Raw genomic sequence first — 61,109 nt, 5'->3', positions numbered from 1 at the left:
AATTCTTAAGGATTAGAACTTTAGTATTTACAGTAGTAAATGAACTCAAATGGTGATTGCAGATTGAAATTTAATGAAAAACGACTTACAAACCATTCAGCTTATGAACAACCTCTAGGAGACAGTTGTGTTTGTAGGTTGAGGACTACCTGTATTTAATGATGCTGCAGAGCCAGAACCTGAACCCTGAGCCCCACCCAGAACCCTTGGGACCCTGCTCCCTAACAACCTTGATGACCGGTCTGCAGTCCAATCAGAGTTCAGGTCAACAGCCCCTCCCCTCCACTTTGATATGTTACCCGATCAAACATGTTACCTGTATGTATGTTACTTGTTGATCATACGTGTTCCATGTTTGTATGTTGCATGTCAGTATGTTACATGTTGATCATACATATTACATGTCAGTGTGTTACATGGTGATCATACATGTTACATGTCTGTACGTTACATGTTCATGATACCTGTTACATGTCCGTACGTTACATGTTGATCATCATGTTATGTGTTGATTAATGTGGCTGATACCAGTTTAAAACCTAGGAGGTAAAACATTAAACATGTATGTTGTTTGTTACATGTGTTGTAACAAGCATCAGAGCTTGAATCCATTCTTCTGATGCTGAACACGTAGACCCTGCCTTTCATCTCATCACGCGTGACCCGTCCACCCATGTGCCAACCTTTTGTTTGGTCATGGCTCAGAGGGGGATCTGCTGGTCAATATCTGACCTTCTGAAGGAGGCCCTCATGAGCTGCCAGCTCCCAGTCCTCACTTCATGATAAAACACACACACACACACACACACACACACACACACACACACTGTTCAGCTGTTCCCACGTTTTACCTGTTGTTAGCGTGAACAGGTTATTAGCATGAGCAGGTTGTTGGGGTGAACAGGTTGTTAGCGTGAACAGGTTGTTGGGGTGAACAGGTAATTAGGGTGAACAGGTTGTTAGCGTGAACAGGTTGTTGAGGTGAACAGCTTGTTGGGGTGAACAGGTTGTTAGTGTGAACAGGTTGTTTGCGTGAACAGGTTGTTGGGGTGAACAGGTTGTTGGGGTGACCAGGTTGTTGGGGTGAACAGGTTGTTAGCGTGAACAGGTTGTTGGGGTGAACAGCTTGTTGGGGTGAACAGGTTGTTTGCGTGAACAGGTTGTTGGGGTGAACAGGTTGTTAGGGTGAACAGGTTGTTGGGGTGAACAGGTTGCTGGGGTGAACAGGTTGCTGGGGTGAACAGGTTGTTGGGGTGACCAGGTTGTTGGGGTGAACAGGTTGCTGAAGGTTCTGTGACTGACTGAATCAGCCCCACCCAATTTATTCAGCTGAGAGCAGGAAGCAGTCAGACCTCTTCCATCACCGTCGCCATGACAACAGCAGCATCACATTGACCTGAACCTACCGGGCTCACGTCAGAACTTTCAGGGTTCAAAGCATTACATCATGGGATGTGTTCTAATGTACAAAACACATCACAACAAAACACAGGACCTACATTGGGTAGAGAAACAACAATTATCTAACAAAAGTGATTGTTTTGTGTGTCACACTCACACAAGAAAAAGAAGAAGATTGATTGGATTTTTAAAATTACGTTTATTCATAAAAGCCAAATTACAAGAAAATCACATTGACTCAAAATCCAAAAGAGGAATTCACATCTAAAAAACAAACAATCATAGGATTTCCAACAGTACTGTGCGTTTCCACAGCAGGCAGCACACTCGCGTCACGTCCACTCATCAACGCCCGAGATGTAACCGTGATTAAACTATGGGACTCCAGTGTGTTCAAATATATATATATGTATAAACAATACAGTGAGTAGATGTGCAAGGACACCACACACTCCTTCCTCTTCTCAGAAGAAGAAGACACCTACTTTTTTAATCCCTCTTGGCAAAATTATTTTTTCACTCATGGTTTCTTTATATATTTTGACTTCAGTAAATTATTATATAATTAAAATTCTAAATTAAAAATTAAATTAGTAAATTATTATATAATTATAATAATTCTAATTCAAACAGTGAGAAATTATTATTATTATTATTATTATTATAGCACGATGCGAGAGCTTTATTTTGACAGTGCCAACCGGAAGTTACATGTGCATGTCTGACTCTTGACTCTGGTCCCAAGTTGTGCGTTAGGAGGCAGACGGGCTGGAGGTGCGCTACCGGAGGCGGTCTGCTCAGTGCGGCTGCTGGTGCTGGTGCTGGTGCTGGTGCTGGTCCCTTCCGGTCCGGTAGCTGGTCTCTATTGGTCCCTGTGTGATTACAATTGTTATCATTTTTTATTTTTTATATGAATTTTTATATAACTATTTTCTACGGATGATGTCGTGTTCGTGATGGTTTATAAATGATGGAATAGTGTGGTTATTTTGACCCAGGTGTGGTTCAGCTGTGACTTTAACAGTTGATTCGGTCATGTAATTACTACAGATTTAGGCAGGATGCAGCGCACGATGATGATAACGGGAAATTGGTTTCTATATTACAAAGGTTGGACTTTGAACCGAAAATATACTGTTAACAGTATTATTTTATAATTTAAACGTATTTTGCAGTTCAGGCTTCTGTCCACCAGAGAATATTGAGTTCAGAATTACAAATAAAAGACCATTTTAATGACATTATGTCATAAAAAGTACATTTTGTTCCACTGCAGCTGAACTATGTGTTAAAATGAGTATTTTTAATTGAAGTTATTTTGAATATCAAACACATTCGTAAACGTTCAAACGCGAACACCAGTTTTTCTGCGGCTCCAAGCTCCCATTGGTTTAGCTCGGATCACGTGACCAGGAAGTTCAGACTACACCGCTCGTAGCGTCGAATTATTGAACCTAACTCTCTTGCTAAGCGGTTGTGTGACGTGTTGTTGGTTTCCCGTGTTTAATGTTAGTCCCGTGTCGCGGAGGGACTCCGGGTCGTGACTCGGTTCCGTGGACCGTCAGTGAGAAGGTCCGGGCGGTGGATGACTCCGCTGCCTTCGAGGCGGCACCGGCATCGCTTCTCGGCCTTTTGGCTAAGATCAAGTGTAGTATCTGTTCTTATCAGTTTAATATCTGATACGTCCCCTACCCGGGGACCATATATTAAATTGATTTTTGGAACAGGGAGATGGAATAGGGGCTTGCTCCGTCCACTCCACGCATCGACCTGGTATTGCAGTACCTCCAGGAACGGTGCACCCCCCAATGATGTTCAATAATAAAACGTGGAGTGGAGATGGACATACAATATATTACTGATCTTTAAAGCGATGTAATGAATTCAAATTACATCTTAACAGTCAATCCACCAGACCTGAAGGAAGTTCTCTGGAGACGGTTCATCTCTTCTCCAGGAGCCTCTTCAGTTCTCCACTCAGGAACTTCTCTAAAGTCCAGCAGATCTGTCCGAACAAAGGAAGAGAAAATACACATTAAACAGTTTATTAAATCCTAAGGAGGGAAACTGTTGATTTGGTTCAACTGTGTCGCTGAATGAAGTTTGAGACATCACCAGTCTGATGCATGATCATACATGTACATTCACATGAACTCAGATAATATAACTGAGAACAAGGTGTCCCGCTTTCCTTAAGGTACAGCTTTGTAAAGTGGTTCTGTGTCGCCATCATGTGTTTGGATTCAGGTACTGCAGCTCCTGAACGTCTTCAATTCTGATTGTGTGTTAAGCCCTAATTAACGGGTGGAATAAATTCCACGCGTTAATTACTCTTGTTTTGTAATCAAGACTGATCTTGAGTTATATTAAGAAGTCAAGTTGTATCTACGTTGCCATATATAGGTTTTAAGTGATTTAATATTTTTTTAAATATTTATATTTAATTGTTAATGTTAGAGCATTTTTGAAAAAAACCATTGGAGTTGTTTTTATCTTAAAATTATGCATATCTACATTTCAGAGCACTTCATCCGGGGGTTCATTGAGGTGTTTTTTGGCCTCTATTTTTTTTCAATATCTTTTTATTTCATTTTCACATTTTCAATACAAATTCAACAAAACAACTCTTATAACCGGACACCCCTCAACCCTGGTGGTCACCTGGGGTGATCAAATCCTGGGTAGTGTTTATTAGCCAATGAGATGCGTGGGCCCCTTCTATGGTTATTTAAAGCATTTTTTGTTGTAAATATTTTTGTAGGTGGACACCAGCATCTGTGAATTCTACATAAAGAGCAAAATCCAATCAATGGCAGTAGAATTGTACTGTTAGTCATCTGCAGATAGTAGTTCGTTACCTTATTTGAAGACTACATGGTAAGTGATATCTCATTTTAAGGACTGTCGTTAAAAGTTGATATTGTTGAGATAAAGGTAAGTTGTCTTTAGAAGCTGCAATTAGCAATTAGCAATTATCATATTAGTGAGACCACATCTGTACTCAGTGGGTACTGAGTTTAACCCGTGGATATTGTATAATTATATCCCAAGTGAGGTACAAAGAGAGGTCTTACCAGCTGCTCTGAGGTCGACTCCTGCCCACAGACGTGTGTTTTGGAAGGAGAATCTCCTAAGAAGGAAGACGGAGAAGTTGTCCTGAGCTCTGCTGGTTTTAAGTGGTGTGTGTCCCAAAGCTGGAAGCCCCTCATCTGAGGGGGGGATGTCCTAATCTCCTTAAATGTGGGAGGTTGCCTAGGAAATGTTGACACCTCAGGGGGAGGTGTGAAATCTTCATCAGGAGCTGTGAACTAAAAACTCAGTTTTCCACAAAGTCTCGGAGGCTCTGATGAGACTTAATGAATTGGGGAAATTAAGTAAAGATTTAGATCCAAGATAACATTTGTCAATAATGTTTTTCAAGTTATGGCAAAGTAATCTTTAAATGGTACCTAAGAGGAATGGGTGACCCGCTGAGGTGGGCCCTTCCAAGTTTGTAGGGGTTGGGGGGATGGGGGGTGCCCAGGTAATGTCCACACCTCAGGGGGAGGTGTGAATGCTTCATTAGCATCTCTGAGGAAACCACTCAAAGCGTTTCGCAATGTTTTGTAGGTGTTTAGCGAATCAGTGTCCTCCATCTAACCCAGTCTTCTGATGTCCTCTTCTCTCAACAACTACCTTCACGTCCTCTTTCACTATATTTTCACTACTTCATTTAAATCAGGGCTAAAATATTTTTGTTCACTGCAGCAATTTCCTGAATCTGTTCTTTAATTATCTGCATTTTTTCAATCATTAGTTTCAGTTTAAAAAATAATTGACTTTTTCCTTTTAATTGCTCTTTTATTGATATTTTTTGTCTTGTTTTAATCCCTTTTGTCTTTGAAATGTTCTTGTATTTCGGTGCCTTTGTAAAGCACTTTGAATTGCCTGTGTGTGAATTGTGCTATACAAATAAACTTGCCTTGCCTTACATCCATAAACCTCCTCTTTGGTCTTCCTCCTCCTGCCTGGCAGTTCATAACTCAGCATCCTTCCATCATCGTGATCATCTTCATCATCACCATCATCATTATCTTCATCACCATCATCCTCCTCCTCCTCTGTGCGACAGAGCCTCCAGCCATCGCCCGTCCAGCAACGCTTTGGAACGTCTCATCTCTTTATTTTGACCAGACATGATGTTTATTTAACAGTTTGAATTGATTAGTACTTTGGCATTTCTTGTGTTGTGAGTCCAGATTGTTCCATAGTTTCACTCCGCACAAAGACACACAAAAACGTTCACGCGTGGTTTGAGCTCTCGGCAATGAAAAATATCCAAAACCTCTCAAGTTATGAGCCCTGACTGGAGTTATAAAAAATCATTGGAGGTTTGGTGGTAATAATTTGTTGAATTCTTTATATAAAACTATTGATGTATGATATTGTACAAGATCATGAAATTTTTAGCAACTTTGACTGCGTAAACAGGTTATGAGTATGTTCAAGAAAACCAACCTTGTGAATGATCCGCACTGCTCTTTTCTGTAGTATGATCAGAGGATTTATTGTGTTCTGGTAGTATTTCGCCAAACTTCAACACAATATGTAAAGTATGGGAGGACCAAGGTGCAGTATAAAGTACGGAGTGCATTTCCATCAAGGTATAGTTTTGCTTTATTTATAATTGAGAGATTTTTGTTTTTAAGTGTCTGACATGGGGTTTCCATGACAATTTACTATCATTATAACTCCTAAAAATGTATTTTCACTCACAATTTCAATTTGAGTGCCATCAATACTCTGTTCAGAAATTATGAAACATTGTTACCTTGGTTATATTTTTACCCTAAGATAATTTATTTGAGTCCATCCATTCTTTTAATGTGTTTAGTTCCTTGTTTACTGTGTTTACAAGCTCAGAATAATCATCACTACTGCAAAATGTATTTGTATCATCTGTAAATAGTACGAGTTTCAGGACTTTGGTTGTGGTAAATATATCATTAATGTACAGATTAAACAGTTTGGCCCCAATACTGACCCCTGGGGGACACCACAAGCCATGGCAAGTACATCTGATGAATATTGACCCATTTTTACCAACTGTACCCGCCCTGTTAAATAACTTTTTAACCAGTCCCCAGCTAACCCCCTAAATCCATATCTTTCCATTGTATTTAATAATATTAGTTGGTTAATAGTATCAAATGCTTTTTTCAGATCAATGAAGAGACCAACTGCATACTTTTTCTACCCCAGTGCATTAATTATTTCTTCAATAGCTTCAATTATTGCCATTGATGGAGTTCTTTTGGTTCGAAAGCCATACTGACCTTCATTAATTATGTGATGTTTCTCAAGAAACTTTTCAAGTCGAAAGTTGAAGAGTTTCTCTAAAATTTTTGAAAATTGAGGCAAAAGTGAGATTGGTCTGTAATTAGTAAATGCATGTTTGTTTTCATTTCTGAAGAGTGGAATAACTTCAGCAATTTTCATTTTGCAATTTTCATTTTTTTAACCAATGTCATGCTAATGTCATGAGAGTCGGTGGAGGACTTACTTTCACACTTCTGCACGATCTTTGTCACTTCCTGCTCATTTGTAGCTGAGAGGAAGAATGAAAAAGCGTTATTTCCAATAGTTGACTTTGTAATTCCACTATCAAGAATATCAGCAGCCAACTTATGGCCAACATTCACAAAAAATGTATTGAACTTATTTACTACATTATTCATATTATAATCTTCACCATTTCCATCAATAAAGTAATCAGGGTATGTCAACTTTGAGGATTTTTGTTTGATTAGGCTATTCAAAGCAATCCAAGTTCCTTTTATATTGTTTTTTTTTTTCATGCAACTTTTTTTTGATGGTATAATCGTTTGCTTGTTCTTATGATATCGGTGAATTTATTTTTGTACTTCTTAAATCTTTGTTCCACTTCTTTTGTTTTTACTTTGATAACTGATTTGTAGAGATTGTTTTTCTTCTTACAGGCAGTCATTAGTCCTTTTGTAATCCAAGGGCTTTTGTGATGTTTTTCCTTCATAACATGATCTTTCACAGGGCAGTGATTATTATACATGGAAGAGAAGATGTCTAAAAAAGTACAATAAGCACTGTCCACATTGGGGTCACTGCACACTGAAGTCCAATCCTGGAGCGCCAAACTATTGTTTAGGGCTTGGATCATTTCATCAGTATATATCTGTTTAGAGATTTTTGCCTTAGTGTCTTTAGTTCCCTTGAAATTACCATTATACAAAGTAAAAACAGGTAAGTGGTCAGTTTATATGTCACATATAAATAGGCCATAATATTCCCAGAACGTTAGTAAAAATGTTATCAATGATTGTGGCACTATGTGACGTTATTCTGCTGGGTTTTGTTCTAGTTGGATACAGAGACAAGCTGTACATTTTGTCAGTGAAGTCATCAACTGTTTGGTGCTTGGTTGGGTTTAACAGATCAATGTTAAAAATCACCACAGATAAATGTGTTTTTTTGTTTTGACAGTTGAAAACAGTTTTTACCAATCCAGTCTGGGAAAGTTTCCATATCTGAACACAACTCATGATGATATTTGGTTTTTTTTGTCATTTAGAATTCCCACTGTTAAACATTCATATAATCCCTCCACAGCTGCTGTCATATTAGTTAAAACTTTAAATAATTTAACAGATTTGTGAATCAACCCCAACTCCTTTTTTTACCTACTCTGTTTATATATCTTAATTCATATCCATCAAGACAAAAATCAATACCTTTATCATCATCGAACCAGGTTTCAGTGACGCTAAATTGGACGAGTGAAATGTTGCAGGTAGTCTTTGATAGGCTCAAAGTTCATGAACATGCTTTGACTATTAAAATTGATTATTGAGAGGTTATCTGCTGAATCTACACTGTTTTCATAATGTTCTTGGGTGAAATAACTGCAGTTTTTGACAATGGTAGAGAGGAAATGATTGTCAGGGTCTATTTCAGTGTCTGTGGTGTGATCTTAATGATCTTGATGCTGTAGGATCTTCTGTAACATGTCCATGTCCACATTGGTGCTTTGGTGTAGTCTGTGTTCTTGGTGTGTTTGTGAACGTGAACGTCTGTCCGACTCTCTGGCAGGTCTTTGAACGCAGCACCAATGGTAGCGAGGGGGCGTGGTTAAGCTACGCTCCAACTTCCGGGGAAACAACGTGAGGCGAGTGTGTCCAGTCTGAGACGTGTTTCTTTTCTGGTGTGTGTGTGTGTGCGTGTGTGTGTGTGTGTGTGTGTGTGTGTGTGTGTGTGTGCGTGTGTGTTACGAGCCGAAACCGGAAGCCGTCCTCTTTTTCACGGCACCGCTTTGCTCTTCAGAGCTAAGCTAGCTTTAGAAGCTAGCTTAGCTCTGAAGCTAACACCGGTCCAGCTAACCAGCTGCTATTCGCGCCCACCGGAACCGCGTGTGGAGAAACGGAGTCACGTCGGTGACGTCACACGCGTGTCGCCTGTCACGTGACCTGCAGGTAGTAGTCCCGCCCCTCTCGTGTGTGTTCACCGGTGTCGCTGGTTTCAGGGCTCGTCATGGGGCTGGAGAACATCCGGGCGCTGCAGAGGAACCCGGCCAACACCCGGAACCTGTGCATCCTGGCCCACGTGGACCATGGTGAGGTCACGAGTCTTCCGCAGGTCTCCATCCCTGGTTGGGGGAGGTCTGGTGGTCCTCATTGGGTGGGGGGTTCAGGAACGACTGTCTGGGTCTGATCTGATCTGGATCTGGATGTCTGTGGGTCATTAATAATGGGGATCCGGGTTCAGTGGGACGGGGTCTGTGGGTCTACACGCAGTAGGTCCAGGTCCTGGCCTGGGTTGAGGTTCTTGTAGGTGACAGCTGGACAGAGCTGTGGAGTGGTTGCTGGCTTGACTGTCCCATTTACACGTGTTCTCCTGGGACCGCCAGGTCAGAGGTCACATGGGGTGAAGCATGAAAGGGTTGAGGAAGGGCTGGATGGAGGTCAGTCGGGGTCACGTGTGTCTGTGTGTCTGCAGGTAAGACGTCTTTGGCTGACTGTCTGGTGGCAAGCAACGGTATCATCTCCACCCGGCTGGCGGGGAAGGTAAGACCCGGTTCTCCTGTTCTCCTGTCCTCCTGTCCTGCTGGGACAGACGTTCCTCCTTGTGTTCCACCAGCTCAGGTACCTGGACAGCCGGCAGGATGAACAGCTCAGAGGGATCACCATGAAGTCCAGCGCCATCTCCCTGCACCACAGACACGGTAAGGTCTGGTCTGGTCTGGTCCGGTCCAGTTTGTCTGGTCTGGTCTGACCTGGTCTGGTCCGGTCCAGTTTGTCTGGTCTGGTCTGACCTGGTCTGGTCTGGTCCGGTCCAGTTTGTCTGGTCTGGTCTGACCTGGTCTGGTCCGGTCCAGTTTGTCTGGTCTGGTCTGACCTGGTCTGGTCTGGTCCGGTCCGGACGGGTCTACCGTCAGGTCCAGTGGACCCGGGCTGCTGCTGTGCAGAACCACTTTACGTGGCTTTTGTACTGACTGTGAAGGAATGAAGCTGTTAGAGGAGATGAGATGATGTCTGCAAAGCTCCAATCCACTGCAGAACAGTCTAGAACTAGGACTAGAACTTGAACTAGAACTAGACCCTGAACTCAACCTGAACTAGAACCTGAACTAGACCTCGAACCTCAACAGGAATTTTACTACAACCTGAACTTAGAACCTGAAATGAAACTAGAACATGAACTATACCTACAACCTGAGCTGTCCGTCTCTGGAATCCTAACCCTGTTAGGATGATAGTGATGATGACGGTGAAGATGGTGGTGATGAAGAAGATGATGATGATGGTTGATGATGATGAAGATGACGATGATGGTGGTGTTGAGGGGCGTGTAACGCTGCTGGTTCCTCTGGTTCTCCTCAGGGGAACAGGACTTCCTCATCAACCTGATCGACTCTCCTGGTCACGTGGACTTCTCCTCCGAAGTGTCCACGGCTGTCCGGCTCTGTGACGGCGCCATCGTGGTGGTGGACGCCGTGGAGGGGGTGTGTCCACAGGTAAGGACCCACGTCTGTTCATGAACCCCACGATACCGCTCTCTGATTGGTCGGTTTGATTAGTCGAGCCCTGTGGTAGTCTTTTTCTGAGAACACGACTCCTGTACGTGCAGGAAACAGGAAGCTGGCACTAGCAGCTAGCATGTTAGCACTGCAGTTAGCTTGTTAGCTGGAACTAGCAACTAGAATGTTAGCCTAGCAATCAGCATGTTAGCTGGAACTAGCAACTAGTATGCTAGCGTAGCACAAAGATGGGAAGCTGCCCTGGTCAAGCCAACAACAGCTGATTCATTAGTATTGTGGTTTCTAGATCAGGGTTTACAGACTTAATGCTAAGCTAATGCTAGGCTAATGGCTGCTGGTTGTGTCTCTGATCGTTGACCGGATGTCGACGTGGTTTTGGGTTGCAGACCCAGGCAGTGCTGCGTCAGGCGTGGCTGGAGAACATCAAGCCAGTTCTGGTCATCAACAAGATAGACCGGCTCATCGTGGAGCTGAAGCTGACCCCCCAGGAGGCCTACAGGCAGCTGCAGCAGATCCTGCAGCAGGTTCGAGGTCGAGGTCCCCCATCACCAATCCCCACGTCCCCCAGTGCTGTATCAGCAGGTCTCTGCTCTCCCCCCGCAGGTCAACGCCGTCACCGGGACTCTGTTCACATCCAAGGTGCTGGAGGAGCGGGCTGAGAAGGACAGGGAGGTGGGGGAGGAGCCGAGGGAGGAGCTGGGGGAGGAGCCGGGGGAGGAGCCGGGGGAGGCGGCTGGAGAGCAGATCTACGACTGGAGCGCCGGGCTGGAGCAGGTCGACGATTCCAACCTCTACTTCTCCCCCGACCAGGGAAATGTGGTGTTCGCCAGCGCCGTGGATGGGTGGGGCTTCAGGTGAGGCTGCAGGGGAAGGGGTGGGGCTTCAGGTGAGGCTGCAGGGGGGAGGAGCTTCAGGTGAGGCTGCAGGGGGGAGGAGATTCAGGTTTCAGGTGAAGCTGCAGGGTGGAGGGGGGGGCTTCAGGTGGGGGAGGGGGGTGTCATGTTGTCGAGTCATGTACTCATGTCGTCATGTCACGTTGTCGTGTCAAGTTGTGTCATGTTGTCGTGTCTTGTTATGTCATGTTGTCGTGTCATTTACTCATGTTGTCGTGTCACGTTGTTGTTGTCATGTTGTCGTGTCATGTACTCAGGTCATGTTGTGTCATGTTTTCGTGTCATGTTGTCATGTCATGTTGTTGTGTCATGTTGTCGTGTCATGTACTCAGGTCATGTTGTTGTGTCATGTTGTCGTGTCATGTACTCAGGTCATGTTGTTGTGTCATGTTGTCGTGTCATGTCGTCATGTTCTCGTGTCATGTTGTCGTGTTATGTTGGTTTGTCATGTTGTCGTGTCATGTACTCATGTCATATTGTGTCATGTTTTCGTGTCATGTTGTTGTGTCATGTACTCATGTCATGTTGTTGTGTCATGTTGTCGTGTCTTGTCCTCATGTCATGTCCTCATGTCATGTCGTCGTGTCATGTTGTGTCATGTTGGTTGTGTCACGTTGTCGTGTCATGTCCTCATGTCATGTCGTCGTGTCATGTTGTGTCATGTTGGTTGTGTCATGTCGTCGTGTCATGTCGTGTCATGTTGGTTGTATCATGTTGTCGTGTCATGTCGTCGTGTCATGTCGTGTCATGTTGGTTGTGTCATGTTGTCGTGTCATGTCGTATCATGTTGTCGTGTCATGTCGTCGTGTCATGTCGTCGTGTCATGTCGTGTCATGTTGGTTGTGTCATGTTGTCGTGTCTTGTTGTCTTGCAGCGTCCAGCAGTTCGCCCTCATCTACAGCCAGAGGATGGGCGTCCGGAGGGAGGTGCTGCTGAAGACCCTCTGGGGGGACTTTTACCTGGACGCCAGGGCCCGGAGGATCATGAAGGGGGCGCAGGTAGACCACTCCCCTCTGGTCGCCATGGTGACACTCTGACCCGGTGAACTGTCGTCTTCCTCGGGAAAATCGAGTGCAGATTTAGAACGTGGTCCGTGTTTCATGAGGTTCTTGTGTGAAAACTCTGGTCATGGTCCGTCTGAGGTCCTGGTCCTGTCCTCCAGCGGTCCTCACACGAGGCACAGGAGACATACAAAGACACAGGAGACACACAGAAACGGACACACAGAGACACAGGTGACACACAGAGACACAGGTGACACACAGAGACACAGGTGACACAAAGAAACGAACGGACACAGGTGACACACAGAGACACAGGTGACACAAAGAAACGAACAGACACAGGTGATACACAGAGACAGACACAGTGACACACAGAGACACAGGAGACATACAGAGACACAGGTGACACACAGAGACACAGGAGACGCAAAGAAACAAACAGACACAGGAGACACAGGTGACACACAGAGACACAGGTGACACAAAGAAACACACAGAGACACAGGAGACACACAGAGACACAGGTGACACACAGAGACACAGGTGACACACAGAAACACACAGGTGACATACAGAGACACAGGTGACACACAGAAACAGACACACAGACACAGGTGACACACAGAGACACAGGTGACACACAGAGACACAGGTGACACACAGACACAGGTGACACAAAGAAACAAACAGAGACACAGGTGACACACAGAGACACAGGTGACACACAGAAACAGACACAGGTGACACATAGAGACACAGGTGACACACAGAGACACAGGTGACACACAGAGACACAGGTGACACACAGAGACACAGGTGACACACAGAAACAGACACAGGTGACACACAGAAACAGACACAGGTGATACACAGAGACACAGGAGACACACAGAAACAGACACAGGTGACACAGAGACACAGGTGATACACAGAGACACAGGTGACACACAGAGACACAGGTGACACACAGAGACACAGGTGACGCAAAGAAACAAACAGACACAGGAGACACACAGAGACACAGGTGACACACAGAGACACAGGTGACACACAGGGACACAGGTGACACACAGACACAGGTGACACACAGAAACAGACACAGGTGACACACAGAGACACAGGTGACACAAAGAAACACACAGAGACAAAGGAGACACACAGACACAGGTGACACACAGAGACACAGGTGACACACAGAGACACAGGTGACACACAGAAACAGACACAGGTGACACACAGAGACACAGGTGATACACAGAGACACAGGAGACACACAGAAACAGACACAGGTGACACACAGAGACACAGGTGACACACAGAAACACACAGGTGACACACAGAGACACAGGTGACACACAGAGACACAGGTGACACACAGAAACAGACACACACACACACACAGGTGACACACAGACACAGGTGACACACAGAGACACAGGTGACACAGACACAGGTGACACAAAGAAACAAACAGAGACACAGGTGACACACAGACACAGGTGACACACAGAGACACAGGTGACACACAGACACAGGTGACACACAGAAACAGACACAGGTGACACACAGAGACACAGGTGATACACAGAGACACAGGAGACACACAGAAACAGACACAGGTGACACACAGAGACACAGGTGACACACAGAAACACACAGGTGACACACAGAGACACAGGTGACACACAGAGACACAGGTGACACACAGAAACAGACACAGGTGACACACAGAGACACAGGTGACACACAGACACAGGTGATACACAGAAACACACAGGTGACACACAGAGACACAGGTGACACACAGAGACACAGGTGACGCAAAGAAACAAACAGACACAGGAGACACACAGGTGACACACAGAGACACAGGTGACACACAGAAACAGACACAGGTGACACACAGAGACACAGGTGACACAAAGAAACACACAGAGACACAGACACACAGAGACACAGGTGACACACAGAGACACAGGTGACACACAGAAACACACAGGTGACACACAGAGACACAGGTGACACACAGAAACACACAGGTGACACACAGAGACACAGGTGACACACAGAGACACAGGTGACACACAGAAACAGACACACAGACACAGGTGACACACAGAGACACAGGTGACACACAGAGACACAGGTGACATACAGAAACACACAGGTGACACACAGAGACACAGGTGACATACAGAGACACAGGTGACACACAGAAACAGACACACAGACACAGGTGACACACAGAGACACAGGTGACACACAGAGACACAGGTGACACACAGACACAGGTGACACAAAGAAACAAACAGAGACACAGGTGACACACAGAGACACAGGTGACACACAGAGACACAGGTGACACACAGAGACACAGGTGACACACAGAGACACAGGTGACACGCAGAAACAGACACAGGTGACACACAGAGACACAGGTGACACACAGAGACACAGGTGACACACAGAAACAGACACAGGTGACACACAGACACACAGGTGATACACAGAGACACAGGAGACACACAGAAACAGACACAGGTGACACAGAGACACAGGTGATACACAGAGACACAGGTGACACACAGAGACACAGGTGACACACAGAGACACAGGTGACGCAAAGAAACAAACAGACACAGGAGACACACAGAGACACAGGTGACACACAGGGACACAGGTGACACACAGGGACACAGGTGACACACAGAGACACAGGTGACACACAGAAACAGACACAGGTGACACAGACACAGGTGACACAAAGAAACACACAGAGACACAGGAGACACACAGAGACACAGGTGACACACAGAGACACAGGTGACACACAGAAACACACAGGTGACACACAGAGACACAGGTGACACACAGAGACACAGGTGACACACAGAAACAGACACACAGACACAGGTGACACACAGAGACACAGGTGACACACAGAAACACACAGAGACACAGGTGACACACAGAGACACAGGTGACACACAGAAACAGACACACAGACACAGGTGACACACAGAGACACAGGTGACACACAGAGACACAGGTGACACACAGACACAGGTGACACAAAGAAACAAACAGAGACACAGGTGACACACAGAGACACAGGTGACACACAGAGACACAGGTGACACACAGAAACAGACACAGGTGACACACAGAGACACAGGTGACACACAGAAACACACAGGTGACACACAGAGACACAGGTGACACACAGAGACACAGGTGACACACAGAAACAGACACACAGACACAGGTGACACACAGAGACACAGGTGACACACAGAGACACAGGTGACACACAGAAACACACAGGTGACACACAGAGACACAGGTGACATACAGAGACACAGGTGACACACAGAAACAGACACACAGACACAGGTGACACACAGAGACACAGGTGACACACAGAGACACAGGTGACACACAGACACAGGTGACACAAAGAAACAAACAGAGACACAGGTGACACACAGAGACACAGGTGACACACAGAGACACAGGTGACACACAGAGACACAGGTGACACACAGAGACACAGGTGACACGCAGAAACAGACACAGGTGACACACAGAGACACAGGTGACACACAGAGACACAGGTGACACACAGAAACAGACACAGGTGACACACAGACACACAGGTGATACACAGAGACACAGGAGACACACAGAAACAGACACAGGTGACACAGAGACACAGGTGATACACAGAGACACAGGTGACACACAGAGACACAGGTGACACACAGAGACACAGGTGACGCAAAGAAACAAACAGACACAGGAGACACACAGAGACACAGGTGACACACAGGGACACAGGTGACACACAGGGACACAGGTGACACACAGAGACACAGGTGACACACAGAAACAGACACAGGTGACACACAGACACAGGTGACACAAAGAAACACACAGAGACACAGGAGACACACAGAGACACAGGTGACACACAGAGACACAGGTGACACACAGAAACACACAGGTGACACACAGAGACACAGGTGACACACAGAGACACAGGTGACACACAGAAACAGACACACAGACACAGGTGACACACAGAGACACAGGTGACACACAGAAACACACAGAGACACAGGTGACACACAGAGACACAGGTGACACACAGAAACAGACACACAGACACAGGTGACACACAGAGACACAGGTGACACACAGACACAGGTGACACAAAGAAACAAACAGAGACACAGGTGACACACAGAGACACAGGTGACACACAGAGACACAGGTGACACACAGAAACAGACACAGGTGACACACAGAAACAGACACAGGTGACACACAGAGACACAGGTGATACACAGAGACATAGGAGACACACAGAAACAGACACAGGTGACACACAGAGACACAGGTGATACACAGAGACACAGGTGACACACAGAGACACAGGTGACACACAGAGACACAGGATTATGTGGGTGTGGCTTCACCAATCAAGTTGTCGTCATGTGACTCCTGTGGTTTTGTCACCTGTGCCTCTGAGTTTCACTCGTTTCACACCTGGAGGGCAGGCGGACAGTTCAGCCGTCGCCTCTGAGCCGGGTGGGGTCATCTGTCTCACTGGGGGTGTCTGTGTTCCTGACGCTGACACAGCGGAATGGAATGCAGCCCGGTGGTGGGGGCGCGTCTCACCGTCCCCCCTTGTCTCCCTGCAGGCCAGAGGGAAGAAGCCGCTGTTTGTGCAGCTGGTGCTGGACAACATCTGGAGCTTGTACGATGCCGTGGTCACCAGGAGGTGGGTGAATCAAACGCCCCTCTGTGTGGGAGCAGCGGTGTGACGTGAGGCACAGGTGACGTTAATGCTGTCTATCCTGCTGTGAGCAGAGACCAGCAGAAGGTGGAGAAGGTGGTGTCGTCACTGGGGGTGAAGGTGTTGCCTCGAGACAGTCGCCACTCAGACCCTAAAGTCCTCCTCCACGCCATCCTCAGCCAGTGGTTACCTGTGTCTCAGGCCGTCCTCTGTATCCTGTGCCACGTGTCTGACGTCAGCCCCCCCCAGTGTTTCTGGAGGGGTCGAGTGTTTGTTTTTTGTTTTCCTTGAACGCAGACGTCAGCGATGGTTTGTGAGAAGCTCCCCAGTCCGCTGGACATGACCCCCGAGAGGGTGGAGAGACTGATGAGTGTCGGATCGCGTCAGTTCGACTCGCTGCCTGAAGAGACACAGGCGCTGAAGAGAGGTACACACACCTGTGTACACACACCTGTGTACACACACCTGTGTACACACACCTGTGTACACACACCTGTGTACACACACCTGTTGTCTTGGTTCCCTGCAGCGTTCCTTCAGTGTTCCAGCGGAGGAGACGTTCCCACCATCGTCTTTGTGTCCAAGATGGTCGCCATGGACGCCAAGGCCCTGCCTCAGAACAGACCCAGGTGAGGCTGCTGTGGCCAGGAGGGGGCGCTGCCGTCCCCAGCTGGTGACTGTGGGCATGCCTTGAGGGTCAGGTCTGAGAACGGAGAACAAAGAGATGCTGGACCTACGGGGGGACTGCTGGCAGAGGTTCTACAGGTCAGGTGTGTGTGTGTTCTAACCTCTGTGTGTGTGTGTGTGTGTGTGTGTGTGTGTGTGTGTGTGTTCCTGTTCAGGCCGTTGACCCAGCAGCAGCTAGCACAGCGCCGGGAGCAAGCTAGGAGAAGACACGCCGAGCGGATGGCGGCAGACAGCTCGGTAGAGTCAACGGCACCAGGAGGCCAGCCTGCAAGTCTCAGCGCAGGTAGGACTAACCCGTCATGTAGTGTAGGGCGCTGCCGAGGCCAGGCTGATGCTTGGAGACCATTTGGGTTTGGATATGATGATGTCACACAGTGATGGTGATGTCATGACGCTTCTCTGGGCCGTCTGACTCGTTTGACTCCTGACTGACTCCAGATCAGATGGAGGCTCTGACGCTGACTGACTCCAAGCTGGAGGAGGAAGAGGAGCAGAAGGAAGTCTTCGTCGCGTTTGCGCGGGTCTACAGCGGGACGGTGAAGAGAGGCGACAGGGTTTTTGTGCTGGGACCAAAGTATGACCCCGCCCAGGGTCTGAGCACGGTGAGTCCACAGACCACCACCAGTCGGCTTCAACTCAGAACGGGGATCGTCTTCAAAAAGCACTTTCGCTCCGAGTGAAGCATCATGGGATACGTTAAATATGGAGCCTCAGTGTTGTCCTGATCTCACCTTCTATTTTTTTGGAGGCAGGTTTTAATTGAATGTGATTGGCTGCCTGTTTGTTGCTCATTGCCCATTGGTTGTCTCGTGCTCAGCTGCCACAGGGCTGCCGGCCTACAGACGACCTACCTGAGGTCCCTCACCTGTCCTGCTGCTCCCTGGACAGCCTGTACCTGCTGATGGGCAGAGAGCTGGTGGAGCTGGACGAGGTGCCCGCAGGAAACGTGCTGGGTAAGGTCCTGGCCCCACCCCTAAAGCTTCAGATCCTGACCCCGCCCCTAAAGCTTCAGATCCTGACCCCGCCCTTAATGCTTCAGATCCTGACCCCGCCCCTACACAGGACCTAAACCTACACCTGATTAGACAATCCGACGTCATTCAATCCATTGGTGTGGACATGGTTTTACTGGGTGGGCTCAGAAACCAGGGATGGATCTGGTTTTATTGTGTCGGAGCTGAACTGGTCCCGTCAGTGGGGGTTCCATCCTGGAGCACCAGAACCAGACGTGGCCACTAGATGTCACCAGAACACAGTGGGTTCCTGGTGCTGGTGACTCGGGCTGACTGGACCTCATTGAATCCAGTGTGTTACTGGAGACCAGTAGAGGGTTCTGGGGATGATGTGGGTGGGGTACTGGTTCCAGTCCCAGTGAGGACAGCTGGGCATCGGGTCCACATCGGTTCACATGTGGACTGTGAGTGGAATCAGACGGGATGTTGTCGCCATGGTGACATCGTTTCCCACACAGGGACTGACTGGAGACCCCGATCCCAGCCCCGCCCGACATGGATCTGACTCCCACTGAGAACTCATCACACCAGATCCGTTCAGAACCACCTCAGAGCCCCCCACTCAGCAGTGGGGGGGGGACGCTCACCAGCCCAAACGTGTGACTCCACCATCCAACCGTACAAATAGTTTCCAGCTCCACCGCCGCCCACTCAGAGCTTCATCCACAGCCACAGCTGCTGATCTAAGAAAAGAAATGATGTCACTGTTTGGGGGTGGAGCTATGCTCTCTCTGTTCCTGCTGAAGCTGAAATACATGGAGCTTCAGGGCCATCAGGTCTGAAGCTCTGCTTCATGGTTCCATTGTGTGTGTGTGTGTGTGTGTCCATGTTGTGTTCAGTCTGTACTGAGGTCGGTTCCACCTCTTAGCGGATCACAGTCGTACCCTTGATGTGTGTTGATTGGATGAATCCTTTCCTCCTATCACGTCATATCAGTCACACTCCTCCACCCCCCACCCCCCAGGAATAACCTAACCCTCAGGGTGTGTTCAAAGCAAATAATACAGATAATATAAATAATGTAAATAATACAGATAGTACAAACAATATATTGTAGATAATATAGACAGTATAAATAATATAGATAGTATAAATAATACAGATAATATAAATAATGCAGATACTGTGAATAATATAGATAGTATAGAGAGTATAATACAGGTAATATAAATAATATAGATAATATAGACAGTATAAATAATACAGATAATATAAATAATACAGATATTATAAATAATACAGATAACAGAGTATAATACAGATAATGTAAAAAATATAGGTAATACATATAAATAAAACAGATAATATGAATAATATAATAATACAGATTTATGATATAAATAATGCAGATAATATAGATAATATAAAAGAGGTTGTTCATGAGCTGAATTGTTGTACGTTATCCATTAGATTTCCGTCTAATTGCAGGCAGCACGGCGCTGTCGCTCTCCTCCGTGTGGAGTTTCTATGTTCTCTGCGTGTGTGCATGGGTTCTTTGTGTTAGCGTTATTAGTTGTAGTTGGTCAGTGCCAGAGTTGTCATGGGAGTGTGAATGAAGTGGTGCTGCTTGGTGGGGTTCTGACAGAGAGGGGAACTACAGCAGCATGTTTGTTCGTATGTTGAGGACGACCTGAACATTCACGTCATGTTTTAATCTTATATTGGTAGCGTGTTTACAGACATGAGCTGGCAGCGACGACTTCTTTACATCTGTGTTGTTTGGACAGCACTGCAGCCCTTGGATCGCACACACACACACACACACACACACACACACACACACACACACACACACACACACACACACACACACACACACACTCCCTCTCACCCTGAGGAGTTTTAGAGGGACTTTCCAGCGCTCAGGGAAATTCCATAGGATGTTAGCAGTTAGCAGATTTGTGTGTCCTCAACGAAACACGATCCTCACAGAACCGTTTAGAACCTCCCCCCACTAAGACTTTATTGGTTTTCAATCTGCAGTTTTTCCACTGCTGCAGTTCCTCCTAATGTTGCTCATGGAATGACAAAAAGTAGAGCATAATTCAGAGGTTAAGAACCGACTCTGTCAAGCTCCTGAGGGAGACGTCCGTCTGACTGTAACGTCCGTCTGACTGTAACGTCCGTCTGACTGTAACGTCCGTCTGACTGTAACGTCCGTCTGACTGTAACGTCCGTCTGACTGTAACGTCCGTCTGACTGTAACGTCCGTCTGACTGTAACGTCCGTCTGACTGTAACGTCCGTCTGACTGTAACGTCCGTCTGACTGTAACGTCCGTCTGACTGTAACGTCCGTCTGACTGTAACGTCTGTCTGACTGTAACGTCCGTCTGACTGTAACGTCCGTCTGACTGTAACGTCCGTCTGACTGTAACGTCCATCCGACTAACGTCTCTGTAAAGTCAGTCTGTTTATTAACAAGTAAGGGTTAATAAACGGACCCATATCCCTTTAGAAACCATGCCCCTTTGGAACCCATGTCCCTATAGAACCCATGTCCCTTTGTGTACTGCGAGCAGGGTCGTGCTGCTCGCAGTACACAAAGGTCAGAGGGATATCATCATGCAGACTGTAAAGCCCTGAGATATTTTCTGTGAATCTGGGCTATATAAGAATAAATAAACTTGAAACTTTAGAACCCATTTCCCTTTTAAACCCATGTCCCTTTAGAACCCATTTCCTCTGGAACCCATGTCCCTCCAGAACCCATGTCCCTTTAGAACCCATATCCCTTCGGAACCCATGTCCCTTTAGAACCCATGTCCCTCTAGATCCCATGTCCCTTTAGAACCCATTTTCTTTGGAGCCCATTTCCTTTGGAACCCATTTCCCTCCAGAATCCTTGTCCCTTTGGAACCCATGTCCCTTTAGAACCCGTGTCTCTCTGGAACCCATGTCCCTTTAGAACCCTGTTTGACTGTCACTGCTGATGTCATTGTGCCATCCAATCAGGGATTAGAGGGCTGGAGGACTGTGTCCAGAAGTCCGCCACCTTGTCAACCTCTCCCGCCTGCTCGCCTTTCATCCCGCTAAACTTTGAGGCCACGCCCATTGTTCGGGTTGCTATAGAACCCAAACATCCAGGTAGGTCTTGGAACCAGCCCACTTCGTGAGTCCATAAATCTGTACATTTTTATCCATCTTCATGCCAAAGATTTATATTTTCTAATAATATGCTGTGTCAGAAAGATCTAAAGTTACCAGACCTGCCTTGAAACTGGTCTACAAGAGTAAAACTCAGTAACGGGGTGTTCTGGGGTCAGCCGGTGCCGGTGACACCTGTACCTGTGTCTGCTGGTAAACACAGATCCATAAAGCACCTGCACCTGGTGGGTTGTGTCACAGGTGAGATGCCGAAGCTGGTCCAGGGGATGCGTCTGCTGAACCAGGCTGATCCCTGTGCTGAGGTTCTGATCCTGGAGACCGGAGAACACGTCCTGGTCACCGCTGGTGAAGTACATCTCCAACGCTGCCTGGACGACTTGCGGGACCGGTCAGTGTTTTTCCATACCTGTTGTAAGTCATGTGAACACGCTTCATTCATCCGTCTGTCAAAGGTGTTCCTGTGTTTCCTGTGTGTTCTGTGTCCGTCTGATCCTGCAGAAGCAGCAGCTGTTCATATTTTGACCACTAGGGGTGTTGTTGTTCTAGTGTTAGTAGCCGACATATCAGATCTCTGCTACGTGCTCTTTTCCTGCCTCAGCTTCCCTCTGCAGCTGCTAATTATCCACAACCACCGTCAGAGAGGGGACATGGGCTGCAGTTTTCCAGGAGAAATTAGCTGTTTCCTATTAGTTCATAGAAGTGAATGGAAAATGTGTGTTGTTGGTGTGCAGGGAGCAGGTTTCAGTGCTCAAGGAATAGTAGCAGCAATAACCAGCCTCCAAGGGCAACAAGAATAGAGAAGATCAATGAAGTATTAGTGGATGTCAGGAAACGGCAGCCTGTTTTTACCCAGAGCCAAAGGTCACCGATCCAGCGGTTAGCTACCGTATAGTTAGCAAACTACGATTAGTATCAGTTGTACTGTAAAGGTGATGTTGTGAAAAGGAGGATGTTTGAAGGCTTCAGGAATGATGTGGCCTGGCGAGCGTCATGGCAGTAGGGGTCAGATGTCTGGGCAGCCAGAGGAGAACCGCAGAGCGACCTGAGATGTTCCGTCAAGGTGCTGAAGAGACGCTGACCGTCCCCAAGAAGGTTCATGAGTTGGTGCTAGCATGGACGCACAAACATGACTGTGTTTGAAGCCTGGGACAGACTCTTCATGTAGATGGGGTTAGGGTTAGGGATAGTCCTGTGGATATTATGGTAGAATCACTAAACAGCCAGTTCTCAACCTAGAAACACAGTTGTTTCAGAGATATTCAGAGACAGAGTCAGATGTCTGTATATTGAGGACTACCTGTATTGCCAAAAGTGTTTGCTCAGCTGTCCAAACTATTCAAATTTAGGTGTTCAAATCCCGTCCTTGGCCACGGGTATACAACATCCAGACGTAGACTTGCAGAGGAAGTCGACAAACATGTGTGACTCCACACACGTTTGTAGATGTCTTCTACAAACATGTAGAGGACGTTCCTGGCTGTCAGGATCTCAGTGACTTCTAGCATCTTACACTGACAGGAAGCCACCTTTGATCATCTGACCTGAGGTCACGCTGGCGTGACTGGTAACAAACACACGGTGATCGATTTGACTTATTTATTCACAGTCAAGGCTTCCGACCTGCTTGTCAACGACGTGTGTGTAATAATAGATATTCAGTATGTTTATCGTTGTCTAATGGAGTGACAGCAGCGTCAGAACAGCAGTGTGATGGAAATGTCTCCACCTGTAGGTCCGCTGTGGCCTGAGTTGTGATGCTCGAGTGTAAATTTTGTCGTTTGTCTAGAGATGTTTCAGGATGTCCATGTTTTTTGTTAAAGGACGGCTAATTAAATGTGAACATTTTCACGAGGCAATTATTGGTCTTTGCACTAAAATGACGGAAGATGTTTGACTTTGTTCTGTTGCTAAAACCAACCTGGGCTGCATCAGGCACAGGAACATGTTTGGATCTCGTCTTTAACGGAAGCCTTACAAACGGGTTCGAGTCCAGGGCACACAGCCCTGTCAGCTGATTGAGACCAGCAGAGGTTCATACCATCTGTTCACTGATGCTGGTGGGTTGAGATGGGTGGGAAGAACCCAGAGGGTTCTGGAGGACCTCCCAGTGTACCTCCCTGACTGTCTCTGCTCAGTAGAACACCAGGTAGAACGACGGGTCTGAGGGCTGCCACCAGAGCGGTAGCAGAGAGGTGAGAGACCCTCAGAGGAGACCTAGACACGGTAGAAAGTGTGGGCAGAAGAAAGTCCAGCATCTGGACAGGCTGGCGTATTTCACCGCTCACACCTGAAGTCTGACAGGTTCCTGTCCACAGATACCTCCTGAGAGCTCAGCTCATGACTTCCACAGGTCAGAGGTCATCTCTTTTCAGATGCTGTCAGGGTCCTTCTGAGGACTCTGAGCCATCAGAGTCAAAGAACAGGAAGACAGGGACCGCTTCAGACTCACTCCAGTTGGTATCCGAGTTGCAGAAGCAGGTCAATTATGTTTATTATGTGAATTATGTTTGTCGTTTTGATGTCAGAGTCTCAAATGATTGATGAAATATTGAGTCAAATAGAAAGATAGAAACAGGAAATGGCTCAGAGCAATAAAAATCCTAAACTACATGGTAGCCATCAGCCAATCGATACAGAGCACTCAAGGCGGGTTGTACTGTCTGCTGGAGAGCCCATTAAAGGTCCACTGGTAACGGGTTGGCCCGCAGTCCAGACAGCGTGGTTCTTAACTTGGTTCTCCAGCTCTTCTCTGAGGCACGATGACATTTTTCTAGAACTGGTGGCCATAAATAAGTTTTTTTAGGGCTTTGAGAACCTGGTCAGGATGCTAGTGATGGTGGTCTCCCCTGAGGATCCCTGAAGCAGCTGCTGAGATGCTCTAAAGAGTTTCTTGTAGAGCAATGGAACTGTCCTTCATGCCCTCATCCATCCATTGAAACCTTGTCCTTAACTGTCTGGTCATTGGCTGTGGGCGGGATTTAGAGTCTGTTGAACCTGCTTAGTCACCGTTGCCCAACACCTTTTTCGGGTTTCCAGTCACATGTTGGTAGCAGTTGAACTGAAAACCCAAACTTTTTCGATTCTTGTAAACAAGTGTTTGTTGTTTACATGTTAATGTCAGCAACAACAAAAGTGAATGGGTTCTGCATCAGAACCAAATGGATGTTTGTGTCGTTTACACGATAAACACAAGGCAAGGAATATACATATAGAGTGCGAATTCGCGCTTCAACGCTCACGACTTCACCCATTTTGCGGATTTTTGGTAGGCACTCACGTGATGACGTATGTGGATTCTATTGGCTGACAGCGTCCGGAAGCGCTCTATGTTCTGTGAGTCTCAGACTTACATGAGACACGAAAGTGCCTTAAACAGTCTATCAGAGTGTGGGAAAAGGTAATACAGATAGGATGCGGTTTAATGTCGGTATGGGGAGGGACATAAACGTTAAATATCCATAAATAATAAGATAAATTGTTTGTCGTTCTTTCGCGGAATGCATTAAATACAAGTAACGAGGGCACACTGTATTATATTGTTCTACTTTAGCTCGTCTGTTAGTAAGTATGTGGTTGATTTGAATCTGTGAAGGTTCTGTAATGATGTCAAACAGCTTGTCAGAACTGGATTGTCCCCGCCCCCCATCAGAACTGGATTTTAACTGACCCTCCGTCAGAACTGGATTGTCCCCGCCCCCTGTCAGTACTTCATCATGAAGCTCCATCAACATTCAGCTCAGACTCAAAGCAACCAGGATTTTGGTTGTGTAGTCGGTTGGCTGGTTGTATGGTTGGTTGGTTATTTGGTTGGCTAGTTGGTTGGTAGGATCATTGGTTGGTTGTTGGTTGGTTGCTATTGGTCACATTCAGAAATCTCACATTGTGTTTGCTGTGTATTTTTTAGTAAACTTTCTGAATCAGATCTTTGGGTCGTTTTAGATTCACTGGTCAGTTTCGAGTTGTGTCACAGTTGTCTCCTAAGTGACAGTCGTCTTCTGAGTGACAGTCTTCTGAGTGTTGTTCGTTCCGTGGTTAGTAAGGTGGAGACCACAGATCCTGTTGTCATCGTCAGTAACAGGATGTTCCCTTACAGGTTCGCTAAAATCGAGATCAGCGTATCAAAGCCCATCATTCCGTTCAGAGAAACGGTGGTGCGTCCCCCAAAGGTGGACATGGTGAACGAGGAGCTGGGCAAGCAGCAGAAAGTAGCCATTATTCATCAGGTAGGTGATGGGTTCACTGAAGCAGCAGTGGTGGGACGTTTTGACAGTACCAGAGAACCCAGACTACTGATGGGTTCTCTGGCACTGGGGCTGACTCTACCGCATGTCGTCACAGGTAAAAGATGAAGGCTCCCAGGGCCGTCTGTCTGACACCCTTCAGGTGGACCCAAATGGACTGGTCACCCTCACCACTCCCAACAGGCTGGCCACTGTCAGCATTCGGGCCATCCCACTACCAAAGGGTAAGACCTGAATACATTAATGGGTCTAGGTCAGGGTCAGGTCAGACCTGCCAGCCTCCACGTGAAGGACATGAGTGTTGCTCCCAGAAGCGTCGCTAAAGAACATCAAGAGCTGATGACGTGATGTCGTCCAACATATGCTCAGACTGCTGATGTTCCACACTGATGTGGCTGGTGAGGGAATACAAGAAGGATGGGTTTTACCCCAGAACAAATGGAAACATGTAGGCCAACACAATGCCTTGACATGATAGGAGAAGAACGCTTCAGCCACCTGAGCTCTGCTGGCTTTGACTCATTAAACAGGAAGTGACTGACCCTATTGACCACTAGAAGAGTCTCACCTTTAAGCCAGTATCGTTTCTCCTGTCAGAGGTGACGGATCTGCTGGAGAGCAGCACAGAACTGATCCGGACCCTGGAGCAGATCAACATGTCCCTGAGGGAGGGGAGGCGTGTGGACGTCGGCCTCAGAACTCTGGAGGCCATTGCTGGACTCAAGACCCAGCTGGAGAGTCTGCTGCAGGGGAGGAAGTGGAGGAACGCTGTGGAGAGAATCTGGTCCTTTGGCCCCCGCAGGTCTAGTCCACATGCATAGCTCTATCCATATAGAAAGTACCACTTTATCAATCAGAGGACCATTTTTATTAACTTTTACAGGTGACCCAGTCTGAAGAAGTCTACGGTGCAAATTAACTTGGGACACGATAGTTAAAATCATATTACACAATGTTGGGTTATATTTTAACCGTTATTTGTATTGGTGTGTTTTGGGATAGTCAAACCAGTTAGAGGGTAATCCAGCTGGAGCTGCTGGTTAACGGGTGTCTAGAGGGACGGGTATGTGGTCTTTGTCCAGTGGACCCTCATCCTCCTCTAACTCCCAGTTCACTGTCCCAACAACAGCTTCATGTGGTCCACTGGGTTTACCTGAGGAGAGGCCAGGGATTAGGGTTAGGATTTGGGTGTGGGTTAGGGTTTTAGTTTGGGGTTTGGGGTTTAGGGTTGGGCTTTAGGGTTAGGGTTAGGGATTGGATTAGGGATTGGGGTTAGGGTTTGTGATTAGGGTTTGGGGTTAGGGATTGGGTTTGGGATTAGACCCATTTCCTTATGGGTCCTGATGGTTTCCTGTGGAACTGTTCCTGTTTCCAGGTACGGACCCAACATCCTGCTGAACAGTGTGGAGGGCTACCAGCGGCCCTCGGTGTGGCAGTGTCTGTCCAAGGCGGATCTGACTGGGGAGGCTGGACCTCATTGCACTGCCTTACGAGACTTTGATAACAGCATCATCAGCGGCTTCCAGCTAGCCACTCTGTCGGGCCCCATGTGTGAGGAGCCGCTTATGGGGGTTTGCTTCTCTGTAGAAAGGTGGGACATCCAGGCCTCAACGTTGGCCCCACACCAGGAGTCTCTGGAGAAAGACTCTCTAGCCCAGGAGGCGTTCCCCAACAGCCAGGGGGAGGCCGGCACTGAAATGTGTTCCCATATGGAAGATCCTTCACCAGAGCTTTGCCAGACCAGGTCCAGGCAGGAATCGGCCCCTGCTGCCCGCTATGGGCAGGTCTCCGGCCAGCTGATCGCTGCCGTGAAGGAGGCCTGCCGGCAGGCCTTCCAGGCTCAGCCCCAGAGGCTCATGGCTGCCATGTACACCTGTGAGATCATGGCCACAGCAGACGTGTTGGGTAAGAGGTCATATGTTCTAGCGTATGAGAGCCCTCATGTGTGCTAAAGCTAAGATATATTGGAACCTCCCCGACGTGTTCTGATGCTCCTCAGCCCCAGAGCCTCAGGTCACCGTGACAGAGCTCAGGTGTTCTACCTGAAAAAGCTGCCTAGAGACCTGCTGGCAGCCAAGTGAATGCTAAAGCAACCCACGACATGACTCAGCATCACCGCGGTGGCGGTGGCTACTGGAGGCGCTAGCTGCTCACCAGCTGTGCTCCTGTTTCAGGTCGCGTGTACGGCGTGCTGGGGAAGCGAGAGGGGCGCGTCCTCCACGACGAGATGAAGGAAGGGACGGACATGTTCGTCATCAAGGCCGTTCTGCCTGTGGCCGAGAGCTTCGGCTTCGCTGATGAGATCCGCAAACGGACAAGCGGATTGGCCAGTCCTCAGCTGGTGTTCAGCCACTGGGAGGTAACTACCAGTTTACTGACTCTGACTAACCTTGACACTAACTGTGACTCTAATATTGGCCTCAATATCAATTCATTAATGCCAAACGTCTGTGCACAAGCTTTATACTTAGACAGCCAAATCGATTAGCTTTGATTTTTGAAAGCAGTTTCACGTGACGCTCTCCGTGTGTTTCCCATCATAAGGTATAGTATGTGTGTGTGTGTGTGTGTGTGTGTATATGTGTGTGTGTGTGTGTGTATGTGATGTGCAAAGTGTCTGCTCAAAACACAATCAAACTACGATAAGGTTTAATTTCCTCTATCTTCTACCTCATGCTGGTGTGGAAAAAGTAGTGGCTGGAAAATATACTACTTCCTTCTCACTTTGTACTTCCCTCTTCCCTTCTACTTCTTCCTTTCTACTTTCTTCTTCCTTCCATGAGGGTGAAGTTGATTCACGTCTGATTCTTTCAGACCTACCAGCGTTTCTTGCTGCTGGTCCTAACACCTGACCTCCCTCCCCCCACACCTGTGTCCAGGTAATCAGCAGTGATCCATACTGGGTTCCCACCACTGAGGAAGAATACCTGCACTTCGGTGAGAAGGCTGACTCCGCCAACCAGGCCCTGAAATACATGAACGCCGTCCGCCGGCGGAAAGGCCTCTACGTGGAGGAGAAGATCGTGGAACACGCCGAGAAGCAGAGAACTCTGAGCAAGAACAAGTAGAGACAGAAGAACCTCCAGCAGTTGTTGATGCCTGGCTGATCCCTGGCTGATCACCATCACCCTGCTCTTCATCCATCCTCTTCTTCATCACAGCTGTGGTCTGGCTGCTGGTTCAGGAACGAGTCCTGTTACGTTTACAGCAGCAAAACTCAGTAAACATGTCAATGAAAGATCAATAAATATTTGGAGTACACATCAGGAATAATGTGTCTGTTGTCAGTGCAGATTTATTCAAAAGACTAAAGATGGCTGATCCACCTAACCCTACCAGTCCTAACCCTACTACCCCAACCCCTACTAACCCTAACCCTACTAACTAACCTTACCCAAACCCAACTAACCGTAACCCTACTAACCCAAATCCAATTAACTGTAACCCTACTAACCCAAACCCTCCTAACCCTACTAACCCAACTAACCGTAACCCTACTAACCCAATCCCTAACCCTACTAACCCAAACCCTAACCCTACTAACCCTAACCCAAACCCAACTAACCGTAACCCTACTAACCCAATCCCTAACCCTACTAACCCAATCCCTAACCCTACTAACCCAAACCCTAACCCTGCTAACCCTAACCCTACTAACCTAAACCCAACTAACCGTAACCCTACTAACCCAAACCCTAACCCTACTAACCCAATCCCTAACCCTACTAACCCAATCCCTATCCCTACTAACCCAAACCCAACTAACCGTAACCCTACTAACCCAATCCCTAACCCTACTAACCCAAACCCAACTAACCGTAACCCTACTAACCCAATCCCTAACCCTAACGGGCCGTAGAACTAAACTCACAGAGACAACCCCCCCCACATAGGCAACACCATTTTCAGTTCTGATGTTGACAACAATGACGACACAACAATGATGATGTAGAACAGCGGAAGTAGAGATAATCATACATGAGACGTAGATGTGTGCAGAAGAAGAGAAAGACAAGCTTGGTGCATCATGGGAAGTCCACGAGCAGTCTGTGTATTTTGTGTAGTAAATATTTCAAAAGTGTTCATGGACAGCGACTACAAACATCAACCAGGTTTGTACCGGGAACCGTTCAGTCCTTATTTCCTGTTGTGTGTGTGTGTGTGTGTGTGTGTGTGTGTCTGATGTGTGTGTTAACCCTTTTAGAGCGTTTCCATCTGACTGACTGTTTCTGTTGCGATACGCTGCCTGATCCCCACCAGGCCGGTTCCCAGTCTCTCAAACGGTTTAATCTCTCTGAGCTCTCCTCCGCCCACACAACTACATTTATGCAAGTGTTGGCCTTCTTTGTCTAGTGAAGAGAATGTGCTATTGAAATGACCATTGCATAAGGAAGATATTTTTTAGCATGCAAAGTAGGAGTTGTATTTGCATTTTAAAGAGCTAGAAATTACCCAGAGTACCCTTGAGGTTCTGATTCATGTGCTCTGAATCCAGATCCTCTTAAATTCTTCAGCATTTTTTTTGAATAATTGCATTTAATTTGTACGCATATGTTATATTTATATGGTGTTTGAAAGAGGAATGGGGTCACATCAGTTCAGTTCTGATACCATTGAGACATGAATGGATGGCTTCAGTAGACGTGATTTAACTTCAGGTTGTCTTCTTTTGTTTTATTGCTCCAAGAAGAAGAAGAATCTTCAGCCCTTCAGATTCTGGATAGTGATTAAAACACAACTTGTGATGCAGACCTTAGGTCAGGCTGGTCACTCCTGGTTCTCTGATCATATGGTGTGATCCACTGAAAACCTAAAGAACAAACCTGCTGAGTTAGTAGTTGCTTAGGTTATCAGGTAGTAAAGGTAGCCCTCCTTGGTGTGGCATCGGGTGTGAACTGTGTGGTAGATGAGTCCAGTGATCTTGTGGTCACCAGTCTAGTGCTGAGTCAGACTATTAACCAACAGCTGTTACTGTGATGGTTAATAGAAGTCAACATCTGATTGAGGTCAGCGAGAACCAAACGTTAAACAGCCCGTCTGCTGCTTTGTGCTGCTTCACTGGACTTCATACCAGTAAGAGGTCTTTCCATGTGGATCAGGGTCTACTCAGCCTAGACCACCTTTGAGTGTGGTCTGAGCAGTTGATCATTACGTAGGATGGAGGTTGATACCAGGTCTGCTTGCAAGAACATCTTGCTAGAAAACAAACTGAATCGAAAACGATTCGCGTCCACACGACAGCGTTCTCAAAAAAATCTCCGTCCACACGTAAACGCACTGTTTTCGAAGACGGCTATAAGCATGCCAAACCATGTGGTGGCAGTATTGAGTCAAATTTTATCCAATAGGAATCCTTGTTTTTTTTTGTCACAACACACGGGCCCATAAATATGACGTCACAGAGGTTTTCGTCGCAGGCAAGACGTCATCGTTTTTAAAAAGTTGCAGATACACCGTCCACCAACAACGCAGACCCAGCGTTTTTTAAAAAATCCACCTCGGCCAGCGTTTTTAAAAAGTTGCGTTTTCGTTCCAGATATCTGCGTTGTCGTGTGGACGGAAGGCGTAAACGCAACAAAAAAGTTGCGTTTTCAAAAAGTTCCAGCATCATGTGGACGGGGCCTCAGTCAAGGACTCCTAAACTCTCAGTCACTTCTTTCCTTCGCCCCTCTCTCTTATTTTTTTTGTCTTATTTTTCATAATATAACTGTTAATTTTTCTACAGTAATCATGGAGCTGCTTTCTCACTCAGTCAATCGTGACTCCGTTACTCCATTGTGTCAGCTGATCAAACCGAGACCGGCAGGTAAACATCACGGAGGATCTGTGGAGAAAAACACAAAGTGTTTGCAAACGGACAGAAATCAGTGGAGACAACAACATTATTACAGACAGGAGGTAATTAAAGCTGTGTTTCCAGACAATCATCACGGACAATGAGAGATCGCTGGCTAGAAACACTGTTAAACAGTGCTAACCCAGTCTGATCTGCTAAAAATGTGTAATGTATATGTGTGTCTCTGTGTGTGTGTGTGTGTTTGTTCGCTATGATCTGAGGATACAGCTAGGCTACATACTGTATACACAGACCAGAGCAGAGTTAACTAGTTAGTCAAATGCTGGCTGACTTCAACAGCTTGTGAGGAACTTTGATTGTGTAGCTCTGAGCCATGTCATTACCACACACTGCTACTTTAGCCTGAACACTCCACCTCGGGGATGACCACGCTCTTATCGAGGTGGGCATGTCAATCAATCAATATGGCTCATGATAGATCAATCACTCCCGTTGTTATGTCAAAATAGGAGCTGTGCCCAAAAGGATGGTTTTGATTCCCTCAGCCATAAAGTCCAAAGGATTTCAAATATTTACTGATGCAGGAAGTGTTTGTTTTTCAGATTCTAGGAGTTGGTAGGGTTAGGGAGGACCACTATGTATATGTAGAGACCTGACGAAATGTGTTTTTCAGAATGGGACCACCTTAAAGTGTTATGCCTCTGGAATGAAAAGTTTCTCTGTTAAGCAAAGGCCTTCTGGACCAATAGATGAGGAGAACATCAGCAATCATTTTCTGAACGATGATTTCCACATAGACACAAACATAGGGTGTAAATATATCAGTGCTGGGGGGGGCTGCTGGGTGTCAAAGCCTACATCCTCCAGAGAAGGAATAGAGCCTGGACTTCTAGTTTGAGTGGATGATGTAGGGCACTCTGGGAGCATGTGGGTGTATGAGTGGGTGGGAAGTGCACACAGACGGGGTGGGTAGTTGGGGTAGGGGTGCCTCAGGCTCACAGTATTGACTGCAGTGTTCAGTAATTCTATTCATATCCAGCCACAGATTTCAGAAATAATAGAGGGCAAGAGGAAAAGAAAGATGATAAAGTCCACCCCCCATTCCTCCACTCTTCACCAGGGACCTCATTGATGAAGATATCTCCGTGTTATCTCTGCACCACTTCTGATGGTGTACACATGTTCGCTTTGCAGAGGTCAATGACCCTTCTTGTGATTCCATTCCTGACCTTACACCCCAGATCTACGTATCTGAAATGAATTTAATGATTTACGAGCCCATCCCTTCACAGCATCATCACAGATGAGGGAATGAAAGTGGAGTGTTCCTGATAGAGAGTTAGATAATCAGCAAACATTTTATTGGAGATTGAAACCCGAACCATTGTCTTCTCTCTGAACTGTTCTCAACACATCAAAATCAGTTGCACCCAATGTGATGATCTGTGTCTGTCACATTTGTAATGTGCCATGCTTTGTTTTGTCGGTTTTCATTCTAGGCATATTGCTGTCACATTCTGGATCCCTTAGACCTGGTTTTCAGTGATTGCCTCGTTTAATGTTCAACCAATCAATGTTTAGTATTTCCCAGTTTTCACTCCCATTCAATGTGCTGATCATTACTTTCACCTGAACCTAATTTAGCATCCTGGTCTGTGTATATTTAAGTGCCTTCACTGCAGTTTAGGCCTGTTTCACTGCTGACAGTGGCTGTAATTGGTCTGTTGCTGAACGGACTTGTTTCACTTAACACTGAATATCTTCGAGTGCCATCACTTTCAACATAGAGCGCCTTTCTTCTGCAGATTCCATCTCTGTATCCTTTAATTACTCCAACTTCAAAAAGGGATGACTTCATGCAAATGATCGTCTTGACCTTCAGCTGACCTCTATTCTTTATAAATAAGTATGTGATTTGATAGAGGAGGCCCGGAGTGATGTTAGTTCAGCCCTGATAGCTGATCAGATGGCAGCCAGACCACATGACCAGAACCTTTCAGCTCCAGTCCGTCTCCCTTCCTGGGGGGCTGGAGCCTCAGGGCCTTGGCTGAGGTCCAAACAGCCAATCAATACAGGCTGGAGTGGATGGAAACAAGCATCGCAGCTCTGCTCGCTGTCCTGCCAGGCGTCTGTGCAGAGATGGAGCGAGGACACCCAACACCATCAGAGATGATTCACCGCCTTCCCTCACCTCACCTTTTGTTTTCCACAATCTCGTCAGTCTCCTCTGGGTTTGCTCGTCTCTGTGCTCGCAGGCATGCTGCATGTGTCATCTGGGTGTGTGTGTGTGTGTATGAGTGTGTGAGTGCGTGTGGGGGATGCTAATTTACCTTATCTGACCCAATTCTGCTTTGGATGAAATGAAAACAACACATTTTTATGTTAACTTAGAAAACCCTGAGAGCAGATTAGTGGAAGACAAATGGCGGACTTCTGGAGAGAGAGATTTAACAACAGTATGTGTCTTTAATGCTAGGGTGTCTGGTGGACAAGGGACCCAGGAACTAGTCTATATATTTTGAGATGTTGTGCTGTTGCAGTCTGAAACTAGATTGGTGAGGTCCAAAGAGATCGTCCCTCTGTTCTGAGGTGATGAATGTTTTCTGGTACAGTCTCTGTATGATGGCCTGGAGTTTTGTTGGTGTATCATGTTGCATGCTCTGCTCTTGGTCTGAAGTGTTTGGTGTCGGAAAGCTGTCTGTTGGCTTCCAGTAAATATTGTTGCCTGTCCATAATGACTGTTTTGGACCCTTTGTCTGCCGGTCTAATAATGTTGGGTTCTTCCGAAAGATTGTCTGGGACATCCTTTGGAGGACTGTAGGAACGCAGTTTCAAAAGGTGTTGGGTTTTTTTGTCCATTTGGGATAAGTTATGTTCCCAGTTTGAGGGGTGTGTGAAGGGCATACGTTTGAAGTCCTGTTTGAATTGGAAATAATCATTTTGGTGTGTCTAAGGTTAGGGTTAGGGGTTAGGGTTATGGGTTGGATTAAAATCATCTTTACTGTCATGACACATTAAAGTAAATTAGAGTAGTAACTGTCCTGTCATCCGGAGCAGACGATGTTGTAAACCCTAACCCTAACCCATTGGGTTGTACTGCATACATACGTATGACATGACTGAAATCTTGCTGTACTCCATTGTTGTGCTGTGATTGGCAGAACTCTGCTTGATGAGAGGCTAATTCAGTCCAGTGAATGTTGGGTAAAGACGTGTCCTGGTGTTGCACACGTTTCATCAGAGGTTTAGCCGGCGCAGCAAATTTCAATGTCTGGGCAACGTTACAATAATCGTGCTGGAGCCACCTGCTGGTAACAGGAAGTCAGTCTTCATTCACTGATGGAGGACTGTGTGTCCAGAACCATGTGGGGCGCTCAGACGTGAATCCTCTGTGTAGAGACTGTGTTAGTGATCACATTCCTTCTGGTATCTGTCCAGCTCACAGGACCACATTGATCACATCTCTCCTTGGGGATTTCAGGTCATATTAAGGTCTTGACATGTGCATGTATCACACGCTAATGGATGCTGCCTCTGCTCTCAGCCCGACTGGATCTCACCCACCGGTGCCATTCTCCAGTCCATTAGGATCCGGTTTCCAGCATGGAAAACTTTGCTCGGAGCCCATTCCCTGTGTCTCCATCAGTAATAGAACATCAGAGTGATCATCCATCCCTCCGTGTCTGCAGCCAGGCTGGCGGCCCCGCCCAAAGCCAGCCAGAACCCATGAGCTCATGTTGACACAGAAAGGCCTGTGGAAGGGGTTGGAGTCCAACAACACCACCAATACTTCAGTTGGTGAATGATGTGCTGGAGGGAATTTCAACATCCTGCTTCTAGAAAATGAATTTTAGTGTTGATGAAGCACCAACCAGAGGAATTTAACCCCTGTGTCCTGTTTCCAGCGGTGTGCAGGGCGGTGTGTGATGATGAAGACGTGATGAAGGGTATCCTCACCTGAACTGGGCGTGGCTTGTTGCCTGCGGGTCACTGCTGCTGATGCCGGAAATCATGTCACCAGAGTTAGAGGGAGGACGCAGCGATCAGCCACCGGCCAATCAGATGACCCGTCTAAACAGGCCAATCAGACGACCTGTCTGAACGCAGTGGACTAGTTTACAGAAATAACTAGTAGTTCACACCTGGTGCCCCGTTCAGAGGGTGTTTGTTGGTTAGCTGCTCGGCTAATGACTGGAGACGCAGAAGCTAAGACAAAGAAGTGGGTCGTGGTTCCACGTGGCGGCTTTGAGGGGGTGGGTAAGTGGTGCGCTGTGGTGCATTGTGGGCCGGCGGCTCCAGCTGCCCTGCCGCTGCACCGCTTTGCTCAGGCAGCATCTGGCAGGCAGCCAATCGCAGCGCTGGGAAGCAGTGCCACTTCAGTTCAGTGTGTCAGACGGAGCGGGGGAGGGAGGGAGGGGGCAAGGTGAAAGAAAGACATGGAAATAGCATGGGGGAGAGAGGAGGGGTGAGACGTAGGAGGGAGAGGAGAAGAGGGGGGGCGGGGGGCTGCATCGACCGACAGATTCCAGCATCTCTCCTGCACCGCTTTTAGAGCATGAATCAGAGCAGCTGATTGGTCCGTGTCCTCACTGCAGCCAGAAGAGCCCCCACCGGTCTGAAGAAGGAGCTGTTCCCTTTACAACACCCCCACTACCAGTGGAACCTCCTGCTGGGGGGGTCAGTAACCAGACAAACCCATTTGTTCCAGGACCAAGGTGCCCCCCCCCCCCCCAGACGCGTTGATCTGGGTCAGCGGCGTCCAGACAGACTGCTCTCATCCTCTGACCCCCATGTCTGCCTGCAGGCCCCTCCCTGAGCCGTGTGTCTGCCCCCCCCCCAGGTCAGAGTCGCTAAGCTGCTCCTCCCTCGTTAAACGAGATGCTAATCACCGCTAAGCTAACGCCATGCTAATCACCGCTAAGCTAACGCCACGCTAATCACCGCTAAACTAACGACATGCCTAGCTAATGCCAGACAGCAAACAACAAACGCCAGCGACTGTCTGGCTGACCCGGGTCAGTCCAGAACCTGAACCTGAACCAGAGCCTGAACCTGAACCTGAACCTAAACCTGAACCTGAACCTGAACCTAAACCTGAACCTGAACCTGAACCAGCAGCCTGTCTCATCCAGGGTGAACCCCGCCTCTCTGTCGCCCCCTCCTTTTTGTGTGGGCGGGGCTTTAAACTCCGACTCTTTTTATTTGTCAGAACACAAAACAGTGAATTTTTTACAATCAAACATCTAGTGTGGGGGGGTTCAGTCAGTAATCTGTTACTTTACTGTAGAGTACAGTAAAGTACTGCGTGGGGGGGATTTGGGGGAGGGAACCAGCAGCTCTGTTGGGGGTGTGGTCTGGACTGAAGGGGGCGGGGCTTTAGATGAAGGAGGCGGATGAGGAGAAAAACGAAGCTGGGCTGAGGGACGTCCCACACTCGGGTCTGTCCTGCCCTGTGGGGGTCACTCAGATCTGTCCTGGTGGGGGGGGGGTCACACGGGTCTGTCTTGGGGGGGTTACTCAGGTTTGTCCTGGGGTGGGTCGCTTGGGTCCTCTGTGGCCCCCTGGGGACAGAGCCCCTGGGGGTCTCACTGCAGGCACACCCGGACAGGGACATGTCCCCACATGTCTGCACACACACACACACACACACACACACACACACACACACACACACACACACACACACACACACACACACACACACACACACACACACACACACAGCATCTCGGTCAAAGGGGCGGTCTTGTCATTTAGCCACGCCCCATCCTCACCGCTCGAACCAATTATCTGGCGAATATGCAAACGAGGCCACTGCGCCGCAACGCCCCGCCCAGGCGGTGACGTCACCCAGTCTGCGTGTCTGGCTCTCGGAGGGAGCGCTCACAAGCAGCGGAGGACCTGCGGGCATCGGGGGGACATCTACCGGGACGGGCAGGACCAGGAACCCACGGAACCCGGTCCATCCGCGGCCTCACCGACCCACCCGGCTCCGGTGTCTCCCTGCTCCCCCTCTCCGGTCCCGGTCCCGCCGCAGCCATGCCCAGCTCGCTGTTCGCGGACGGCGGCGCCCCGGGGGGGCCGCTGGACGAGCAGCGCGCCCTGCAGCTCGCCCTGGACCAGCTGCTGCTGCTCGGCCTGGGGGGCGACGAGCCCCCGCCGGACGAGCCCCGGAGGAGGAGCGTCAACATGACGGAGTGCGTCCCGGTACCGAGCTCCGAGCATGTGGCGGAGATCGTCGGCAGACAGGGTGTGTGTCCTCCGTGTGTGTGTGTGTGTGTGTGTGTGTGTGTGTGTGTGTGTGTGTGTGTGTGTGTGTAACCTGGACCGGACCGACCAAAGACGCGTCCGGACCGGGACCGGGACCGGACTTCTCAGGACGTGAACTTTGTCCCCGTCTGGTCACGTAGCCGCACGCCGTCTGTGTCTCTGGGGGGGTGAAGGTGTGTGTGTGTGTGTGTGTGGGGGGGGGGGGGGGTCAGAACCGAGCTCGGTTCCGGACTGCGGTAAAACCCGGTTCTGAGGAGCTGAAGGCGCGTCTGGAGCTTTCATCCCACCCCCGTTGGAAGGGGGGGGTAGTTGGGGGGGGGGGGGGTCCGTGTCTTGTTCCTGCTTAGATGTAGGTCACGCAGTTCGGTAACCCACATCAGTGGTTCCCTCATGACCGGGAGCGGGGCGGTGATGATGTCCTCTGGTTCTGGTTCTGGTTCTGGTTCGGATCTGTGCCCCCCCCCCCCCCCCAGGGACCCACTGACCTCCATTCAGACAGGAACCCGACCAGACAACCTGCTCCAGCTCATCAGTGTGGATTAGAACCGTCTGGGGTCACGTGGGATCACACCGACCCAGTTCATGCTCAGCAGCACACGTGGGGCTGGACCGGAACCGGAACCTGGCCCGGTCCGGTTCTGGTGACGTCATGCCTGATGTCCTTCTGAGGCTGTTTCCTCAGCTGCCCCCCTTTTCACAAGGAGGTTGTGTGTGTGTGTGTGTGTGTGTGTGTGTGTGTGTGTGTGTGTGTGTGTGTGTGTGTGTGTGTGTGTGTGTGTGTGTGTCAGGACGGGGTGTGGCTCCAGGTGGGAAGTGGTGTAATTGGCAGAGGAGGGCAGGGTTATTCCTGTCCTGGTGGTTTAGGTGGAGTGTTGTACTGCCTGTTGTACTGCCTGTGTTGTACTGCCTGTTGTACTGCCTGTTGTACTGCCTGTTGTACTGCCTGTGTTATTCTGCCTGTGTTGTACTGCCTGTGTTGTACTGCCTGTTGTCCTGCCTGTGTTGTACTGCCTGTGTTGTCCTGCCTGTGTTGTACTGCCTGTTGTACTGCCTGTTGTACTGCCTGTTGTACTGCCTGTGTTGTACTGCCTGTGTTGTACTGCCTGTGTTGTACTGCCTGTTGTACTGCCTGTGTTGTACTGCCTGTTGTACTGCCTGTGTTGTACTGCCTATGTTGTACTGCCTGTGTTGTACTGCCTGTGTCGTACTGCCTGTTGTACTGCCTGTTGTACTGCCTGTGTTGTACTGCCTGTGTTGTCCTGCCTGTGTTGTACTGCCTGTTGTACTGCCTGTTGTACTGCCTGTTGTACTGCCTGTTGTACTGCCTGTTGTACTGCCTGTGTTGTACTGCCTGTTGTACTGCCTGTGTTGTACTGCCTGTGTTGTACTGCCTGTTGTACTGCCTGTTGTACTGCCTGTTGTACTGCCTGTGTTGTACTGCCTGTTCTACTGCCTGTTCTACTGCCTGTTCTACTGCCTGTTTACCGTGGGTCAGAGACAACTGCAATTTCATCTGTGCTGTATGTCGTGTATACTGTATATATGGTACACTTATGGTAAAGCTGACTTTGACTTTGAGTGGGTGTGGCTGGAGTTTGTTTCTATGGTAACCAGCATCATCAGTTCTCTCGAGCAGCATCAGGCTAATAGTGTAGCATGTAGCATTGTGAGCTCTTTGTACTGACCCCTCCTCTGCCCCCCCCTATAGGCTGTAAGATCAAGGCCCTGCGAGCGAAGACCAACACCTACATCAAGACACCGGTCCGGGGGGAGGAGCCTGTGTTCGTGGTGACGGGGCGGAGGGAGGACGTCGCCATGGCGAGGAGGGAGATCATCTCCGCAGCGGAGCACTTCTCCCTGATCCGGGCCTCCAGGAACAAGAACAGCAGCCTGACCGTGGGGGGCGGACCCCCCAGCCTGCCGGGGCAGACCACCATCCAGGTGCGGGTGCCATACCGCGTGGTGGGGCTGGTGGTGGGCCCCAAGGGGGCCACCATCAAGCGCATCCAGCAGCAGACGCACACCTACATCGTGACCCCCTCCCGCGAGCGCGAGCCGGTGTTCGAGGTGAGCGGCATGCCGGAGAACGTGGAGCGGGCGCGCGACCACATCCAGGCCCACATCGCCGTCAGGACGGGGGGGCTCGCCCCGCCGCAGGACCACAACGACTTCCACGCCAACGGCACCGACGTTGGCTTCGACGCCGCCCCGTGGGTCGAGCCCCCCCACGGGACGACCCCGACGCCAGCCCGGAAACCCTTCTCCAGTTTCCGCAACGACTCGTCGTCCTCGCTGGGGAGCGCCTCCAGCGACTCCTGCTTCGGGACTGGGGGGTCGCGCATGGCCGACTACAGCCCCCCCAGCCCCGCCCTCAGCTACAGCCCCAACAACAACAATAACAATAACAACAACAACATGGATGGCAACACCAACGGGAACCGCTTTGTGTACGGGGGCGACTGCGCCGACTTCGACCCTACAGGGGCTCCGCCCGGCCTCCTGTGGTCCACCGAGGGGGGCACGCCCACCTCCCCCTCCGTGTTCTCCACCAACACCTCCAACAACGCCAACGTGAGGGGCAACAGTCGTACCCCTCAGCCCGCGTCGTCGCCTCCCCCCCACCATCACGGCGGGGGCGCCGGCGAGCACCCGCTGGCCCGGCAGGTGCGCAGCGACCCCGGTGGGGGCCCACTCAGTTTCCCCGGATTCTCCGGCGCCGTGGCGACGCTACCTGGCGCTCACCTGCCAGGGGTGCTGTGTGACTCCGCCTCCTCCTCCTCTTCCTCCTCCTCCTCCTCATCCTCCTCCTCCTCTGGGACCAGCAGGAAGGGCAGCCGGGACTGCTCGGTGTGCCTGGAGAGCGAGGTGATCGCGGCCCTCGTCCCCTGCGGACACAACCTCTTCTGTTTGGAATGCGCCCACCGCATCTGCCAGCAGGAGGCGCCCCGATGCCCCGTCTGCCACGCCCCCGTCACTCAGGCCATACGGATATTCTCCTGAGACCGGCGGTGGCGGCGGAACCGCCCTGCCATCAGGGGCGTGTACAAAGGGACAAGTGGGGGGGAGGGGCCGGGTACTGTGTGGGCGGGGTCCAGGTTGTTCATAGGATAGTGTAGCTTTGGGAATCTTTTTAACATAAATGCATGTTTTAAACTTCCAATAATCAATAGTTCTAGTAGGTTCTATTAGGTACGGGGCTGTCCGGGTCAGCCCATTGAATGTAGGGGGTGGTGGGGGGGTCGTCATGGCTTCCAGCCAATCAGGACTCAACAGACTGCAGCTCGGGGTCAGAACCAACAACATATCCCAGACGGGAGGGTCTCCAGTCGGATGAAGGATTTTATTCTCACGACCTGAAGGTTTTATTTCTTCCTGTTTACAGATTTCATTACGTTCAGTCGACTTTTGTAACGCGCCGGAAACGGGATTTATTTTCATACACCGGAGGGCAGCGAGGGGGCGGGGGGGGGCGTCCACATGACTGTAGGGGGTCGTCCACACAATGTAGGTTTGACTGACTGTAGGGGGGGACGTCCACACGACGGTGGGACATTTACACGATTGTAGGGGGGGTGGGGGACTTCCATGCGGTGTGTGTTTGACTGACTGTAGGGGGGGGGTGTCCACTCGATGTGTGTTAGACAGGATTCTGTGGGGACAGTTTTGCCTCAACATACTTTTTACAGTAATATGAACGTATTTTTTTCTAGTTGACGACTCGTTGAAACCAACTTAAGTAAATTGAGTTTCTGCTTTCTGAACTTTGTAGGGACTCGATCCCGGTGGACTGACAGGCTTCTGTTGCACCACTTCTATTTTAATACGTTTGTTTACCACTTGTTTATGTATATGTAGGTGAAGTTACTTGAGCATAAATGTACTTTATTGAGCAAAGTTTAAGAACAAAGTATATTTTATTTTATGATAAAGGGTCTTTAAACTCATGGTCAAATATTATATTTGCTGAGACGAGATTTGAAATGTATCAAGAGTTTTATTTTTCTGACATTTAAAAAGGTAAAACTTCCGTAACGGTGCTACTTCATGTTTTTTTTAAGTATTTCTATACAAGCCAATAAAAGTGGAACATTGAGGAGGTGTGGCCTGATGTGTTGCTCCATGACCTTTAACCCTCCCGACTCACTAATTAGAACTGTAAACCATGTAGTGTAGAACCCACGGTGTGGGCGGGGTCTGCTGTGATGTCATCCACACGTCGGATGTGACCTGAGGAGGCACTTTGGAGACCACATGGATGAACGGGTCACATGATCGCCGTTGGACGCGACCCCCCACCCGACCAGCTCGCAGCACTGAAACACATCAGAAGCTCTGGTTCTTCTGTTCAGGTGAAACCAGCATCGGATCCCCAAGAGGGTCACATCGTGTCCCCCCCAGACGTCACATCGTGTCCCCATCGGAGCGTCACATCGTGTCCCCCCACCCCAGAGCGTTACATGTTGTCCCCCAAGAGCATCACATCATGTCCTACCCAGAGCGTCACATCGTGTACCCCCCAGAGCATCACATCGTGTCCCCCCAGAGTGTCACATCGTGTCCCCCAAAGCGTTGCATCGTTTCCCCCAGACTGTCCCCCCCCACAGCATCACGTCGTGTCCCCCGGCTGAAGGCGTAGGCAAGGACAGGTTGGAAGGTCCGTTTCGATGATGACTTTTTGCTAGTTTAGAAACGTTACGCCGTCACATGACCAATCGGTGAAGACGCTCCTCAGGTTCACCGCTGCGTCTGACACCTGACTGCCTTCACAGGACATGGATGTGGACGGATGGGGTCAATGTGGACGGATGGGGTCAATGTGGACGGATGGAGGATGAGCGGATGTCTCTGAATGAGAAGTTTGAGAGACCAGGACCAGCAGCCGTCCTGGTGGGGGTCATTGTCCATCCTGTGACCCAACGCAGACGGGAACCCTGTCCTTACCAGCCCTGTCCTTCAGTTCATTCCCGCGTCAAGGGGGAGGGGGAGTCGGGAACGGTCCTGCCTGCCGTGGAGGACGGTTCTGACCCGTTCCCCTCCCCCACCCCGTGGCTCCTGCTGGAAACTGTGACGTCAAACACAGGCTTTGCTGCCGGGGAGTAAAAGGAGCGCCGGCGCTAATGATAGGTTGGAGATGGAAACATCCATCGGCCCCGAGCCGGGCCCCAGAAACCCTGTTATTAGGAAGCAGCGTCACCGCGGCAACAAAGAGCTGACCAGTGTTTTCAGACAGACACAGACATACCGAGTTCATCTGGAGCCCCCGTCCTCACAGGAGGAGGAAGAGGAGGAGGAAGACGCCCTGAAGAACCACACAGACAGCAGTTGTATGTCATCATGCTGATCACATGATCAATGTCAAGGTGTGATCACGTGATCACGTGGCTAGCGTGTGATCACATGACTAACGTGTGCCCTGGAGGACTGCTGTAACCGGACTAGCTGCTTTCCCTGTGTGCCTGATGTTGGGTTTGGTGCTTCGTGGTTTTTATTACGTCTCTCGTCAAAGCCGTGATGTATTGTAATTGTCAGTGTTCGTGTGTTCATCCTTTTGTTAGTCCACCAAATGTCTTCACAACCGTCGCAGATAGGAGGATGAAACAAAAAGCACATTACTCGGACGGCAAAGGGGATGAAAATGAGATGATGACCTTGACCTTGAGAAAACTAGTTCAAGGTCAAATTTGAACTTGTGTACACTCATGAAATGGATAAGATAGAAAGACGAGGGAGAAGGCCAGTGTGAGACCATAGGTCAAAGCTAACCCTAACCCTAACCCTAACCCTAACCATGAGTGACCCCATACCCTACTGGCGTGTTGTCGAACACGTGTCCGTGAACACTACCGCTAACAGAAGGCAGGCAGCAGAAGATCACTCAGGTGTCCTCCTCAGGTTGTTTTTTGTCTTCTGTGGTTTTGTTTATTTTTGTTTTGTTTAAGGTGGACATTTTTGGTGCGCTTCTCTTAGCATTAGCCTAGCGGTTTTGTTCACACAGAGGTCCCTACACCCTCCAGTAGGGGGCGTCACCCATTAGATGTTGTCACCCTGACAACATCAGCAACATCAGCCCCCCCCCCCTCCCCTCAATCCTCCCCATACCCCAGGTGAAACGGGCTGGAACCGACCTTCTTCCTCTAACCCCATCAAACCATGTGTTTCAGTCCAACTGCTTTGTTTTCTAACAACCGATACGCACCTTGTAGAGCAGATCAATCTGATCAGCAAAACATCTCAAATTTGACAATCAACCGATCAATCAACTGATCAATCAATCAATCAATCAGTCAGCACACCTCACAGTGACCTCATCTGGGTTGAGGTCCCCCTCCACCCACATCATGTGTCACCTCTTCTGTGGAGTAGGTGCTATACCAGCCCATGGGTTGCTATGGAAATGATTGAGTGCTGGGATTATGGTTGACACTTACAGAAATCTTCATCATCATTTTCATCAACATTATCATCATTATCATAACCATCATCATCATCATCATCATCATCATCATCATCATCATCATCATCATCACCTTTACCACCATTATAACTAAACTATAATGAAAACATTTGCTAATATATATTTTATTTCTATGGTTGCACATGTGTGTGCTCCAGTCCCTCTCTCCACCTGTCCTCTACCTCTCTACATCCGTCAGCACACACACACACACACACACACACACACACACACACACACACACACACACACACACACACACACACACACACACACCATAAACACACACACACACACACACACACACACACGCACACACACGTCTCCCCTCTAATGGCTGGCTGGATGTAGGGTCCACCTACACACACATCTCCCTGACTCACTGGTGCTGCAGGAGGTCCTGTGTGTGTGTGTGTGTGTGTGTGTGTGTGTGTGTGTGTGTGTGTGTGTGTGTGTGTGTGTGTTGGATGTAGCGCCTGTAGAAACTTGTCCTACTGAACCTCTGCTCTGACATCAGTTCAGGTACAGGTTGTAGTGGCTTCGCTCCATCAAGCGGAGAAACAGCCCCGCAGCAAGTAGGCCCCACTAGAACCCCCGTGATGTATTGACGCCCTAGCTGCACGGCTTCACTAGTTCGCAGATTTTTAGTAGGTAGTCACGTGATACCGTACGTGCATGCTATTGGCTGACAGCATCCGTGTGTGCGCTGCGTTCCGAGACTCACGGTTCTTCCTGCAACTTTTCTCCAAGTCTGTAAGAGTCCGTCCTATATGTAGCGGGTCTTTTTGAAAATGCATCTTAAATGCGTTTTAAAAAATTAAATAAAAAAAAATCTCTGTCCACACATAACTGCATCAGTTCATTGATCAACAAGTTCATAAGCAGAACAACTCCGTTAACGACGGGAGACAGGATCGGGACGTGTGGAAATTCATGCAGTTCCTCCTGGGGGACGACGTCCATCACAGAGTTCTCCCAAACAGACGACTGTCTACTGTGGTCAATGAGAAGGAGCAGCGCTTGGGATTGAAAAAAGATGACTAAAAACGACCAAACAATCATTGCCGCCAACACAATTTTAACTCTGTCCATTTTGTTTGTATGTGTAAACACGGGTCACACACACGTGATGTCACAGCTCATTAAATCCAGGTCAGTTGTGGTCTTGATACAACTAGATAGTAAAACAATGTCTCCAGAACCGTTCAGCACACTCGTATAGCTCTCACATGAATGCTATTGATTGGGACGTGTTGGTGACGCTTGGGCTTAAAGATCTCCTTCGAGGTGGTCAGAGATCTATTTGGGGTTTAAGCATCATCAACAGGCGTCTCCAATGCTCCTGCTGGGATGTTTATCTCTGAATGTCTGCACTACAGCGAGTGTCAAACAGGCAGAACGTGGCTTTGACTCAAGCTACATGCTGTTAGATGGAAGTCAGCACAGACGGACTAAAGATACTGACATGATTCAGGCGTCTGTGAGTTCTTATGCTTACCTACTACTTATTTAAAGAGTTGTGGCTGAAAATTGAAACATTTAAACATAAATTCATTTGTTGATCAGTTGTGAGGCAGAAGAAAAGAAGAATCCACCGTCCTTCCCTTTGCAGCGCTCCACCTGAGGTACTGTGGAAGGGAAGAAGTCTGATTCTAGACAATCTAGATTTCATTACAACAGTTTAGTAGCAGTTATGTTTAAAATAACACAAATATTTTAATCTATCGTGTTGTTTGTGGGTAGGCCTGTGGGTAGGCCTGTTCGGTACGCGAAGCGTGTCGTGTGTGATTGTAGGTGTGGGTGAAGTTGACCTTCAGGGGTCACACGTCCTACCGGCTGTAAAACAGAACAGGCACGATTTCCTCAGGTTTCAAATGATCATCAACATCTGGGTGTCGTTTATCTCCACAACCAGCTGACCACACCCTCCAGACACGCCCTCTGGGAGGAGGCTACTCTTTTCACACAATGAAGAATGGCATTCTGGGAAAGCCACAAGCAGTTCTGTTTAGTCTCATCTCATACGCAGGTCAAATCTCATTTTATACATAACTTTATTCCTCCCGTATTAAACCGTCTAGTCTCATCTCATAGATAGTGCTGTTGAAGTTCATCTCATACATAGCTATCTATTCTCATCTCATAGACAACTGCCTCATCTCAACTCATAGATAGTTCTGTCTACGCTCATCTCATATATAGCTCTCTCGAATCTCAACTCATCCATAGCTATTTATTCTAATCTCACACACAGATGTCTAGTCTCATCTCATACATGGGTTGGTCTATTCTCGTCTCATACATAGCTGTCTGGTCTAATTTCATAGATAGTCCTGTCTAGTCTCATCTCATACTTACCTCTTCTAGTGTCATTTCATACACAGATCTGCCTAGTCTCATCTCATGCATAGCTTTGTCTAGTGCCATCTCATACATAGTTCTGTCTAGTCTCATTTCATCTCGTATGTACAGTAGTTCTGTCTACTGTCATCTATTACATTGCTGTCTAGTCTCATCTTATACACAGTTCTATCTAGTTTGATCTCATACATAGCTCTGTTTAGGTCTCATCTCATACATAGAACTTTGTGGTGTCATCTCATACGTAGTTCCTTCTAATGTCATTTCATACATAGTTCTGTCTAGTTTCATCTCATACATACGTTATATATAGTCTCATCTCATTCTCACCTGTCTTGTGTCATCTCATATAGCTGTCTAGTCTCATACATAGCTCTGTGTGGTGTCATCTCATACGCATCTGTCTAGTCCCGCCTCATAAATAGTTGTCTAGTCTCATTTTATACATAGTTCTGTTTAGTCTTGTCTCATACATTCACTACATTTGACTCGTTATTTTGCTTTTCTAGCGACTCTTTTTTCTTGTCAGACGTGTTCTGGTATATTTGTCACGTAGTGTCAGTGGCTTTAAGCTGTATTTATTCAAAAGGTTTTAAAACATGTTTGTGTGTCAGTTAGCATTTCGGTGAAAAGCGTTCATACTGACATCTGACGCGCGTCATTCTGCTGACCATCATGTCCAGGCTGTTGTTATGACACATTAACAGGGATTAAATGTGATTTAATGAATGCTGGGATCCCTCCGTTCCCAATTCTTTTTAGAATCCTGCAGAGAGATTGCTGAGAAGAAATCGGAGGAGAAATCTAGGATAATCTGTGGGTCACTTGTGCTCCCATTTGGCCATCCTTTTCTTATTAGTGTCTTCAAAAACTAAATAGTTTTATCTTAAAAATGTACATTTTGTTACGATCTCCAAAAGACAGGCCAAAGGTCATACACAGGGCAGCAAGAGGCAAAAATCGTGACCAAACAGGCAAAGGTCAAAATCCAGGAAAAGACAGACTAGGCTACACAAACTTGTGTTGTACAGAAATAGTCAAGGAGTAACAATAACCATTGGCATTCATGGCTCTCTGCTCAAACCAATACTGAATTACACTGTGATGGTGCTAAATTGAAGTAACGGCACTTAAGTACACAGACCAGGATGCTAAATTAGGTTCAGGTGAAAGTAATCATCACCATATTGCATGGGAGTGAACAATGGGTGACACTAAACACAGATTGGTAGAACACTAATCGAGGCAATGAGGGAAAACGAGACCAGGTGCAACGAATCCAGAAGACGGCAGTAACAGAAAGACAGAAATATACACAGGATGAAAACCAATAAATAAAAGACAAAGCCGAGCCCATTATAAATGTGACAGACACAGATCGTCACACATTTTTTGATGAATTTCAGTCAAGTTGCAGCAGCTCGCTAATCTATTCTTTATTTCAAAATAAAGGTTAAAGGAACATGAAGGTAATACTATGTGTGCTTCAATAGATACAAACGGGCTCCTCAAAAAACACTGATTGTGTCGCAAGCAGGAGCTCGTCCCATCAATCATTCATAGAACCCTCATGAATTGATCATACGTGACATTAACATTACATAAGAAGGATTAAGATCCATGTGTCACATGAGACCCGTGGCGATAGTCTGGATACAGGAAGTGCTGCCTACAACAACACTGAACACTTCTTGTCAGTGGGGGCCAAAGGTCCTAAAAACACACTGTCCTCCATTCACACTGAGGCCCCATCCACACGATGCCGGAACTTTTTGAAAACGCAACCTTTTTGTTGCGTTTACGCCTTCCGTCCACACGACAACGCAGATATCCGGAACGAAAACGCAACTTTTTAAAAACGCTGGCCTAGCTGGATTTTTTAAAAAAAACGCTAACGTTAACGTCTTGCCTGCGACAAAAACCTCTGTGACGTCATATTTATGGGCCCGTGTGTTGTGACAACAAAACACGGAGGATTCCTATTGGATAAAATTTGACTCCATACTGCCACCACATGGTTTGGCATGCTTATAGTGTGAACGGGGCCTGAGTCAGCGTTTTGTTCTGTCTGAACAGCGTCAATCCGCTGGAGGCTGGAAACCAGAGTAGAGTCAGGCCCCGTCCACACGATGACGGATTTTTTTGAAAACGCAACTTTTTACAAACGGCATCGTGTGGACGGGGTCTCAGAGGAATATATGGAGTCATGCTGTGAAGGAGGAACCAGGTTCCCTCTGTGAGGTCCAGAGCAGGTCAGCCTTCAGAACCTAAAACCTCCCCCTGCAGTCCAGATGGGTTCAGGTGAGGTATAGGTGTGAGAGAATCTAAAAAAAATCAGGCAGGATGGAAAAAAAATCTATTTCACAAATATCACTTGAGTGCAACATATTTCCAAACAATTCTATTTTTAACATTATACTGTATTTAACAGCCCTTCTAGTCTTGTTGACAAAGTGCTTGAGGTTCTGCACTGATACAGGGCTCACAGTCCCCCTTCTCCGGAACTTCATGCCTTAAAATGAACATTCTTCAGTGATTTTTAACGGTAGCACATTCTTCTGATGACCAGGTTCGCTTGGCAGCAGCTTTTTTTTAACCTAAATAAGTATGTAGGAACAGAACATAGATCAAAGAAATTAGGCCGTCTATCGTCAAATTGCCAAAAATAAATATTGATTTTCTTCAGAAGAGCTGTTGAGACAATGTTTTAGATTAAACATACAGTATAAATTAATGACCATTAAAGAAAAATTGAGAAGCTTTTTACTCTTGTGAATCTTACAATTCATCTTGTGAACACTGGGCCAAATCAATAGTCTCTAAAATGGTGACAAGTAAAAAAAACCTTGTGACCAATGTGTCACGCCCAGAGTTTTTCCTGCCTCACACCCTCAGTCAGCTGGGATAGGCTCCAGCTCCCCGTGACCCGCAACAGCGGATAAAGTGGTAAAGAAAATGGATGGATGGATTTAATATCATTAACATCAAGGCCAATGTCGTCCAGACTCTTCTCTTTATATTCTCCGAGCCATCCCTGCTCCAATGCCAGAAGAACCTTGCTTATTTTTGTAGGTTGTAGAGCGCCCTCCAGAAACCAGTAGTGCTCTCTGTGCACACCAATGTTATGCCCAAGAAAATCTGCTAGTTGGTCAAGTTCTGTCGTATTGAGATTAAGAAAGGGTAGCAATATGTTTCTAGAGTTTTGTTGAAGTTAGTGCTTTGGGAGTTTTGAGGTTGTCACATTCATTCACAAACTCCCTGATACGTTCTGAGCCCTGGAGGTGATGCTCAGAATGTGGCAATGCTAACAAGTATGTATTTTCATGCGGCACACCACACTCGTCACGTCTCTTGGTCAGTATATCAAGTGATTCCCTCATGAGGGGGGTGAGGAGAACAGGAACCTTCCTTCCTCTCTTTGCAACTATGGTTATTCGAACAGAATGTTGGCAAAGTTCTTCTCAAGTGCAGTAAGGGCTAAGGAAACATCCTCATGGGTGTCTGATGTGTGTCTTGTTGAGTAGGCAGACATTCTGGAAACCTCTCCTGCTCTACAGCGGTTGAAGAGTATAACTAGCACCAGGGTCATTTCAGCAAGGTCTTTCCAGCTAACGGGTGATAGCTTCTGTTTCAGGCAATGCAATCTTTGCTGCTGTTTTTCGGACAAAAGGCAATGAAGAATTTGGACATCCTGAGTGAACGGTAGGAGTTGTGGAGAATTCCACATTGCCTGTTCAAGCTGAGTAACTCCTTGACTTGCAATGTCAAATTTCCAACTTTCTTGGTACAACTCTGCAAATTCCTCGGCATTCTGGGCAATTTGCTTGTCTTTCATTTTCAGCCAGAGATGGAAGAAGGTATTTACCAGTTTCACTACTGTAACCAGCAACATGCCTTGCAGCGGGGACGATATTACTATAATTTTCAGGTTTGAGGAGTTCTCTGATAGAACTCACAGGGATTACTTTTTTCGGTTTCAGTAAAAGTCTGCCAAGCTCTCTCAGTTTTTGATGGATATATTGGTGTTGACTGTCTTCTCATTGTTGTTAAACAGTCTGTAACCATAATCAAGAATGCCATTGTCCGTCTTAATGGAAACTGTGATGTTGTCATGATTCATACAACTTAAAAACTTCCAGTAAGCATCACTGCATGCAACTTGAGCAGGTTCAGCAAACGCACACAAGGCTTGGACTCTTGGTTTATTTTTATTCCCTGGCTTGAATTTGCAGACCTTGAAATGTTGTTATATTTTCTTGATCCATCCTTCTTCTTAACTGCATCAAAAATATACGCTCTTCTTCCAGGGAACTTTTGCCTGCATATCAGCTTCAGTTTGCCCCATTACCTCTTCATTCATACCTTCTGTGCTGTCAGGAAGTATTTGTGTAGGTTTCTTTGTTTTTCCAAATTTTATACCCTGCCTTGACTCAGAATGTCTCCGGTGGAACGTCCCTGTGGTCTGATTCTTCTTTTCTGGACTTTCCAGAGATAATTCAACGGTGGAGTCACTGTCTGTTGATTCCTCCTCTAAATTTGGGATGTACTCATCTCTGCTATCTATGCTTGAGTTATTGGACCCTTCAAGAATATTTGGAATCTTTCAAAGAAAAAATACTTACTGGATGATGACAGTCTCTAACTGTTTCCTGTCATGCTGTTTCAGATTTAGGATTCAAAAGTCCATTTTTGCTGTTACTGGTAGAAATGCAAAATTCACAGACGTTGGTAAGGCTGGTCATTTTCTCCACCGTTGAGGAGCCAGATGGGTCTTGATAATGGACCACGAATAGCACTGACCACATCTCAGAGGTTAAAAACAGGCCACACCAACAATGAACACCAACACTACCAGCAATGAAGAAGCTTCTTAGAGGACAGGATTTCTTCCCTGAAAAAACGGACTTATGTTAACACATAATATTTTATGTCTGGTTAATTTCTACTAAATTCAATTACAGAAAATATACTTGACCCACTTAATTATGGACATTTAACTACTCTGCACGGTATCTGTGACATACCAGGACCTTCTTAGTTTTCTTTGGCAAATCTTATGGAGTTGGATGTTGGTCTTTTACAAGGTCCTCTTCAGTGTCACTTTCTGACTAACCCACTAAGGAAATACCTTGAAGAGTAAAAAAAACTAAATAAAGATTGAAAAAAGTCAAGAGATGATTTTGGAGCATTTTTTTTCTACACAAATTACACAGTTGTTTTTCCAATTTAAACACATCAAATGATTGTAAGCATTTAACTAGGAAGACTTGCTGTTTTCAAAGATCTGTAACCAGATCTCTGAAAGCCACGTGTAAGTGGCATCTATGCATGATTTGACATCTTTCAAATGATAAATAATCACAGCAATGTCTCTGTCATGAAGGTAACTATTTATTAATGACCAAGTCCACTACGTCAACAACATTAACAAGGGTAGCAAAAAATACAGAATAGTACATTGAAGGGTCAACAGGGTCAACAAAGCCGTTAAACCTCTAACATTTCATCATAGAGTGCTATTTAATGACAATAATGACTTCATATTGGTTGCCGACAGGTGCTGCTAAATTGTTTATAAAGTCACATATTGTAAGTTACAGACAGAAGGGCCCCACTAGGGCAAGACTGGAAACACAAGAGTGTGTAAATGCATCAAGCAGAATGTAGACAGAACTAGAAATATTACTGTTAAGTATAGCCTGTTACATCACGTAGGATATAATTCCAGGCAGTAGCCATGACTGCTCTAGTCAAAAGGACTACATAATGTTCAGGTCAACATGACTGGTAATGACGGTGTCTACACCAATGCTTTACCTCTGTGCTGGCACAATCCTTGATGGAGTCCTCTTGGCAATGGAGATCCACAGGAAACATATTGGCCTCAAATGCTGGGGTAGAAGTTTGCTTGTTCTTGACCTGCAAAGCCAATTTTTAAAAAAAGTCAATGTACATTAACAAAAAGGTCAGATTGAAGAGATCACGTTGTTTTTAGATCAAGAGGTTGGTTTAGATGGGCATATACATCATTTGAATAAAAAACCTTTGCTGCTATTTTATGACCAATCTACCTTCCTCATTTTTTCATGCCATAGCCATTTTGAATTACCATAGTTGTAGTCAATTTCACATCCTGATTCTATTTCCTTCATGGCAAATATGCATAAATGTGGTTTGCCTTAAACAATTTTTTTCATGGCAGTTTGGAAATCTGTGATTGTCATTTACTAATCTTCCATGGGATCCCTCTTCCTTGGATTCATCAATACTAAAAATGTAAGAAAATCACCCATTAAACATCATACAACCTAAACATATTATATAACAACATTTTCTCCATGAGCAGAGTAAACTATTCAGCAAATCAAATCTATTATATGGAATGTAACAATTCCTGTCCCAGAAAAGGTGTTTTTCTAATTGACCATTGACAACCCGAGCTACAATCAAAAATAGATTCACCTTTGCAATCCATCTGACATGAGTGATAGAAAATTGAGTTGTCTTCAATCATGTTATATACTAATGAGAGTTTCTTTGACCAAGCTTACCATAATTTTTGTTTCTGCCACTTAAATTCAAAAGGAAACGTACTCTCTATCTCAGAGTATTTTCCCAGACCCCTCTCTGTGAAGTGTGAAGACAGAAGAGCTCCCGTTTCCAGGTTCTGTGAGACCTCAGTCCTCTGTTGTGCTGCTTCTGAATTAACGCTTCAAGCTTTTGTGTAACAGAGTTTGAACAAAGACGCGACCCCCCCCCCTAACACACACACACACACACACACACACACTCCCCCACACCCCAATGAGGGGTGGGAAATGAGAGTTTTTACCCTTTTGCTCTGATTTCTCATTTGGAAGTGCTCAGAATCAGCCTTCACTTTTTAATGGGGGGCTCAATGTTCCCGCTGGTTCAGAGCTGGAGTTGTGTGACCTCATGGGTCAAAGGTCAGCTGTGGTCATTGTGTGATGTCAGGACAGAAGTCAAGAGAGGTCCAGAGCAGCCAGAGAGGACGCAGACAAACACAACAAAAGCAACGTTCGGATAAATGAAGACGATCATTGTGAAAGAGAAGGGTTTGTGGGCGGGGTCTCCACGGCCGGTCACTTGATGAACGACTCACTGAACACGCCAGCATTCAGCATTCCACTCCATTTTCTCTAGAAACAACCTTTCACATGTTGAACATGTTCTAGTTCCTTCTTCCCTTCTACTATTTTCAGACGTCAGATCTCACGTCCTTCCTGGGGACAAGAGAGACAGAAACGACACCTTCAGCCTCTGAAACATTCAAATCACTGACGCCTTCACCCATCACACGTTCAAGGTGTGATAACGGGCCTTCACCTCTGATCCACCGGTGACACGAAACCTTCCCAAGACTGAACCCAGTCAATCAATCAATCAATCAATCAATCAATCAATCAATCAATCAATCAATCAATCAATCAATCAATCAATCAATCAAGTTCTATTTATATAGTGCTTAATCATGGCAAAGCGCTTTAACAGACAGAAAAACCCAACCCAACCCTCCAGAGCAAGTGTAAGCGATAGTGGCGGGGAAAAACACCCTCATTGAGGAAGAAACTCTGGGCAGGACCCAGACTCTTTTTGGGCGGCCATCCGCCTTGACTGTTAGACGGAGGTCCGGTCTGCTGTGTCTGTAAAACCTCAACAGGAAGCAGGGTTGACGCTGCAGCTAGGGCTACAGGTCCACGACTCGTTGCTCCATCTGGATGTGATTTGAGGCTGACGCGCCGCCTCCACCACGCCGAGCCAAGAAATACATTTCCTATTCACGTTACTTCCCTGGGCAAATACTGAGTTCCTTTAAGTCGTGACAGGAAAACAGGAGGGAGAGTGCCTGAAGAACGGACCTCAGTGAGAACTTGTTCATTACAAACGTTAGTCACAACCTCGTTTAACGGCTCTGGTACATTTAAAGTCTCAAGAGTTCACAAACAGAAGCATTCGGCTGATATTCCATATTTAACACGAGTCTTCTGGAGGAGCCGCCGGTGATGGTAATCTGGGTTGCGGAACAAGGGCAAAAGTCAAGAAAGAAAAGAGAAGAGATGTGTGGAAGGAGAGAAAGCATCTGGTGCTGATTTACATGGAAACATCTCTCATCTGGTTCTCTCCCACCAGACTCAGCTTTTCTCTGACAGACCGACAGAACTCCAGGAGGCGAGTCCTGCCAGGAAAAATAAAGGTTCAGGGATGAAGAGGGGGAGGAGACGAGGGTCCGGGCCGGCGCTGGTGATGGAGGATCCCGCCGAACAAAGGGACTCAGTCAGGCCAGCTGCAGGGGCCTGAAGGGCTGGACAGTTTTAGAAATAAAACTAGATAAAACTAGATAGAACTAGAAACAGGTATCGAACCGCCGATCTTGAAACACTGGACGACCCGCTCTACCGTCCACTCTACCACTGAGCCACTGCCACGCCAAACGCCCCAAACTCTCGCTCCTGCAAGATCCAGGTGGTGAAACGATCCACACGCACGCGATTACCAACATGGAGGACGTCCAGTCGTCAACCGAAGCTGTGGTTTTTGACTTAATTGTAGAGAAACCACTGATGTTTCCACCACACTTGACTGATTGACGAATTGATGCACTTCCTTCATTAAAATTCAACACAGCAACCATTTGCTTGCATGTTTCTTTATTCTCCATTCAACTTGTCCAATAGTTCACGTCAAACATCACAATATTTGGTGTTCAGCATTACACGATCAATGGTCAAAAACTATTGATGCTGCCGGGCGGAAAACCCACCTGGCCAACAATTGGTCGCTATTTATACCTGGTGACCAATCATCCCCAGGAGACCCAAAGCATCATTTGGCTCCTACAGCCTGTGAATAAAGCCTGTGAATAAAACTGTCAGCAAAATAAAGAAGTATACTAAACCTGAATATTTTAGTGATGACATTATTCTGTGTGTATATACTGGCAGTATGGAAAAATAATTTTTGGAGATGTTCATTTAGAGTGAGGCGAGGGTGGTTGTGGTTGGGGTGTGGGCAAATGATTGCTTTACTTAATTTACTTAAACAACTCTCTCCAAACTATCTCTACCTCTATCCAAACTATCTCTACCCCTATCCAAACTATCTCTACCTCTATCCAAACTATCTCTACCTCTATCCAAACTATCTCTACCCCTATCCAAACTATCTCTACCCCTATCCAAACTATCTCTACCTCTATCCAGACTATCTCTACCTCTCTCCCAACCATCTCTACTTCTATCCAAACTACCTCTAACTCTACAAACGGTCTCCAGACAACATCTCTCCATCAAATAACCACATTTTAAATGGAGCCTGATGGGTTTATATCACTGACAAAACTCGCATCAAAATCCAAACCACTTCCTGAATCAGTCACGTGGTATCAATACTGTACTGTTCAAAGGTCGGCCTGGCTTTGATCACCGTGTGTCATTTACACGTCCTGCTAGTATTTATGGTTATTTGATCTCTTAGTTGATTTGATTTAATGTCTTTAATGCTTTAATGTCTGTCATTTGAGGTGATCACTGAAAACACTTCACTGTTGGCTGTGTGACGGGATGTAGATGGGAAGTAGAGTCTGGGTCCTGGGTCCACGCAATTCATTAATTGCGTGTGGTTCCTGGAACGCATTAACCGCAAAGAACGAGGGCGCACTGCACTTCAAAACTGTCAGGATTAACAAGACCAGATTTGGAGTGTTCATATGACGCTGAGGGTGTCAGTTTTAATGTTCACAGGACCGTCATGTGTGACTGCGGTCCATACTTCCAGTGAGTTACTTATTGAATATCAATGTAAGCTGATTGAATTCATCACTGAGTTGAGCACTAAAAGGCAATCATGCAGCACAATTATGTCAAGTTGAGGATCAGTCAGCCACATTAAGTATGATTTACGGTATATTGATTATGACACCTTTCATAATAAAAAGAGATTGTATGACACGGCAGGGAGGATACTGCACAGGGAATGCACACACTTTAAAGGACGTTGCTGATTTTCTACATTTTCAAGTGGTTCTGACTTCATGTCCTCAACAAAGCCAGTAGATTTGAAATAATCAGTTTGAATGAGGGTTTTTGCTATAATTTTATGGAGAACTTCTAACAATTTCCGTGATATGTTAGCTAGTTATTTAACAATTGTTTGTATTTTACTGCTTATCTGGATGTGGTTATGGTTAAGGTTTGGGTTAGGGTTAGGGTTAGCAGTTTGATCAGGGAAGCCCAGACACTTCACTCCCCACTTCTCACCTATCTCTGAGGCTGAGCCAACCACCCTGCAGAGAAATCTCACTTTAGCCACTTGTGATCTCATCCTGTGTGTTGTAGCCTAAACCTCATGACCATAGGTGAGCAGTAGAACATAAACAGAACGATAGATGGACAGCTTTGCCTTGTGGCTAGCTCATTAATCTCTGTATTACCACAGACGGGAAGAGCGAGCCCAATATACCTGAACTCAGCTCGAGGGAAGATCTCTCCTTCTGCTCACAGTGGGTACTCCACCCTTTTTGGCCAAGAACCATGGTCTCAGAACCAGCTCCAGTTCAACATCTCCAAGACGAAGGAGATGGTGCTGGATTTCCGGCGGGCACCTCCCTCTCCACAACCAGTGATCATAGAGGGTAGTGAGGTGGAGGTGGTAGGAAACTATAAGTACCTGGGACTGCAGCTAGACAGCAGACTGGACTGGTCACTCAACTCGGACTGTCTATGACCCACAATGGCAGGAGAAGAGGATAAGAAGATAAATGAATGAAGTTTTTTAATTTAGATATCTCTGGACTACACTTCTATGCTGAAAGTTATTCCACATTCGTACAAATAAGAAATCTTTTTAAACTATACAAAAGAAAAGAGTAGAAAATAGGAAATGAGAGAAAAATGAGTGAAAAACGATCTTTCCTGGGGCTATTGCCAGCAACAGCGATATTTGTTGACAGCTTATCTTTTTTCCTTTGTCCACATTTATGTTTGGGTGGTCATGATGTGCCTGTCAGTCTTCAAAGTTGTGAATGTTATTGTCCAAAGACCAAGCAGTGGACATGCACCTCCAACGTGAGCACTGGACACCACCACTTCTGTTGCGTGCTATGATGCGAAAACTAATAATTGGACTAGAGTTGGTCAGATGGGGACTAATCGCATGGGTCTCAGCTGCTGTGTTGTCTGCAATCACCCCAGCGTGAAACAATGCACTACAAGTCGTGACAACTACCCACAGTTAGAGCAATTGTGAAAGTTGGAGGTGTCACACCTCTGCGCAATTATTGTTCTGTTTGTTTTCCTGTTACTAACATATTTGTTATTCCAGATCCGGTCCCACTTACTATCAATTCATTCCCTACACCTGGCTTCCCTCCAGTCACCTGCAGCCACTCCTCTGATCAGCCACCACTCTTTATATAACCAGATTAGTCCTCAGCTCTCTGCCAGATTGTTAGTGTTCATCCTGACCTTCCAGGTGTTACATCCTGTTTTACGCGTTGACCTTGCTTAGACCTTATCTGGATCCTGCCTGTTGCTAAACCCTCATCGGATCTGTCTGCCTGGTTTTTGTTACATCCCGCTTTAAATTGGTGATGTACTGTAATTGTCAGTGTTCACGCGTTCTTCTGTCCGTTCGTTTGTTCGTTCTTTAGCTTGTCCACTAAATATCTTTGCAACCGTTGCAGATGAAACAAAAAGCACGTTTACTCGGACAGCAAAGGGGATTAAAATGAGAAAACTAGATCAGGGTCAAATTTCAACTTGTGTACACTCAGGAACCGGATAAGATAGAGAGACGAGGGCAAAGGCCAGTGTGAGTAACACCATAGATCAAAACTAGTGCTTTGATCAATCGGTCAGAGCACCAGCTTTGATCTTTGATCAATGAAAGTGGGTCAGGGTCAAGTTCTGAATTCAGGAGTGTCTTGCTTTGTGCCTGACCCTGCCTGATTATTGGATTCTGCCTGTCCCCTTGCTGTCTGTCTGATTCGTCTGATGTTTGGACTCATTCCCCGGTACCAGAACCCTGCCTGTCTTATTAAACCTGTTTTGAGACTCTTGACCCGCCTACTTGTCCGTCGTGCTTTTGGGTTCACCACCAGTCCTGTTTGAGTCGTGACAGGAGGAGTCTTCAGGAGATGGGAGGTGTCTGCAGTAGCAACGACTGCAACATCCCCTCCCCCCAACATGGATCGACAGATAAAACGCTCACATGTTCAAGTTAAAACTGATTAAAGCTGTGGCTCTTAACTGGTCTGGCTTCAGGACCAACCATCACCTCTTACAGTAATGACAAGCCGTGACCCAAATCAAAGAAAACTTTCAACTTTTCAAATGGATTTAACAGAACATTCAGTAACACTTCCGTAACTTTTCTCCTAAAGTTTAGTCATGCACTTATTCTGGCAATAAAAATTTAATTTAAAATGGCACGGTGGCGCAGTGGGTATCGCTGTCGCTTCACAGCTAGAAGGTTGTGGATTGGAGTCCCATGTAGAGTTTGTATGTTCTCCTCATGTCTGCATGAGTTTTCTCCAGGTTCTCCAGCTTTCTCCCACCTCCTCCTGGAATTTGAAATAAAACATTTACATTCATGGAAACATACAGTCGAGAGCACTTGTCCCCCACTCAGCCTATCTCCGGTTTTGCTCCTGTTGAGCATTAAAGTTGATTGATGAACAAAGGACTTTTTTGGGTCTAACCTTCTTAAAGGGTGGTACCTTGCATCTCCTTCCTGAGGGCAGTAGACTGTACTCTCTATGTAAAATGTGAATGGTGTTTGAGGTGGTTTTTGCCAGCCTCAGCATGCTGTTATATGTGCAAGTTCCTGTCCAACAATCTTTGAGCAAAAGTTTAGTTGACATTTGTGACTTTAGTGCTGCAGACAGACATCCACCAGGTGGTGCTGCAGAACTGAAGAAAACTCATAACAGAAGTGAAAAACCAAAGAAAAATCCTTTTACTGGCACCAAAACATCATAGACGGCGAAGAAAACAGATTCTTTGCTTTGTTTTTTTGCACACTGCTTCAACATGGACAGGAGATGGTCTATTTCTACTCCTAGGTATGTGTATGAACACACCTGATTGATCTGTTCATTATGAATAGTAAAAGGGGGTTTATGTTTCTGGTGGTGTGCCCAAAACAATCTCTTCTGTCTTTTTTGTGTTTATGACTAGAGCGTTGTTGTCACTCCATTCAACCACCTTATTTACCCTCTGTTGGTGCAGTCCATGGTCACTGAGGCAATTCAAAGAGAGAAATCAACGCTATTTTGTCAGAGTACTTCAGAATGTACTGGTCTGGTCTATTACTCCTACCTTCACAGACAAGTGATCAAGAGGTAGAGCTTTCCCTTCAGGTGTTTTTGTTGCAATGGAAAGTAGTAGAGGTAAAAAAGAAAAATCTTGTGTTGTTGACTAATAAGAAAAATGAGCTGAAACATATTCAATGTATATAATATGTTCATTTTAAACGTGCCAAAAAATAAAGCCAATCTCATCTCTATATCAGTTTCACTGCAAATCACCAGCGACAGTGAAAGTTTTAAAAATTTGAATATAATAAAAACTCGATGTGTTCTGCTGTGTTCATAATAAAATGTGTGATCGCTCAATGTTACATATATAATACAGCTTTTCTAAACAAATCTGTAATGGAGCTCATTTTTGCTTTTTATCCTGCCTTTATTCTCACGTGTCACAAAAATCTGATTCCATAACTTTGTTGACGTGTTGAAAGACGAGGTTCAGATCTTTCCGTTAACAGTAGTGACCAGCAGAGGGAGCCAGAGGCGACCTTCTGCCTGACAGTTACTAGTTTTAGAGCAGTGGTTCTTAACCTTTTTGGAGGTGCCGAACCCTGCCGGTTTCAGATGCTCACTCACCGAACCCTTACGTAAAAAATTTTTTTTTCAAATTTAAGACATAAGTACAGTATTTTCCGCACTATAAGGCATACTGAATTATAAGGCGCACTTTCAATGGATGGCCTATTTTCTTTTTTAAATTCATACATA

At 46.9% G+C, this 61,109-nt stretch overlaps 2 protein-coding genes and 1 non-coding gene across 6 annotated transcripts; all 3 read left to right on the top strand.

Moving 5' to 3' along the window:
* Positions 1-3,017: 3,017 nt before the first annotated feature.
* LOC137601129 (U2 spliceosomal RNA) lies at positions 3,018-3,208 on the top strand. The gene has a single exon (XR_011037033.1). It is a non-coding gene; the product is annotated as a U2 spliceosomal RNA (small nuclear RNA).
* A 5,345-nt stretch (positions 3,209-8,553) lies between these two features.
* efl1 (elongation factor like GTPase 1) lies at positions 8,554-29,453 on the top strand. 4 transcript variants are annotated; one of them, XM_068320760.1, is made up of 23 exons: positions 8,554-8,581; positions 8,936-9,025; positions 9,409-9,476; positions 9,550-9,634; positions 10,293-10,426; positions 10,837-10,974; positions 11,054-11,304; positions 12,218-12,341; positions 17,051-17,130; positions 17,220-17,356; positions 17,450-17,572; positions 17,675-17,774; positions 17,988-18,115; positions 18,271-18,434; positions 18,650-18,785; positions 21,799-21,930; positions 22,192-22,339; positions 26,045-26,174; positions 26,290-26,416; positions 26,790-26,994; positions 27,568-28,097; positions 28,367-28,551; positions 29,072-29,453. In XM_068320760.1, exons 2-23 carry the CDS (start codon positions 8,944-8,946, stop codon positions 29,258-29,260), a joined length of 3,396 nt encoding a protein of 1,131 aa, XP_068176861.1. In that variant the 5' UTR covers positions 8,554-8,581; positions 8,936-8,943; the 3' UTR covers positions 29,261-29,453. The 4 variants fall into 4 exon arrangements, with proteins under 4 accessions (XP_068176861.1, XP_068176852.1, XP_068176870.1 ...); XM_068320751.1 differs by having other exon boundaries at positions 8,565-8,617; XM_068320769.1 differs by having other exon boundaries at positions 8,568-8,576.
* Positions 29,454-37,806: 8,353 nt separating this feature from the next.
* Positions 37,807-41,723, top strand: mex3b (mex-3 RNA binding family member B). Its single transcript, XM_068314274.1, has 2 exons — positions 37,807-38,239; positions 39,968-41,723. Exons 1-2 carry the CDS (start codon positions 38,029-38,031, stop codon positions 41,257-41,259), a joined length of 1,503 nt encoding a protein of 500 aa, XP_068170375.1. The 5' UTR covers positions 37,807-38,028; the 3' UTR covers positions 41,260-41,723.
* The last annotated feature ends 19,386 nt before the right edge of the window (positions 41,724-61,109 follow it).

Source organism: Antennarius striatus, chromosome 1, assembly GCF_040054535.1.
Source record: "Antennarius striatus isolate MH-2024 chromosome 1, ASM4005453v1, whole genome shotgun sequence".
NCBI lineage: Eukaryota > Metazoa > Chordata > Actinopteri > Lophiiformes > Antennariidae > Antennarius > Antennarius striatus.
The sequence above is the reverse complement of the archived record's forward strand: the minus strand, read 5'-3'. Positions and strand labels throughout refer to the sequence as shown.

Coding starts and splice junctions, on each gene's coding strand:
- efl1 (XM_068320760.1), top strand. CDS start 8,944: ATGGGGCTGGAGAACATCCGGGCGCTGCAGAGGAACCCGGCCAACACC. Junction 9,026..9,408: donor CCTGGCCCACGTGGACCATG/GTGAGGTCACGA, acceptor GTGTGTCTGCAG/GTAAGACGTCTTTGGCTGAC. Junction 18,435..18,649: donor CCGCCCAGGGTCTGAGCACG/GTGAGTCCACAG, acceptor TCTCGTGCTCAG/CTGCCACAGGGCTGCCGGCC.
- mex3b (XM_068314274.1), top strand. CDS start 38,029: ATGCCCAGCTCGCTGTTCGCGGACGGCGGCGCCCCGGGGGGGCCGCTG. Junction 38,240..39,967: donor GGAGATCGTCGGCAGACAGG/GTGTGTGTCCTC, acceptor CCCCCCCTATAG/GCTGTAAGATCAAGGCCCTG.